The following is a 72,089-nucleotide window of genomic DNA, read 5'->3' as shown; positions in this document are numbered from 1 at the left end:
GTGACAGATGAAGTTGCAAAGATGCATATGAAAATACAATATTTTATACAAAATAAAAAGTTTAGGCGCCCAAGTGGCACAAAATAAAAAGTTCTCACTTTGCTTTAAAATTAAATAACATGAAATATATACTTTAGCACTCGTTTGTTCGCGCTGTATGTAATTTGCGTCTCAATAATTAGACAAAAGAATTTGTTTTGACTTGGGAGATGAAAAACAATAAATATATATATATATATATATATATACACCTATTTTATATCTTTTTAATTCAAAAAAAAAAAAAAAACTCTCGAGCACAATAGTGTACAAGTTCTATTTGATAATGTGACTCAATTATTTTCGTGAGGAGTTAGATCAACAAAATTAACCGTGACCACAAAAATTCAAAGTAGCCCACAGGGGCATAGGCGAGTTGGTAAGACTTGAGGTGACGTAGGAAGAAATTTTCCAGCGTTGCGGGTTCGATCTTCGTGTGGAGCATATTTCTCATTGAAATATTTGGGGGTATGCTCTGGGGGTTGGACCATGTTGTTCCCTCCCTCAGGTTCCCGCCTACTCGTGCACATCCCTCGATTTAACCCCGCATGAGCCAATAAATTTCTGACTCATGTGGGATGGGGTTCAGCCTTTTTTTGTTTTTTTGATAAATAATTGGAGTAATCGGTACACCTGTCGTGCTGCCGTCTCTCTTTAACATATCTGACGCGCGCTTGAAATTTTAAAAATTAGATTTCTTTTTTAAAAAAAAAAACATTAATTGAAGTTCTAAAACTTTATTTATTTTCTAACATCAGTTTTTCTCATAAAATATATACCGCAGTATGGTTACTTGTACATGGAACTATATATAAGACTCAATCATATCGAAGACACATCATCAATCTACCGACAAAATCCTAAATTCGATTTAATTTTATAAATTCGAGATAACAAAATTCAAAGGAGAAATATATTTTGGGTCTTGTATTTGCATTTTTTATTTTTCGTCTTATTAATAGTGAATTCGTATTTTGAGTGTTGTTTTTTCATTTTTGGCTTTATTATGACTTATGATAAATTTTCAATCTTATTTCTGTAATTTTTTACATTGTTTTTATTTTTGATAATTTAACTTATATTTTCTTTTACTTTCGGTCTTTTATTATAGAAAAATGATAGACTTCAATAGAAAAAGATCAAAAATGAAAGAACTAAAATGAAAACAATATAAGTTTCAGAACTACAAACTAAAATTCATTGTAACAGGATTAAAAATATCCAAAAAAAAATAACATACAAGTTATATAATCGAAAATACAAATTAACATTTAACAAAAATACGAGTAAGAAAATTAAAAATGAAAAGACAAAAAATGTAAATTCTGTTTGAAATTAAATAAAACTAATCGCTCGACTAAACATATGAAAAAAAAGAAAGAAAGAAAAGCAAGATGACGAGTAGATATATATATTGACACTGAAGCCATGACCAAACCAGAACTTTAGCAGCTTTAAAATAAAAAAATAAAAAAAAAAAAAGAAAAGAAAAGAACTTCAGCATTCCAAAATCCGACACGTGTCTCGACCGATCCCACCTGTTTTTCTTCAGAACTAAGATTACACGCTGACGTAAGCACCATTAAAGGGAGTATTCTATACCCACCACCATTAGTGCTTCATGACTCAAAAAGCAAAAAATGTTGAATGACAAAACTATCCCTGGACGAGCCCATAAATAGCGGCTCCCTGCGCTTACATTCTTCCCTTTTCCCCAATTCTCTTCTCGCCCATGCTATCTACAGCACCCCCCATGCAGTTTCCATTCCTCGAAAACCTCTTCTCGGTTTTCGAACCCGGTTGGGTTCAAGAACCGCCCTTTTTCTTTCACGACCCGGTCGTGGTCCTCACACCACCTCCACCACCATCTTCCCAAGAACCGGCCACTTCCAACTCCGGTTCGTTCAAACACAGCGAACCGAATCTAAACACTAGCAAAAACTCGAGCTCTTGCTCGGTCATAGATGAACGAAAGCATAAACGCATGATATCGAACCGAGAATCAGCCCGGAGGTCCCGTATGCGAAAACAAAAACACCTGGAAAACCTCAGGAGCCAAGTGAACCGGCTTAAGGTATCGAACCGGCAAACCATGAACCGGCTGAGTTTAGCGGTGCAACAGAACCAATTGGTCCGCCGGGAGAACGAGTACCTCCGGTCGGAATCGGCGATGCTCCGGCAAAGACTGTGGGACATACGGCAAGTACTGGTCGTCCGTCAGCTTCAGCAGAATCTGAATCCCTCTGCAATATGGCCATGCAATAACTTCACGTCCATTAATGGAGGACAATTACAGCACCACTCTTTGATTACATGACTTAATTAATTCATAATCCACTAAAATTTGCTCCATAATTATCATTTGTCGCCATTAAACAAGCAGGAAGATCCAGTACTAGATCTCTCTCTATAGATCGAGTTTAATATAGTTAGTTCTATATATAATTAGGGATTGATGAATTTTGGGACTGGTTTGGGAAAAATGGTTCGTTTTTGGCTAAACCATACTCAATTATTTGTAATTAAAGAGTCTTTTTCAAAGTTTGGGTTTACTTAATTTTTTATAAGTCTTGATTAGTTTTAACCGCCCTATGTATCTACTTAATTATAGTTTATTAATTTCACATATTGTCATGATTATATTAGTACTATTGTCGTTTTCTGTCTAATTTTTCTTTTCCCATGAGTGTTATTTTTGGCTAGATATTTTTCTTGGCATTACTCAATGATTCCACTCGACGTCCATGTCGCGTATAAAACAAAATCTAATTATCAATGGCTGATTAAAGCAAGTGAATCGAAAATGAAATGAAATTCAACTTTAAATCAACGATCACTCTCTGTTTATTCACACACGAATATAAATTAATATATAATTTCAAACTATAATTGATACACCTAAGAAAAAGTAAAGGATTTGTGTTATATCTACTTTTTACGGCTTATATTGTTGTTGTTATTATTATTTTAATATAAAGGCAATTAGCTAGTGGAGTGAGTTAGAGGTCATTAACAAGTTCAGGTCAACACTACAAAATTTTCTTGGTTATTACCAATCTCATAAATAGATTGTATATAAATACTTTGATAATTAGAAATCATTAATAATTTGATTCTAGCTACATTGGTAACTAGAATCCATATGCAATTTAACAATTTTTATATGCCAAAGCTTATACTTCAACCAGAAATTCAATTCATATTTAAAATTAAATTAATTATTTGTTAATGAGCAGATAATTAATCCATCCGCACTATGTGCATGTATATATATATATTATATACATACACATTTGTTCCATAATAAAAACTAGCGGATGGACACACATATTATATGTGTAATATAATACATGAATATGTATTGAATGTATTTAATTTGTGTTTCAAGTCTTGATTCAGTCATGATATTTAAAAACTTAAATATGACATACAATTTAGTGAGATGATTTTAACATATGACTATGAGATGCGACAATTAATTTCCACATAATTATGTTAAATAAAAATATAAACAAATAATCATCTGACAAATAAAACACTATTATTTTATTTTTGGAAAATTGAAAGATGCATTAATTCATGAAAAAAATTATATATATTAGAGTTAAATGTGTGAGGATAATTTTGGAATAAAAAAATGTCACCAAAATTTAGTTAAATATTGGAGAAAAAATATAAAAATAATATAATATATAATATTTATATGATATGTAACACGAAATGTGTGCCCAGCCACTAGTGGTATATGATTGATATGATATGCACCGAAGAGAGAGATCTTGGATGTCACCGAAGAGAGAGATCTTGGCTGACATAATTATTCTAAATATATTATATCGAAGACAAATTAGAAGAACAAAGAAATGAAATAAGATAAAATAGAAACGAAAAATCATGCTTCAATATTATTTGGGTATAATAATTGTCTCTGATAATTAAGCATATCAATTTTTGATAAAGCGACAGTGTTCGGTCCTATAATTGTTATCAGAGTCAATGTGATGGGTTCGATTCTCATTGATTGCAAAGAGACCAATTATTGGACGATTCTCATTGATTGCAACTTGCAAGGAGTCCAATTATTAGAAGAGAATTTTTTTGATATAATAATTGTCCCTGCAAGAGTAGATAACTCAAATCATGACGCTTGGACTGCTATGCAATTTAAAAAATTTGAGTTGTATCATTACCAAAAACTATAATTTTTGGTAAAACGATCCTACCAAAATTGTTTTCATGGAAAAGATTATAAACTGCTCAAGTGCTTGCATTCGCTTCCAATTGAACCAAATAAATTTGAATCAAATTAAGCAACAGATCATCTAATTTCCATCTCACTCATAAAAATATAATACACCAAAATAATTGAACAAAAATAAAAAAAAAAAAATATCAAAGTGAACGAACTAACAGAAAGAAAAAAAAAATCAAATCACGCATAAAATTATTTTTTCTAGGATATTCAGTTTGTTCTGTTTTGGAAAAGAAAAACCTAGCAAACTGGCAAATATTTTAATACTAGGGGTGTTCAAACTTCGGAAAAAATCGAAAATCCAAGTCGAAAAAACCAAACAACGAACCGAACCGAAAACCGAAATTTGAAATTCGGATATAAATGTTAAAACCGAAATTTATTTGGTTCGGTTTCGGATTATATATCTCAAAACCGAACCGACCGAAAAAACCGAAATTTTATTAAATTAATAATTTTATTTATATAATTTTTTTATATTATATATTTTTTGAGATGATACCTAGTGAATAAAGAATCATTTTTAATAATTTTTAGTTGATTGTTGTTTATTTAAGTCATTTAAACTTTGAATTTAAATATTTTACAAAAAAATCATTTAAAAGATAACATATTATATTTTAAAATATATTTATAATATTAATTAAAATAATTATATCAAAACCGAAATAACCGACCGAAATAACCGAACCGATTTAGTAAAAAACCGAACCGAACCGAAGAAAAACGGTTCGCATATCGGATTATATATTTCTAAAATCGAAAAACGGAAAAACCAAAATAAAAATCCGAAAACCGAACCGAACCGACCGATAAACACGCCTAAGTGATACCGTTAACTTGAGTCTTGAAATTACCCGATCGTATTTTCTAAACTAATTCGACTTGATAGATTAGTATATATGCTTGAACCAACATTTTGCACCCTCGGCGGGTATATGGCTATATATCTATTGTTAAAATTTAGTGCTCAAATTACAATAAATCGTGTGTTCTTTTTCAGCGAAAAATAAGGCACACAGTTGTTGGATCTCTGACTCGATCTACAAGCAAGTTCCACGGTCGTCAAGATATTACTAGAATATTTCAATCACGTGCATACTTTAAACCCTCGGAGATTCTGACGATGCTTAGCTCCAATAATTACGTACCAGAGATTTTGGCGATGCTCCAAGAATTACCAGAAAGAATATTTAGATGTGTACTATATTGTGTTGTGAATTTGTTCGATATTTGTGTCTCTACCAACTGAAGGCTACCTATATTTATAGGGTTCTCAGTCTGGCCTAATTAGAATTTTAGTCCACTTCAAACAGTGAATGCACTTTGATATATTAAATATTTTATATCAAATAATATATTATGAGATAATATTATTTATATATCTAATCTTTCGAATATGGTATATCTAAAATATCAAATACCTTATTTGGTACAAGTACAAGTAATACTTGTATAACTTTTCATATCTAATCCTTCGTTCTTCTCATCATACTATATTTTATTCATCTATTAATTATTTATTTTACATCAATCAAATCATTAATCATTTATCTTATGTCAATCACATTATTGAATTTAAATTACTATATTACCTTTATAAATAATATTATTCATATTTATTTATTTTTAAAAAGGACAAAATGGTAATTTATCATTTTTAAATAAAATTCAATCAATCAAATCACATAAACTATAATCTATCAATCAAATCAAATAATATATTAACTTTCATTTATTATTTATTTTATATTACATTATATTACTTATCCAAGTACTATTTATCCTATCCTCGAACCAAACGGTACCATAAGATCACAATAATATCCAATAACTCTCACTCATACGCATTTTGAGTAAGTGAAGATCACTCGCTTCAATACATACTCTCGTATTAAGACACATTCTTTCATACAAGGATTAAAGCATGCGACCGAAAGAGAACAAATTAAACATTGAGGAGAGTTATATTAAGTCATCACCAAACTAACATAACTCATCAAACTCCAAATCTTGGTTCATATATCCCAAACCATGTGGTCGCATCAGACCAAGCATCTTTGACACCTCACAATATAGAGCATGCTTAACTCTTGATGGTCAAAATTATTCAATGTGGCATAGAAATATTAAGTTTTTACTTCACAAAGAAAAGTTACATGATCATCTCACCACTATTATGGCTAAACCTACTGAGACAAAAGATGGATCGACTCCTGAATATGTTCGTGATTTGGACGCGTACAATAAGTGGGTGGATCAAGAATAAAGTGTGCGCGCTTTACTATGCTAATCTGCATGCACGATAATCTGATCAAAGAGTTTGAGAAACATTTTACGACTAAAGAGTTATGGGAATTTTTGAAATTCAAGTATTATAGCACTTCGGCTACTAGATTGAGGGCTCTTACCCACAAGTTTAATAATTACGTACTTGACCAAGCCACTCGATGATCCAACATATAGATGTGGTGAAGGATATGATTCGAGAGCTTAAAAATGTTGGATGTGAGATTACTGATGAACAACAAGTATACGTACTTGACCAAGCCACTCGATGATCCAACATATAGATGTGGTGAAGGATATGATTCGAGAGCTTAAAAATGTTGGATGTGAGATTACTGATGAACAACAAGTATAGGCAGTGTAGTGACCTGTATCCAGAATTAATGACTAAGTGGTAATTAATTAAGTGATCATGTTTAGATTAAATAAAACATAATAAAATATTTCCAAAAGGATCTTATGATTTCAAAAATAGATCCAGAACACTTGAAAATGGCAGGAAAGGTTCTGAGGGTTCGGAGGGATCGGATGATCCAAACCAGGTTCGGAAGGTCCGAACCTAGAACGGAGCCAATGCCTAAAGAGCTGACACTCTGATGAGTTCGGAGGCTCCAAACTTATATCGAAGGTTCCGATCTTGCATAGCCAACTGTCCGAAATTAATTCGTCATTGATGACATCATTGAGGGGACTTCGGACGCTCCGAACTAGTGTCGGTAGGCGTCCTCTGGAAGCTAGATAGGTGGTTGGTTGAGGGAGTTTGACGGAGGGTTCGGAAGCTCCGATCAGGATCGGAGGCTCCGAACGTGTGATCGGACGGTCCGATCGCTGCCTATTTAAGGGGCAGCCGAGATCATTTCTCAGTGCACCATTTTCTCTTCTCTTCTTCTTCTTCTTCTTGTAGTCTTCTAGTTTTTTAGGGACTTTTTAGTTGTCCTATTGGCGAGCCGGAAGTGGCTAGGCGTTACGGGGCTAATAGCGAAGCTGTGCCTAAGTTTTGGGACTATCGCCATCAACAGACTGACGACGGACGAATGTATAGATTTTGCTTTCTAAAAATATTTAAGAGTATGCAATAGATTAGTTAAGGCTTTTAGAGCTTAAATATTGATGCATGGGTATTTGCATTGTAGAGCTAATATTAGGCTTGGAACCTAGAGTGAGACTTCTAGGACTGCCTTTAGTAAGGTACGTAAGTACTGACTGAGATTACCAGCATGATATATGATAGATGTGTTGCATGAGTATGCGCTATGTGTTTCCCATGTTTTACTTCTTTAGCACATGCATGTTTTTATACATACTGGATTGCATCCTGTGAGATGTGAATCATGACAGTTTCCATCGGTGATGAGTTACTCCTTATGGATTCGTGTCTGAGGAGGCTCAGCCTCTGGTTTTTCTATCACTAGGAGCGACCACGGCGGTGGAGTAGACGCTATAGTTGATAAGGGAATATACGAGCGACCCCACAGACTAGCTATCCAGTGACCGCTCCGCTAGTTCTATCCAATCTAAGTCCTGCCCCGTGGAATGGAGTGTTCCATAATTAAAAACCAAGTATGTGAGAGATAAAAACATCATGCAAAAAATATGAGTATACAAACCTATATTTTCATGCATATGATGTGTCTGGGTCATTTGGTCAACAAGGAATAATATGCTCAGTGTAGGTGCCACAAGTGACCAGTACCACACAGATGCCCCCTGGCCCCTAGGTATCTAATACACTCAAATCCGGACGTAGATCCAAAATGTTGCAAAACACCAAAGCCCTCTCGACCCGTTGACCACTGTGTACTTTTGGAGTTTTGGTGAACTTCCATCCAAAATAGGGTTGAGCAACCCCACTAGTAATGGCTATTTAGAAGGAGATACGATTCAATGTGATATATGTACATGCAACATATGAACAAGAATAATATATGCATATCATGAAAAAAAATGTAACACATAGAATTCTTACTCAACAAAGAATATCTCGAATAGTACTTTCGTACCTCTATTTTAAAACCCTAGGAGCATAGGCTCTAGGTCCAAGCCTATAAACCAAGTGAACATAATATACACCCAATGCAGTGACTCAAATATCAATTTATGAAATTTAAATGTTAAACATGATTAAGGGGAGTATTACTTAACAAATCAAGTAATTAAACAATTCAGAACCAAAGGATTTGAGTTTGGACCCTCTGAAGAGTTCAGATCCACCGATGGTGAGTTCAAAAGTGAAGTAACTCTGCCAGGATCACATACTAGCTTAATACTTAGACATGAAATTAACTTAAACAAATAAATTAACTTGCGAAAACTAAAACCAAGTAAATCGTAACTCAAGCAGCTCCGACAGAATACATCCAAAAACATAAATGAAACATGCTTAAACTTATACAACAATATTGAATCGATTGTATCTGAACCCAAAACAAATACAACAGTACCAAACATGGAAAAACCTCCAAACCGGAGAGGTTAGGCAGTGGTTGGCTAGCTGGAGCTTCGCCTAGGTTTTTATTCTGTTGTTTTGGGTTGATACATCGTTTGATTTGGTGGTATAACTATTTGGGTATTTGCAGATTCCTTTACTTGGGATTGTTTAATGTTTATCGTTTCCGCAGTTTATTCTGGTTTATTGTTTGATTAAGTTAATTGCATGCCTAAGTTATGTTTGGTAGGTGATCTCGGTAAAGGTCACTACATTTATGGTATCAGAGTATACAAAGTATTCTTGGGATTTAGATTCTGCATGAGATAACCGTGAGGTAATTTTTGTAGATGGCGAACTATGATGACCAGAGTAGCCACGGGAGTGGAGGTGGTCGTTGGGGCGATGCTGACCGAGAGCGTCGTCGGGAACGCCATCATCATCGTCATGATGATCAGCGTTTTAGTTTGCGCCGATTCTTACAGATGGGTCCTAAGTCCTTGGTTGGAGGAGAGACTCCGGAGGATGCGGAGAACTGGCTGGATCGCATGGAGACGACCTTTAAGACGTTCCACTGTACTGAGGAGCAGAAGATGGAGAAACTTGGTTATCTTCTTGATGGGCGAGCCCGTAAGTGGTGGAGGTTTACTTCTGCACCATTAGTTACGGCGAGAGGAGTAGGCACCTGAGCCGAGTTCCGCACAGCTTTTCAGAAGTTGTATTTTTCTCCTGCACTCCGTCAGGCGAAGGCGGGTGAGTTACTGAGTTTGCGTCAGAGAGCTATGTCCATTGACGAGTATCAGCAGAAGTTCTTTGATCTTTTGTCCTATTGCCCTGAGATTGCTGACAACTCAGAGATGAAGTACAATATGTTCCTCCAGGGTCTTAACCCTGAGATTCATGACCGTGTGGCAGTCATTGATGACATGACCTACGAGGGTTTGGTGATCTGTTGTCACAAGGCGGAGGATATCATTCGGCGTAACAGGTCTTTTTCTCAGTCTAGGCCTGCGAGTTCTTTGGGTCCCCGTGCCCAGTCTTTCAAGAAGTCCGGATCTTCTTCTTCCTTTGGTTCTGGTGGTGTTGTTCGTTTTGGGAAGAAGGAGAAGTGCGACCATTGTGAGAAGAACCATCCGTCAGACAAGTGTCGTAGAGCTTCTGGGGCATGTTTTCGTTGTGGAGAGGTTAGTCATCTCCGAAGGGATTGTCCATTATCTGGGGGATGTGGTTCTGGTTCTGGTTCAGGATCGGGTTCTCAGGCTACTGTTTAGCAGAGGTCGCAGGGACAGTCTGCTGGTAGTTCTCACATGAAGCCGCGGGCTTCTGGCCAGGTGTTTGCCTTGAGACACGATCAGGCAGTTGAGGAGAATGAGAAAGTCATCGCAGGTACATTTCTATTATATGGTATACCTGCTCTTGTACTTATTGACACTGGTGCATCTCATTCCTTCATTTCTGCACTAGACGTAGTAGCATATGTTTCTACTCCGACGGGCTAATATGCTTTGGCTAAGAGTCTAGTAATGGGTTTTCCTTTAGAGTTCGAAGGGAACATTCTGATATCGAATCTCATGGTTCTTGCGATGGACGATTTCGATTGTATTCTGGGGATAGACATGTTGACTACCTATCGAGCTTCAGTGGACTGCTATCAGAGATTATTACGCTTTCATCCGGATGGGAGTGATAGCTGGTTTTTCTATGGTGAGGGAGCGCGACCCCCGATGCCATTGGTATCAGCTTTGAGAGCTTTTCGAGCTCTAGAGTCTGGCGGGGAAGTTTACCTCATCTATGCAGTTGATTTGTCCGCCGAGAGCGTTGGGATAGAGAGTATTCCGGTTGTGGATGAATTTCCAGATGTATTTCCTGATAAGATTCCGGGTTTTCCTCCTGCTAGGGAAGTCGAGTTTGGCATAGAGTTGATGCCGGGTACTTCGCCTATTTCTCGAGCACTGTATCGTCTGGCTCCGTCAGAGATGCGAGAGTTGAAGAATCAGTTACATGATCTTTTGGACAATGGGTACATTCATCCTAGTGTATCTCCTTGGGGAGCTCATGTTCTCTTTGTGAAAAAAAAGGATGGGTCTATGCGGCTATGCATTGACTATTGGCAGCTGAATCGAGTTACTGTGAAGAACAAGTATCCTTTGCCTCGTATTGATGACTTGTTCAATCAGCTGCAGGGTACTTAGATTTACTTCAAGATTGACTTGAGATCTGGGTATCATCAGATGAGAGTCCGATATCAAGACGTAGCCAAGACTGCATTCCGTACTCGCTATGGGCATTACGAGTTTCTAGTGATGCCATTTGGATTGAAAAATGCATCGGCTATATTCATGAATCTGATGAACCATGTATTCAGGGAGTATTTGGACAAGTTTATCGTGGTTTTCATTGACGACATTCTGGTGTATTTGCGTAATGCAGACGAGCATGTTTCTCACTTGCGGTTGGTACTGCAGACTCTTCGGGATGAGCAGTTGTATGCCAAACTGAGTAAGTGTGAGTTCTGAATGGATCGAGTGGTCTTTCTTGGCCATATTATATCCAGGGATGGAATTTCTGTTGATCCGAGCAAGATTGAGGTTGTGCTTAATTGGTCACGTCCGACGACGATTGCTGAGATCCGTAGTTTTCTGGGTCTAGCGGGATATTATCGTCGTTTTATTTGGAACTTCTCGCAGCTAGCCCGACCATTGACGCAGCTTACCCGCAAGGGTTTTGATTTCGAGTGGTCCTTCGAGTGTGAGGAGAATTTCTGTGAGTTTCGACGATGGTTGACTTCTGCACCGGTGTTGGCATTGCCGTCAGGATCTGGAGGGTATGTGGTGCACACATATGCTTCTCTTCAGGGGTTAGGTTGTGTCCTGACTCATAATGGGCATATGATTGCATACGCTTCTAGACAGTTGAAGTTGCACAAAGACAATTATCCAGTCCATGATTTGGAGTTGGCAGCCATTGTGTTCGCTTTGAAGATCTGGCGTCATTATCTGTATGGCGAGAAATTTGAGATCTTCACCGACCATAAGAGTCTCAAGTATTTGTTCACTCAGGCTGAGTTGAAAATGAGGCAGAGAAGTTTGATGGACTTGTTTAAGGACTATTATTGCGAGATTAAGTACCATTCGGGTGCTGCTAATCTCACTGCTGATGCCTTGAGTCGCAAGGTGCGGATATCCGCACTTCAGACTTGTTCGATGTCTAGTACGATCGGAGATTGTTGTTCTTCAAGGTATACCTTCAAGCACAAGAAAGGTATGCAGAGTATCCAGATGTTTGCGATACAATCTGAGCCAACTTTGTATTCGCGGATTCGAGATTCTCAGATGTCTGATCCGAATACCCAGCGTTTAGCTCGTCTAGCTAACGAGGGTAGCACGTCTGGATTTCACTATCAGTCAGATGACTTTCTGTGTTTGTCTGGTAGGCTTGTGATTCCGGAGGATGAAGATTTGCGAGAGGAGATTTTGTCTCAGGCACATCGCACTAAGTTGAGTATTCATCCGGGAAGTAACAAAATGTATAAGGATCTACGTACTCGGTTTTGGTGGAAGGGAATGAAGCGCAGTGTGTATCAATATGTTTCGAGATGTTTGGTGTGCCAGCAGGTCAAGGCAGAACACCGACGACCTTGAGGTTTGCTTCACAGTCTACCTATTCCTGAGTGGAAATGGGAGTTTATCACGATGAATTTTGTGACCCATTTGCCGGTATCCTCGAGGAGATTTTTGCTATCTGGGTTGTGGTGGACCGACTCACCAAGTCAGCTCATTTCATTTCCTATAGCCGAGAGTACAATGTGGATCGTATGGCTCGGTTGTACATTCAGGAGATTTTTCGACATCATGGAGTGCCTGTGAGCATTGTCAGCGATCGAAACCCCAGGTTTACTTCTAGGTTCTGGGGGAGTGTTCAGCGTGCGATGGGCACTACTCTCAGTTTGAGTACTGCCTATCATCCGGAGATAGATGGTCAGTCAGAGCGCACTATCCGTACTTTGGAGGATATGCTTCGAGCGTGCGTTATGGATTTGGTTCAGCCTGGTAGGATCATTTACCATTGATTGAGTTCGCGTACAACAATAGCTACCATCGTAGCATTGGGATGACACCGTTTGAGGCGTTGTACGGACGACGTTGTCGTACTCCACTCTTTTGGGAAGAAGTGCGGGAGAGACAGGCTGAAGGACCGGAGTTGATCCAGCAGACATCAAATGTTGTTGATCAGATCAAGAAACGGATTAAGACTGCACAGGATCGTCAGGCCAGCTATGCTAACACTAAGCGTAGGCCTTTGCAGTTCGATGTAGTAGCCCGTAACCAAATAAAGAGATTAAGGATCTAATCGCAATTCCTCAACTTGAGTTCGGACGTTCCGAAGAGGAGATCGTAGGCTCCGAACGTGATCGGACGATCCGAAGCCAGGATCGGAGGCTTTGAACATCTTCGGACGCTCCGTCGGTAGGTTCGGACGGCCCGATCGGGATCAATATTACGTCATTACTTACGTCAGCAAAGTGACATCATGGCTGTCGCATTGATGGGACTTTGGACGACCCGAAGTCGAGTTCGGATGGCCCAAACGTGTTCGGAGGGCCCGAAGGCAGTTCGGACGGCCCGAACTTTGTCTATAAATAGAAGGGCCGAGATTCATTTTCAGATGCACCAATCACCTCTTCTCTCTCAATTCCTTGGTCTTTCAGCTTAGATCTAGGGCATTCTAGGCGTCCCATTGGGAATCCGGAAGTGGCGTAGTGATCCAGGCGTCGTAGCGGAGCTGTGGCCTAGTTTTGAGGCAATCAACAGCAAAGGACTAACGACGAACGAAGGTATAGCTTTTGCTTCCTAAAAATATTTAGGAGTATGCAATAGCTTAGTTAAGGCTTTTAGAGCACTTTAATGATATTATTATCATTTGGAAGTGTAGTGTGGACTATAGGCGTGGTCTTATTGCTGGTAGAGATTGCCTAGTATTTGAGGTACGAAAGTACTTTTCGAGATATCCTGACTGAGTATGAATGTATTATGTGACTGCATGATTTATATGTCATGATTTTATGCTGCATTCATTTGAATCTTGAGCTATCTCTTTTGAGATGTCTGTTAGTAGGGTTTTACCCTATCCTGTTAGTGGATGGACTTCCATCGATTTGGGTCCGGAGTATCCTCTGGTTTTTGGTATGGGAGCCACTTTCTGAAGTGACGGCACAACGTGCTATATACTAGGGCCCGGTCTGTCTTTGTATCTGATTCTTGACCTCTAGTCAGTAGGCGGTTCACTTGCATTCCTGTATAATCATACTCTCGTGCTGAGCGTTTTATGCTCACGTCTCGTACTCTGTGTTTCTGGACACCCTATTCCATGGGGCAGGTTTGCGTTTGGATGAGGCGGGTAGATCTAGGAGAGGTTAGGCAGTGGTTGGCCAACAGGAGCTTCGCCTAGGTTTTTATTCTGTTGTTTTGGGTTGATACAGCGTTCGATTTGGTGGTATAACTATTTGGGTATTTGCAGATTCCTTTACTTGGGATTGTTTAATGTTTATCGTTTCCGCAGTTTATTCTGGTTTACTGTTTGATTAAGTTAATTGCATGTCTAAGTTCTGTTTATTAGGTGATCTCGGTAAGGATCACTACAGCAAAACATAAATTTTTTTTTTAAAAAGGGGCTGCGCTCGATCGCATGTACTCGTGCGATCGAGCGCACCATCCATGCCTCAAGTACTGCCGGGGAAAACTCAAGTGTTGCGCTCGATACTACGAACTCGTGGGATCGAGCGCACCATTTTATGCAGTCCCACTGCCTCAACAAAATGATGGGCCGCGCTCGATCCTACGAACTCGTGCGATCGAGCGCGCCCTCTGCCAAGAAAATATCAAAAACAGGGCAGGATTTCTACAATTCAAACCACCATGCAAATCTTCAATCTAAAACATGCATCAACACATCCAACAAGCATATTACATTACAAGGTAGTTCTAGAGTTATACAAGATCAAACTATTAGAACATGCTTCAGTCTAGCTTATTTAATGAAATACAATACAAAACAAGTTCAAATATAATCTACGATTGATTACAAATCGACTTCTAAAACACCAAAGCCTCACGTCTATCATCTCAACCACCTAACCATGCTGCCTCTGACTCGGTCCTGCCCCACATGTTGCCAAGTACACATACAAACAAAGACAACAACCGGATAATCCGGTGAGAATAACATTCCCAGTAAAAGAGACAAACATGTTATATCAACAAGCATCTCAGAATAAAATACATCAACATCCAAATATTCAAATATCAACTATGCAATTCCAAGAGAAATCAAAATGAAATGCATGTCTTTAAAATCCGGGATTATCAAGTATGGATAATCAGAAAGTACTCCGGTTATTCTCTTCCTCTATTGGGATCCCGAGGATGAAATATCACACAAATCACACCGACTCTCCCCTCGAGGTGGATAGTGTATATTTCAATCCTCTAGACTCTGAAGCAACTATATAGAGTTAAGTCGGTCATTGCAGTAAATCGCTTGCCAATGCCCCCTACTATAGTTCTCAGAACATCTAACTCAAAATGAAATAAAATCCATTGGCTCAATATGAATGCAATGCAATTCATAACTCATTCAATAAATTCAAGTAAATCAATTAACATGCAAGTATGTGATTTTTCCGGAACACTCGATCAAGTCAGATTCGAGTCACTCGTTCCATTCCAGTCTAAGTCGTCTTATACCTCTTTCAATCGTCGATGCTCCAACCTGGAAACAACAACAATAAACTCATTCAAATACTCCCTCGATTCTACTTCATACGGTAAGAATTCGATACTATACCGGCTCAAATCTTCAGAACGATCTAACTTCTGCACCCTCGCAACTCAACGGCCTTCAAACAATCTGTAAAAAAAGTAATAAAGGCTGGAGATTACATACAACTCAATCGAAGACTTGGTTCAAACAATTCAAACCGATTGACAATCCAAAACTCAAATCGGCGGCATAACGGCTGTATTCTGATCAAATCGGAAACCTAGACAACATAATATCAATCCAATAAACTCAAATCAACCAACATTCAACAATAACAATCTGATTTCAACAATTCACAAAACTCAAACTTTCGAATAATCTTCCAAAAATCATAACAAATCCGAACGACGCTCTATTTCGAAACCGACAGAGAATAAACGATCAGAACTCTGTCAAGAACAATATAACTGGAACTCAATCGATACTAACGACATCCAAAAATAAAAGTCTATCTGATCGACGAAAAACTTACGATAGAACGAATCTCTCGCAGCCGTGATCGCTAATCTGCCTTCAGAATAAAATTCCAACGGACGGATCGAGCTCGGGAGGAAATATGGAAAGCTTGGAAGCTCACGTTGGTTCTTCAATGGAGGGAGAGACGATGGAGGAGGAGGATGGGGTGAAGGAATGGGTCAAAGATTGCTTAAATATCTAACAATCTCCAATTTTGCATTTTAGTCCCTGAAATTTCCGAAATTTGAAAAATAGACCCTGATCAAAATCAAGTCGGCTCTTGAACACTGTAATCTCCGATTATCTCAAATAAAGTCAATTAAGATAAAATCGGGGCGTTACACATATCTTTTAGTTCAACGTTCGAAATGGCGCAAGTGTTTCAGATAGTATGATTGGAACTTTGTTGAAACTGGTAAATTTCATTCTTAATATGGGTGCATAAAATTTATGTATTAGAGCTTTATATTGATTTATATTGCAATGCTCTGGTATGTCAGCTCTTATATTTTAATTTTAACGAGATTATGGCCTTCTTACAACTTCGTTGAATCATCGCATTGCTGTGTTGAAGGACTTGATAATCACCTCATGGCTATAAAAAGAGATTACAAACAACTAGAAGAAAGAAGAATAAGAGACGTTGCAGCCAGTGAAGAGGCAAAAGAAAAGAAAATGCTCTAATGGAAGAAAAGTTGCGTCAAGAAAGGATTGAAGTTGAAAAGAGGTTCTTTCCATTTTTGTATCATTTAAATATTTTTTTTGTAAGCCTGATGCATGCTTAAACTCAATTATTTCTTTCTTTGTTTTGACAACTACTCAGTTATATCTCAAATTTAGGCAATTCTTCAAAAAATAATTCGATTGTATTGATAAATTGAAGTGGATGTCACAGTCATTCATACATGTATTGTTTTTTTTCCACTGCTATCGTATCACTTAGTTCTTGTTTATATACCGTAAAATGAGAACAAAATTTTAATACATTATATTTATTTAGATATCATAACTTGGTATTGTCTCCCATATCTTATCATCATGTTATGTATGCATATACTCCAATAGTTTCCAACCATTGGAAAATTGCTCGGGAAAAAAAATTGTTGCTCAATCGTACGTACACAAACTTATGAAATTTGATGCCTTAGATTTAGCCAAAAAATTTGGTTGTAGCAAGGGTTATGTGCACATGTATCCATATATTCCATATCCACCATTTGTGTTGTGTCTTAAATAGCTGCTTTTTCTGGTATTTTTGAATCAATGCAGGCCAATCGTCAAGCCAAGAGAACTAAAATAGCTAAAGCTCTCGGAGAAGCTGAGAAACGAGCTGTAGAAAAGAATAAACAAAATGAGAAGCAAGCTGCCGAAACAGCTACTACCAAACATGTTGAAATATTAAGAGATGGTATTCACAATGTAGTAGATTCGAAGAAAACTTTTGTGTATTTAGTTATCTTAATTAATTAATTAATTAATTAATAGGATTATAGAATTATATGTCTATGAGCATAATCTTAATGGTTTGGCCATTTTATAAACCCAAATTATCTAGGATAACCGAAGAAATGGACATATCTAGCATCGAGGTCACTTGTGCATGCTTGCAAATTGTAGTTTGAACGTTTTCCTTCTTGAAGTTTATTAGTATTCATCTGCTGCTTACTCTTAAGTTTTGTGTAAGTTGGTGAAGTTTTTACCGCTATATATATTCAGTGTCGAATTCTCATGTGTAACTTGTAATTTTAGTTTCTAATTTTGTAAAAATTTAAAGATATTCTATTTGAGAAGTTACATAAAGAATAAGTTCGAAGGCATGAACATCACATGTCGAGAAATATGGTGGTAAAACCTCACCAACAATCATCATAAGAAAATAAAGTATTACATTTTTTGTCAAAAGTATTAGTTTTTATGTGAAAAATACTAGTTATAACGTATGTTAATTTGACATTGAAAGTATTACTTGCTTTGCGAAAGGTAATATTTTTTATAATAAAAATATTAGTTTCTATGTAACATTTATTATTTCTAACATATGCAAGTTTGACATGATATTAAATTTTCTGTTAAAAGTATTATTATTTTTTTTATCAAAAGTATTAGTTTTTATGTTAAAAGTATTATAACATTTGTGATTTAAAATAAAAAAATATTAATTTTTTAGTAAAAAATCTTGTTTTTTATATTAAAAATATTAGTTTTTATGATAAAAATATTATTTTTTATGTGAAAAATATTATCTAATTTATGCAAGTTTGACATAAAAAGTATTACTTTTTCTGTAAAAATATTAATATTTTGACCAAAAGTATTAGTTTTTACATTAAAAACATTACTTATAACATATGTTAATTTGACATTGAAAGTGTTACTTGTTCTGTGAAATGTATTATTTTTTATGATAAACATATTAATTTCTATGTGACAAGTATTACTTCTAACGTATGCAAGTTTAACATAAAAAATATTAAATTTTTTGTTAAAAGTATTATTATTTTTAATCAAAATTATTATTTTTTATGTTAAAAATATTATAATATTTGTAATTTTAAATAAAAAGTATTAATTTTTTAGTGAGAGGTATTATTTTTTATATTAAAAGTATTAGTTTTTATGATAAAAATATTACTTTTTTATGTGAAATATTATCTAATTTATGCAAGTTTGACATAAAAAATATTATTTTTTTTTTGTAAAAAGTATTAATATTTTGGTCAAAAGTATTAGTTTTTACATTAAAACATTACTTATAAATTATGCTAATTTGACATAAAAAAATATTAATTTTATGTGAAAAATATTATTTTTTATGTTAAGAGTATTATTTTTTATGTGAAATTTTTTTAACGGACGCAAGTTTGACATAAAAAGTATTACTTTTTATGAAAAATATTATTTTTTTAGTCAAAAGTATTATTTTTTTATGATAAAAGTGTTACTTCTTACATATGTCAATTTGAAATAATTTAAAAAAAAATTTGTGAAAATTTTATTTTTATGTTAAAAATTATTAGTTTTTATGATATACGTATCAATTTTTTTGTGAAAAGTATTGATTTTTATTTTAAAAACTTTGGTCAAGTTTACCTATGTCGTAAGATATATACAACATAAATAATGGGATGAACACATCAAATTTACGAGAATCGAATTATATAATGATAAATTAGTTAATTTATTTATGCTACATGAGATACAATCTCAACATATGTATCATAATCTTAACCACTCTTATATTGCGTGAACCACATGAAAGTTTATTTTGAAAGACAAAGGTACATGCAATATCCTTGCTGAAAGAGAGATCTAAAAGCTTTCACCAGCCATTATCTTTACCATTGTATCTCATAAACAGGCACCAAGAGCTGCAAGGATCATACCAGTAAGAGGGTCATCCAAGGGTATCCACTCACAAATCATAACAAAACAAAAAGGGTAAAGCATACATTGACAAAACATTGTCCATTTCTTGGATCAAACAAATGGAGTGTTGTCGGAGAAGTACGTGAGTATTATGATAGATTTCGTATTCTTTCCTTTATAATTAGTGGCTGAGACGTTATTAATTCAATTTCTATAATTTTCTATATCGTCACCTTATCATAGAAATGATTTCTACTCTATATAAAACTTGAGACACTTGCACTAACTGATTTGGTTGGTCAATGTGACATCAGCACCTAGAGATTATTGTTTGATAGAATTCATTATCATAGAAATGATTTCTACTCTATACAATATCTTTATTGTTTGATAGAATTCATTATCATATTTAATTTAAAATTTGAAAGAACCTCTTATCAACTTGTTTTAATCAATATATTTATTTATTCTTTATCTTCCTAATTTTTTTATTTATATAGAATTTATTTATTATTTTACACATACATCGTGTGTGTCACGATCGCTAATAATAATAAAGTAATTAATAATGTAGCTTTGGTTCAATTTTAAAAGGTATAATAGTAATAGTAATAGTAATAGTAACGCAGTGTTTGGTACATAGGATTAGGTAGGTTTGTGTGTGATTTTTTATTTAATCCATTGTTTGGTAGGATTTTTATTAAAACAATCTAATCTAACCTAGAAAGGATAAAGTTGGTTTATGGTAGGTTAATTAAACCCTCCACTCACCCTAGTATTATTTATCCTTGTTTTTATCTTACACATAAATTTTATAATTACCCTTTCCCTCTAACCTAAAAATCATCCATCCAATAAAATATAAATGGTATTTTTGGCAAAAATTTTTAAACCATTAGTTAATCTTATTCCTAAAAATCAAACCAAACACAATATTATTTTCAACACAAATTACCAATCCTTATTTATCATGTTTTTATCATTTTTTAATAATCATTCAATAATCATAACAATTGAACCAAACATTGCGTAATAGTAATAGTGTAGCTTATCGTTAGTTGGAAATGTGAAAGCGATCTCACTAGAAAAGTGGGATGAGTTCCCTGTTACATGTACAGGATGGAAATTTTTTTTTTTTTTTTTTTTTTTTACTGAAACAGGATGGAAAATTCAAACTTGTACCAAACAAGTGATATTTGTTGATGATCAATTATCAATTAACGATGTATATAAAACATTTTTAGCGATAAATAATTTTGTAATAATTAGTTTTTTTACTAGAGTTTTGGATACAATCTAACGGATCTATATTTGTGAGATGAATTAATCAAATCTATATTTAAAGTAAAAAATAATACTTTAATACAAAAGTAATATTTTTTTAATGTATGGATGTGATAAGAGATACATCACACAAAATTGATTAAAGAGAAGACGATATTATAGTAATTTTTGTGAATTTTTATTTATTTATTTTTTTGGTAGGATCAATAAGATCATGTTAGAATTCAAATATATTGATAACACGGAAGGAAATATTTTAATAGTTTAAATTTTCTTTTTTTGTCGATAACATATAGCAATAATATCGCAGGTATAGAACGAAATCTCGAGTTCGATATCAATCGTGACAACCTTTCCCCTTACTCAAATATTATATACGTAAAACTCGTTTTCCTATTTCCCTAAAACTCTAGAAATTAATCTTTAACTCTTGATCAATCTTAATTCTCAGTTTCCTAAAACACTAGTGATCCTCACGCATTGCAGCGGATAACTATGTCCGGGAAAAGTCAAGCTCCGGCGGCGGTGGGAATCGATTTGGGCACCACTTATTCATGCGTAGCCGTGTGGCAACAGAATCGTGTTGAGATCATACCAAACGATCAGGGCAACCGCATCACGCCTTCTTGCGTAGCTTTCAACGAAACCGAACGTCTCATCGGCGATGCAGCCAAGAATCTAGCGGCCGTCAACCCGACCAACACTGTTTTTGGTGAGATATTAATTAACATTCCCACTTCTTCAACAATTTAAGTGTTAGTCTTACAATCTCAAAGTATAAATTATATTTTTGCAGATGCAAAGAGATTGATTGGTAGGACATTCAACGATCCTTTGGTACAGAAAGATTTGAGGCTTTGGCCCTTCAAGGTTGTTTCTCATGACAACAAGCCAATGATTGTGGTCACCTACAAAGGCGAAGAAAGACAATTCGCTGCGGAACAGATTTCTTCAATGGTCCTCTGCAAGATGAAGGAGATTGCAGAAGCTTTTCTGGGATCTAAAGTTATGAAAGCTGTTATTACCGTACCTGCCTACTTCAATGACTCCCAGAGGCGGGCAACCAGGGATGCCGGACTCCTTGCTGGGCTCGATGTCTTGCGTATCATTGTTGAACCAACTGCAGCGGCCGTTGCCTATGGTCTCGACAAAATGTCACGTAAATCTTCTAAAAAGAATGTACTTGTTTTCGACCTTGGCGGTGGCACTTTCGATGTCTCACTTCTCACTATGGCGAAGCGTGTCTTTAAGGTTAAGTCGACCGCGGGCAACACACACCTCGGAGGAGAGGATTTTGACAACAGATTGGTCGACCATTTCGTCGAAGAACTCAAGAGGAAGCACAAAAGGGACATAAGCGACAACCCGCGATCATTGAGAAGGTTGAGGACAGCTTGTGAGAGGGCAAAGAGGAATTTGTCTTTTACGGCACACACAACTATTGGAATTGATTGTTTGTGTGATGGATTTGATTTTCACTCTACAATAACACGTGCCAAATTTGACGATCTCAACGTAGACTTGTTCGAGGAATGCATTGTCATGTGGAGAAGTGTTTGAAGGATGCCGGGATGGACAAGAAAAGGATACACGAAGTGGTTCTTGTTGGTGGATCTACTAGAATTCCAAAGGTGCAGCAATTGCTTGAGGATTTCTTCGATGGTAAGGAGCTCTGCTTTTGACAGGACAAGGTAATAATGAAATCCAAGACCTCATATTATCGGATGTCACACCTCTATCTCTTGGTGTGTATGTGAAGGACGATATAATGTCTGTAATAGTCCCCAGGAATACCACTATTCCGACTAAGAAGGAAAAGGTGTTTTCCACTATGTGCGACGACCAAACTAATCTATGGATTAAAGTGTATGAAGGTGAAAGGGCCAGAGCGAGCGACAACATTCTGTTAGGTACATTTAGTTTATATGGCATTCCTCCTGCTCTCAGAGGCGTTGCTAAAGTTACCGAGTGCTTTGAGATCGATGCTGATGGTATTTTGAACATAACTGCTGAAGACAGAGCAACTGGCAATAAGAAGAGTTTTACAATCAACCATATCAACAGCTTGTTGTCCAAGAACGAGATTGAAAGAAAGTTGAATGAAGTAGAAAGATTTAGGATAGAAGATGAAGAGATTAGAAAGAAGTTCGCGGCGAAAAATTCTCTGGAGCATTATGTGTATAGCACCAGGGCTGCTTTTATGACCACGAAACTTGGTCTCAAACTACCAGCTGCCGATGCCGAAAAAATCCAAGACGGGATAAAATCTGCGATGGAGTGGTTGGATGAACACCAAGCTGCAGAAGCACATGTGTTTGAGAAGAAAACAAAGGAATTGAAGAATATTTGGGATCCTATTATGGGGAAGAGTAGTCGGGTAATTAGGAGGAAGAAGTGGTGGTCAATCTTCTAGCTTAATACGTCATTGTTTTGATTTCCTTTCTTATTTAAACCAAAAGCTTTCATTTTTTTTTAAGCAGACATTTTTTTGGTGTAGATTAAGATTTGATTGATCAATCATTCGCTGCTTTGTCCAATCATCTCATCCACTACCAAGCAGTGCCTAAAAATAATGATTTTTACATTTTATTTCATTAGCTAGAGCAGGAAACATTATACCATATTTTTAATGGTTTGTACTTAATTTTATCCGAAAAAAATAATGTGGGTCCAGGGAGTGCAAACAAATTTTTTCTGACAAGGGACTGATTCTTAATTTGCTTTTGGATTTAGAGACTGAACACCAATTCACCCTTATATTATTTCCAATCAAATCAATGAAAATTTTGCCAATGGACAATGCTATATGTACATAGACTCTTACATAGAGGTGTACACACCCTATTAAATTAGGAAATAATTTCAAATTCTTTTAAAATTTCTTTTTTTTTTCAACCTACAATTTTTTGTCTTGCTCAAAAAAATCTATCAAATTCTTTTAAAATATTTTTATTTTTAACCTACAATTGTTTATCTTTTTTAAAAAAAAACTCTTAACTAAAATATTATTAATTTAATTATTTATTGTGAAATTTTAGGGGTGTCAAAATTGAACCCGACCCAAGTTGATCAGTTACTATCGGATTAAGGTTGATTTTTGGGGTTCAGGTTAGACCAAAAAATATTTGATTTTTTTAAATTTTTTTAAAAAATAATTAAATACACATAATAATAATTAATATATTTTGATTTAAATACATAATAACAAAATTTCACGTATATAGTTCTATATAACTTAAATTTGAAAGTCCAAGTATACAAAATTTAAAATAAACTTACTACACATAATAAAAATTATTTTTAAAAATCAATGTTTTACAAAATAATTTTTACATGTTTAAAATCTATGATACAATATACAATATTTTTTTTCAAACATACAATATATAAAAATATAGTAATTATTTCTTAATTCTTGAAATAATTACAAAAACTTTACGAATTTCTCAAACCAAATCTGAATAATCAATAGAAATCGACTCGAACTCGACTAACACGATCAACATAAACCTAAAAAAATTTGAAATTCTTTCCTAATTTAATAGAACGTGTACACCTCTATATAAGGGTCTATGTATATATAGCATTACCCTTTGCCAATTAGTGTGAGTTTCTTAGTTTAGTACTTTTAATTTATAATACTAACGGTATATGTACACTCGATGCATGTGATAAAAAAGTATATTATGTAATAAGGTTTAACAGGTATATGTTAATGCATTATGCTCTGTGCTCGTTTTTATATTGATATGTGACATTTTTTTTTTCATTAATTGCATAAATGTAGTATTTTCAATTGTACTTCTCAAGTTCATAAACACTAAAAAAATCCGTTGTTGCCTGTTGTTTTTAAATTTTAAATTGGTTTAGATAGATTTAAAAAAGTAATAAAAATTTTAAAAAGACAGCAGCAGGCAGCTACCTGCATCTATCAAATGTTTTTATTTTTTCTTCCCTGCAGTAATATATTACTCAATTAAGCTTTTTAGTAAATAAATGACATTCGAGGGTTGAATTTAAATTCAAGCTATAGTTTTATAAAAAAAAACTCACACAGTCACACATTACGGTAAACTACATACAAATACTATTTATCATTCAATATAAATATATTTAGATCCGAAGAGGAGGTGGATCCAAAGCTTGGTGGCTGGTGGGCTTGACAGTGGATTTGCTTGATGCAATTCATACGGTAGTTTTTCTTCTGACATGCATTGCTTTCGTGGAAGCCAACATCTTAAAATTTTAATACGTGCAAAAATAATTTAATCAACAACCAACCTATCATAAACAATATGGTTCGTGGATGTAAATGGAAAAGACTTGATTTGTGTGCAGGTGTTACGAGCGCAATATTGGTGCGTCGAATGTCGGACCGATCAAGGTAAAAATCGCATATCCAATATTGGCCACCTTTTGCTATTTTATTTTATTAATTTTTGGCCTTTCTGATGGACCCCCGTGCCTATAAATAGAGGCAACCTCCGGTCCTTCAATACACACAACAAAATTCGAGCTCCTCTTTTCTTTGCACTCTGTTCTTCTTGCTCATGTCCAGTTCATGGAAGTGATATTGTTCAAGTACAATCTTTTTTCGTCGGTGTAGTGCCTTCGTGCTAGGCTATTGGGTGCGTCGAATGTCGGACCGATCAAGACAAAAATCGCATACCCAGTGTTGGCCACCTTTTGCTATTTTATTTTATTAATTTTTGGCCTTTCAGATGGACCTGTGTGCCTATAATAGAGGCAACCTCCACTCCTTCAATACACACAACAAAATTCGAGCTCATTTTTGTTTGAACTCTGTTCTTCTTGCTCCTGTCCAGTTCGTGGATGTGATATTGTTCAGGTACAATCTTTGTTTGTTGGTGTAGTGCCTTCGTGATAGGCTATTACAAGGTTTCTCCATTGTATCCTGGAAAAAAGACGTCCGTGTAATCCTCGCAGCACACTCCAAGGAGGGGTGGGGGAATTTGTTTTAAGGAAACTATATTAGTTATAGGCCTTGGTTTGATTTACTGTTTCCTTACTGCTTAATCATTTGTTTATTACTATTCAGTATTTACGCACTTGTTATACTGTTGTATTGTACTACGATCATTACTTGTTTTTAGTATATTGTTTCTGTTCAATTTGAGTTTAGCATTTTGGCTAACAAACTTAAAACATATCTTGTGCTCATTACGTGAATTGTTTCAGAAATGGCTTCTGCTTCAAGTGAGACTACTCCTGTTGTTCCTCTTGTCATGGTTCCAACTCGTGTTGCTTCTCCTGTTGCCCCACGTGGTGTTGTTGTTCCTATTACAAACAGTCACGGAGAAAATCTAGGGAAGTTTATTGGTGTGGACTTCAAGAGGTGGAAGGAGAAAATACTCTTTTACTTGACGATGCTGAACCTGGACAGATTCCTCTCGGAGGATGCTCCTAAACTCAAGGATGGTGAGGGAGATGTGGAATCCGTCAGTGCTTTGGAGGCATGGAATCATTCTGATTTCCTTTGCCTAAATTACGTACTGAATGGATTGGCCGACTGGCTCTACAATATGTACTGCGAAAAGAAATCGGCCAAGGAGCTTTTGGAATCCCTTGAAAGAAAATACAAAACCGAGTATAAGTTTCTCGTAGACCACTTTTTGCATTTTAATATGGTGGAATCCAAGCCGGTTGGGGATGACATTGAGTGAATCCTTCCAAGTGACTGCCATTGTTGAAAAGCTACCACCAGCATGGAAGAACTACTTGAAACACAAGCGCAAGGAGATGAATATTGAAGAACTCATTGTTCGACTTCGTATCGAGGAAGACAACAAGAGCTCTTAAAGACAATTGTTTTCTCCAGTTTTTGCTAAAGCAAATGTTGTCGAGCATGGCCAAAGATCGAAAAGGAGAAAATTTACACCTTCCAACAAAAGGATGAAAATGAGACAAAAAGGAGGTATTTCGAAGAAAAATTTATTTGGGAAATGCTACAACTATTATGTTAAATGGTCACAAGGTCTCTGAGTGCAAAAACTCGAAGAAAAACTGAGAGGTTAATATGGTAGAGAACATATCTCAAGAGGTTTCGAACATGAATCTATGTGGTGTAATCTCTGAAGTTAATCTAGTGGGTTCAAACCCAAGGGAGTGGTAGATCGACACTGGTGCTACTCGCCATGTTTGCTGTGACAAAGAGATGTTTGCAAATCTTGAGGAATCTGACAATGAGGAAAGGAATGGCACCTTCCTACCAACACTTACGAGTGTGGGGTTGTCTTGCCAAGTCATACGTACTCCAAAAAAGGTGAGTTTGGACCAAAAATCATTGATTGCATTTTCATTGGATATAGACACAACAACAGCACTTATCGATTCCTTGTATATCAATCTCAAATTCCTGACATTCATAAGAATACGATAATGGAATCAAGAAATTCCTCGTTCTTTGAACATGTGTTTTCTTGCAAATATAAGGAAGAACCTAGTTCATCCAAAAGATTACATGAGACAATGGAAAAAGAACAAGAGGTTAAGTACGAGGTTGAACCTAGACGTAGCAAGAGAGCTAGGACTGAGAAATCCTTAGGTCCGAATTTCATCACTTTCATGATGGAAAGTGAACCTCAAAGCTTAAAAAAAGCTGTGAATTCATCTGAAGGACCTCAATGGAAAGAAGCTATAAACTCAGAAATGGAATCCATTTTGCAAACCATACATGGAAACTAGTGGAACTTCCTCTGGGAAGCAAACCACTAGGTTATAAATTGATTTTTAAACAAAAAATGAAATAAGATGGAACAATAGATAAGTATAAATCCATATTGGTAATAAAAGGTTACCTTCAATGTGGAGGGTTTGATTACTTTGATACTTATTCTCCAGTAACGAGAATAACTTCAATCAGGGTGATACTTGCAATTGCCGCATTGCAAAATCTTGAAGTACACCAAATTGTTGTAAAGCCTGCCACCTCTTCGCACAGGTTGATTCTCATTCAAGTAAGCAGTCATTTCTTTTTTTCCTTCATTGATGTCTTCCTCATGGAAATGAGATGCAAGTGCGGCTTCTAAAGGTTCTTGTAGTGTATCTTGCACAAAATTATAAACAAGTGAGTCAACAACATCAATCTGAAACATTCCTCATAAAGATGTGAACATTTGAGCGCATTAAAAACATCAAAGGCAATTTTATCATCTCCCACTCTCAGAAGTAATTCTCCCTTTTGGACATCTATGAGTGCTTTTTCTGTCGCCAGGAAAAGTCTTCCCAAAATAAGCGGCATATCCAAATCTTCCTCCATGTCCAGTACTACAAAATCCATCGAAAAGATGAATTTGTCTAATTTCACCAGTACATCCTTTATTATCCCTCTTGGATGTTTTATAGACCTGTCAGCCAACTGTAATGACATCCTTGTGGATTTTGGTTCCCCCAAACCCAGTTTCCTAAAAACAGAGTATGACATCAGATTTATGCTAGCACCTAAGTCACATAATGTTTTTTGAAAATGAATATCACTAATCATTCAAGGAATAGAAAAACTCCGTGTATATTTTTGCTTTGGAGGGATATTGTTCTGAACCAGTGTTGAGCAACTTTCTGTTAAAATGACCAATGCATGCTCTTCTAATTTTCTCTTGTTGGAAAGAATCTCCTTCAAGAACTTGGAATAGCTGGGCATTTGCATCAATGCGTCGACAAATGGAATGATGATATTCAATTTCTTGAATATTTTTAGGAATTTCGCAAACTGAGCATCTAGCTTGGCCTTCTTGAGAGCTGTAGGAAAAGGTGGTGGAATAACAAAGTTTGATTGTGATGTGGGTGGTGGTGTAGAATTAGAGGACTAACCTGATGTTTTCTCAGGTACATCAATGACTTATGTCGCTTTCGTTTATTGTCTCTCAGTTTCAACTTTATTTCCACTTCTTAATTCTATGGCCTTCACCTGCTCTTTGGGGTTATTTTCGGTGTCACTTGGTAAGGTACCAAGATCTCTACTGGACATTGCTTTAGCTAACAGCCCTATCTGATTCTCCAAATTCTTTATCGAAGCATCCTGATTCTGCATTCTGGTCTCAGAGGATGATATAAACTTTTGCATCATCTTCTCCAAGCTTGATTTCTCTTCTTGATGTTGTTTTCTGTAATTTTGGTTCCCATACTTCCTGTTGTTATGTCCTCCCCATGAGAAATTCAGATGTTGTTTCCCCCCTGGATTATATGTGTTCGAGAAAGGATCATACCTAGGGTGGATTTGATTTCCTACATGATTTACTATAACTCCCTCCGGTTGATAGAATGGATTTCCAATCTAACAGTCTTTAATGAAATGTTCAACACCACACTTTTCACACCACACTTCTTGAATGCGCATTGAAAAACTTCCCATAATTAGCTCATAAATATTTTTATTCATGACTTCAAGATGAGTCTCCACTGAAGTAAACACATCTACTTGATGAATTACTGTGGATTTTTGCATTGCATTTCTCTCATGTTGATGCTGATAATTGCTTGATGCCATATCCTCAATCAACTCGTAGCCTTCCTTTGGTGATTTTTATTAACAGGTTTCCCCCTGCAGCTACATCTATCATATTACGGTTAGTAGACAATAAACCATAATTAAAATTTGTACCACATGCTAGTCCGACAATTAATGATGTAGGCATCTCCTTAATAAATCCTTATAGCGCTCCCATGCTTCATACAGTGTCTCCTGCTCCGATTGCGAAAAAGTTTTAATGTCTGTACGCAATTTCATGGACTTGGAGGGAGGAAAGTATTTTGTGAGAAATGCTTTGGCCATATCCTCCCATGTCGTGATGGAACCTGCAGATAAACTGTTTAGCCAAGCCTTAGCTTTATCTCTCAAGGAAAACGGAAATAAACGTAAACGAATGGCATCGTCAGAAACTCCACGATGTTTGAATGTATCACAAATTTTTAAGAAATTTGCAATATGGGCATTAGGATCATGAATTGAAGTTCCTCCAAATTGGACGGAGTTCTGAATCATTTGGATGATAGCTGGCTTGATCTCAAATTGATTTGCTCGAAATGCAGGTCGAATGATGCTAGGACTAGCTCCATTTATGGATGGTTGAGAACACTCCAACATTGATCTATTCACATTCTGTCTGGGTTGCTCTTCTTCTGCCATCGCAATCCTTTGTTGCCTCCTTCTCCTATGAAAAGTTCTTTCGATTTCAGGATCAAGAGGTAGGAGTTCCGAATTAAATGAATGTTTCATGCACTGCAAGAGTATCCTGCAATTCACAGATGAAACCAATGATTAAAATTTTTACACAGAAAATTAAATAAAACAAATTAAAGTAATTAATAGTCCCTGACAACGACGCCAAAAATTTGATCGAGTAAATACTAACAACTAAAATAAATATAAATTTTCCTCAATTCCGCTCGTAATTATCGCAAGTGCATGAATCAAGTTATAGTAAAAGGTACTGTGTACGAGTATCGTCCTCATGGACTATTTTAACAAAAATTTGTTTATCTAATTTCTCTAACAAAAGTAACGAAACTCTTTAGAATAATTAATGACTAAAATTATCAACTAACGAAATAAATTTAAATCACTTAAATAAAAGGAATGAAAATGTTTCCTAAGAAGATAATATAATATGAGAATATTTGTTGGAATCTTGGTTCACATTTCCTCTAATTGAACTGGACGAATGAAATTCAACTTTCTACGCATATTTTTGACAGGATTTCCTGATCTATCGACACTCCCTCTCGATTTATGCCAACCTAATTCAATTTAATGTATATAATCAAATATCTCCTATTATTTATAATTACCGATTGCTTTGCGCTCTTTGAAATCCCATAACTTTCAACCTGGTGACCTACGGTTATCAACATGTACTAAATATCATATCTCCTATTTTAAGTCTACTGATCAAGCCACTTGTCCTAATTATGAATCTCTATCTCTCGATATAATTCAAAGCATACGAAACTTTGTTAAAGTTAGCTACTCTTCAACATAGAACAATAAAACAATGACAAAATCAAATACTAGTAGAATATAAAATCAATTCGTCCAAAATATTCAATCACACAAAAGTGTTACGGGGGTAGGATCCCCTAAATTCTAACAAAATAAAGTTTAGCTACTAAAATTCATAATAAAAATTAATCTAACAAAGTTTTTCAACATAAAATTCAAAGTTGGAAAGAAGGAAAACTCAAAACGAGGCTAAGAAATCTTCAGCAGCCGCCTTCTCATCCTTCTTCAATGTCGAACCCTCAAAAACATCAAATTTTGTTATATATATTGCCCAAAAGTCCTTTCCATGTAAAATACCCGAAAAATTAAAATTTCCAAATCGTGAGAGCGCCCGGGCGGTAAGAAGTGACAGCCCGAGCGCGAGGGTACACTGCCTCTGCTTCTCTTTTTTTCTCGAGGATGCGCGAGGGCGGTAATATTTGACCGCCCGGGCGCATCACCCTTCTGTTTTTTTTCTCTTGGTTTCTTCAATTATGCGCTCGAGCGGTAGAAAGTGATGGCCCGAGCGCACTCCTTTGCTGCCAAACTCTTTGTTTTACTTTTTTTCCTGACAAATCAATCACAAATCTAGAGGAGTGAACAAAATGCATGAGAAAGCCCTAAATGAAAATAAAATAATTTAACACAAACAAAATGATGGGAAACAAATGCAAAACACACAACCACCATGTAATAAAAACACTTAAAAATAACTCATGTCAGTAGAGATTTAATGATCAGTTGGATTGCCTAATCACGGGAGGAATCGACTGCATGGATGGCTTGAAGTGCATATGTAACGCCCCGATTTTATCTTAATTGACTTTATTTGAGATAATTGGACATTATAGAGTTCAAGAGCCGACTTGATTTTGATCAGGGTCCTTTTTGCAAATTTCGGATTTTTCAGGGACTAAAACGCAATTTTGGATTTTTTTAGATATTTAAGCATGGATTTGACTCTTCAACCTCATTCTCTTCTTCCCCTACACGCCTTATCTCCATTTAAGAACTCAAACGTGAGTTTCAAGATTTTAGATTTCACCCCGAGCTCAATCCGTCTGTTGGAAATTATTTCTGAAGGCAGATTAGCGATCATGGCTGCGAGAGCTTCGTTCTATCGTAAGTTTTTCTCCGATCAGATACATTATATTTTTCGAATGTCGTTAGAATCGATTGAGTTGCTAGTATGTTGTTCTTGGCAGAGTTCTGATCGTTTATTCTCTGTCGATTTCGAAATAGAGCGTCGTTCGGATTTGTTATGATTTTTGGAAGATTATTCGAAAGTTGAGTTTTTATGATTTGTTGGAATTGGATTGATATGGTTGAAGGTTGGTTGTTTTGAGTTTATTGGATTGATATTATGCTGTCTGCATTTTCGGTTTGATTAGAATATAGCCGTTATGCCGTCGGTTTGTAATTGGGATTTTGAACCGTTTTGAGTTGATGATATTTGGCTATTGAGTTTGATCGTCATTATTGATCTTCTCTTACCTCCGTACAGATTCGTTTGAAGGCCGTTGAGTTGTGAGATTTCAGGAGTTGAATCACTCCGAAGATTGTAACCGGTTGGAGCATCGACGTTTGAAAGAGGTATAAGATGACTTAGACTGGAATGGAACGATTAACTCGAATCCGACTTGATTCGAGTGTTCCGGAAAAATCACATACTTGCATGTTATTTGATTTACTTGAATGAGTTATGATTTGCATTGCATTCATATTGAGCCAATGAATTTATTTCATTTTGAGTTAGACGTTCTGAGAACTATAGTAGGGGGCATTGACAGGTGATTTATTGCAATGACCGACATAACTCAATATAGTTTCTTTAGAGTCTAGAGGATTGAATTATACACTATCCACCCTGAGTGGAGGGTCGGTGCTATTTTGTGTGATAGTTCATCCTCGGGATCCCAATAGAGGAAGAGAAGAGCTGATTACCTTGATTATCCGGACTTGATAATCCCAGAGTTTTAAAGACATGCATTTCATTTTTAATTGTCTTGGAATTGCATGATTGATATTTGAATATCTGGAAGTTGATGTATTTTTTTTTGAGATGCTTATTCGATATTGCATGTTTTTCTCTTTTACTGGGAATATTATTCTCACCGAATTATCCGAATGTTGTCTTGTCTTTGTATGTGTGCTTGGCAACAGGTGGGGCAGGACCGAGTCAGAGATCGCATGGTAGGTGGTCGAGTTAATAGAGTGAGGTCTTGTTGTTTTAGAAGTTGAATATGTAATCGAACTTAGATTATATTCGAATTCGTTATGTTTGGGATTGTAAACTTAGATTGAAGGCATGTTCTATTAGTTTGGATTGGATGTATAACTTTAGAACTATCTTTTAATGTATTATGCATGTTGGATATGTTGATTCATGTTTTAGATGGAAGAATTGATTGTTGGCTTTTGGAGTTGGTTAGCCTGCCCTGTTTTCTGTTGTTTTTCTGGGCAAAGGGCGCTCTTGATCGCACGAGTTCGTCGGATCGAGCGCGGCCCTTAAATTGTTGAGGCAGCAACTTCGCATAAATTGGTGCGCTCGATCCCACGAGTTCGTGCGATCGAGCGCGGCACTATTCATCCGGAAAAAAAAATTCCTTTGCTTTTAATCTTGGTTCTTGCATGCTTAATTATTGTTTATCCCAAGATTAGAAGATTAGAACCGAGGTCTCACAGCATAGGATGATCAAGGGTGCATCCGTAGAGGATTGAAGCTCTAATAACTAACCTAACCCGACTTTGGAAGCATCGCTATTATTATGCATATAAAAAGAATAGAAGAGGCTTGTAGATGGATCCCAGCACATATGCGATCATTCTCTCCTACTCTTGAGTTGCAAAAGATTAGATTAGTTGAATGCTTGTATCTCTCATTGATTCTTTATATGTGCATTGTATTGTGAAGATATTTCATAGAGATTGATTGTGTAAACAACTCTGATTTCGATATCTTGAAGAAAGCATTTGAGCCATGGGAAAAAGTGGATACAGGATCATTTATCCGAACCACTATATATCATTTTATGGTCCTTTTTTCATTCATTGTTCTGTGTTTCCTTGCATGTTCTGCCATTCTTGATGAGATTACATCGGCGTCTACATCTAACACTTATATTGTTGTAACCAACATCTTAGACTCGTGTTCTCGCAGACGGCGCCGTTGATGCAATTAAAAAAATCAATCGTACCCAATAAATACCTCGTACCGATAACTGAGGAACCAATTTTCTTCAATGAATCGAACGGAATTGTCCCTAAATATTACTGCGTATATAAGAGAACTATTTTTCTCTCTCTTGGAGTTAGTGACATAGTGGAAAATTAATTGGAGAGTAAAATGGAAAATAAAGTTGGTGTCCTTACATCAAATCAAATAAGGTAGATTTTATAAGAGTCTCAACTATTATAAAATAGTAGAGTTATATATATTCCCAGTGCATATTGAATTCTATCATATAAGGCAACTGGATTCACGTGTATAGCGTGATATTACGAAATATCTCGAAAATATAATTAAAAAATATGATAGGATTTTTACCTATCATCAAAGACATTTTATTGATATGAGATAAGATTAAGGTAATTAATTATATATAATTGTTCATAGAAGATTTGTACAAAGTAATGATAAATATAAATAGAAATATAATTTATTTCTTACATTCTAATTATATTAAGATTCAGATGTTATTATATACGAAGAACACGTTTGTCCATAAACAAAATGAATTATTAATAAAATAAAATAAAATAAAATAAAAAACATTATGTGAGACATCTCATAGAGAAATTTGGTGAGACAATATTTCGACCTAACTCAACTCATGAAAATTATATTTTTTATACTAAAAGAATTATTTTTTATTGTATGTATGGACTGAAATGACCCGTTTCATGAATATAGATTTATGAGAGCATACGTATGACAAGATACCTACTCAAAATACGATTATATTGTGCAGTTGGAGACATACATTATTAATAATAGACAAGTGTTTTATTCCAACATCGCATACTAAAAGAATTATTTTTTATTGTATGTATGGACTGAAATGACCCGTTTCATGAATATAGATTTATGAGAGCGTACGTATGACAAGATACCTACTCAAAATACGATTATATTGTGCAGTTGGAGACATACATTATTAATAATAGACAAGTGTTTTATTCCAACATCGCATATAAATGAATTTTCGCTATAAAGTAGAAAACTAACGCTCATGTCCATGCATAACATGTTCATACTGTTAAAGTTTTGTTTTTAATATTTAGTTTCAGGGATTTTGTAATGAGTTTGTATAAAAAATTATTATAATTTTGATGAAATATGAACAATATTATCATTATTAAAATTAATTTGGGTAATGTTCACAATTGATCTCACCACCAGAGCTGTTAAAATGATTTGGGTTTGTTGGATCCACCCATCTCATCAAATGGTGAGTTTTGGTGGGATGCTGACGAACCCATCTCAACCCGCCTAATATAATTAAAAAATAGTTAGATTTTTCGAGTTGACCCGCCTAATCTCACCAAATAGTAGGTTTTGGTGGGTTGTGACTCTTGAGTCTCCCCCATCCCACCAACCCATTATGAGCGTTTTACTCACCGAGGATCCATATTGTCTATATCATGACAATATATAGTAATAGAAAGATCATAGTTGGCTACAATTTTCCGGAATTTTGAAGAAGAAATAAACTATTTTTAGAAGGGAAACTTTTGGAAAAATAGAAAAACAATATAATACATAGTTTATTTTAGAAAGTTTAAAATATATTCTAAGTAACATAAAACCTCTTATGTGAGATCAGCTAATTGGGTCACGGATTATATTGTCGTACACATATGGAGTCTATACTCTATTGTATTAGTGTCCAAGTTGGTGGAGTATGTGAACTCTTGGCCATTGGTCAAGAGTTCGATTCCTCCTGCCAACACCTTCTTGGACTAGCCTGTCACACAGGGCTTGCCTAATATGGTTTACCTGACTGAGGCTATTGCGTTAGTCCGGAGTGGGGTTTACTCAGAGCAGCAAAAAAAAAAAAGGATAAGCTATTGCGTTAGTCCAGGGTGGGGTTTACCCAGAGCAGCAAAAAAAAAAAGGATAAAAAAAAATTACAAAAGTTCCCTCAAGCTTTAAATTCAAGCTTACAGTCTTTCAGCTTTACTCTTTCACACTAGTGTAGTATATTGTGGAATACCATGTCCGGAGAAAGCCAATGCTCGGCGGTGGGAATCGGTTTGGGCACCACTTATTCATGTGTGGTCGTGTGGCGGCACGATCGCGTGGAGGTCATACCCAACGATCAGGGCAATCGCATTACTCCTTCTTACAACTTTCAACAAAACCGAACGTCATATCGGCAATGCTGCCAAGAATCTTGCAGCCATCAACCCCATCAACACTTTTTTTGGTAAGAAGTTGTTGTTTCCAGTTTTGTCATTACCCGTGTACAATGCTCTTGGGCTTCGTTTTTCATTCATTGTGTGCAATTATTTGGAGTCTTTTGACCTTGTACCGATCTTGGCATCATTTTGTTTATAAAGTTACCATCTTTTTTGAGAGATGTTTGGATAATGAATGCTCTGTTCATATTTATTCGTATCCTGCTGATATTGTACAATTTGAAAACTCTAGGATTTCTTATATATTGAACAAAAATTTTCTGCATATGATGTATTTGGATGAGTCTTATTCAGGGAAATTTAGGTAAAAAGGAGTCCATTGTGTCGTATTTGAAAAAAAAGATTTATTACTTAAATTACCAATATGTCCTTGTATTTAACTTATCTGAAATGTTTATTAAAACCTAAATCTATTCCCTTCTCACAAATCTTTAATTCTCAAAGCACCACCCGTCTCCCTTCTCGTAGATCACCCTTTTATCTCTCAAAATTTCTCCACAAATCTCCATTCTCATCCCACACGTACCTTCCAATTCAAGCACAAAATTCATCAATCAAATGGCTAACAATGATCTGGTAATATTCAAAATTTTTGTTAGCTTGGGTCTTGGCTGGCTTGGGTACCCGGGGTCAACCCAAAGGCTTGGGTGCCCAGGGTCACCCTGGGTCTACCCAAGCTACCCAAGCCTTGGGTAGCTTGGGTTGACCCAAGCCTTGGGTAGGCTAAGCTTGGGTCGACCCAACGCTTGGGTGCCTAAGAAAACTAATTATGATTCAATGGTTGTTTTTTTAATTGTCCTACCGTATTTGTTTTATTTTTATTTTTAATAGGTATATTTTCCAACAAAACTAGGAAGAAATGAAATTTTTCATGTCAAATTGACAATTGAGTCGAGATATAAAGAGACTTCCCAGAAGATTTATCATTATCTGAACAATGAGGAGAGAACAACGTTTTTTGAGCAGTCTTCATTTGATAATCTCGTTAGGTATCACCGAGATTTTAATGTTTCCAGTCAAATTATTTGGTATCTAATAATTAGTCAGATAGTTGATAATGGTAGTGATGATTTTTGGATGGTCGTGTGCAGGGGCGGATGTATTATATGGGCAAAACAGGGCAATTGCCCGGAAGATTTTTCCCAAAATTTCTAATACCCACTAGCCATTAGTTTAGGCACCTTCTGTCTTTGAATTTGTTCTAATTTTTTGTATTAGTTGAGTTGACCGTGCAATTAGTTACAAGAAAATTTTTCATTTTTTATTAACTTTAATAACACAAAAATAAATGCAAATACAAATTAGAATTAAGTCGCAGCATTCATGACATTTGAATTCAGTTGGGAAATAAATCGAGACAAAAGTTAAAAATTAATAATATATTGATAATATATACCATATTAATTACCAATTACAACATATATTTTTTATGGATTAAAAAAAACATACATTTTTTTATTTATTGCTAAACATAAAGATAAACGAGTTTCAATAAATAATCAGTTTAAAATGAAATTATAATTTCCTTCGTCCACTGTTTGTGTATTGGTATGAATAATTTTATTTATGATAATATAAAGTTCACTTGTGATAAGATAGTTGTTTTTGGGTTTTTGTCAAACAATTTCTTTTCGGAGTATTTAATATGAAAATTTTTTAAGTGTATGACATGTTGCTTTATATTTTTATCAAAATCTCAATCTAATAATTTTTCATCAACATCCTTGATAATTAATATTTATTTTTATATATATATATATATATATATATATATATTATATATATATATATATATATATATATATATATATATATATTTCGAAACAATTTTTTTGCCCACCAACTTAAACATTTTTGGCTCTGCCCCTGGTCGTGCGTAAAAGGCCCGTTAGATTTTCTATGTTAGAGTATTGTTTAATAACAAGTCTCGACTGCAGTATAGAGACGACAGATCTACCAGATGGAGGAGGTATCTTTGTCTCGAGACACTTTGTTGGTAAGTCTCAAATTTTTTTTAGTGATTTGGAGGCAAAGATTACTGCCTTAGGACAAAATGAAATTGAGGGGATGGATGTGGAGAAGTTAAAGATGGCTAGTCTGGGGTAGAATAGCCTATCATGATGCCGTCAGATCTTTGATAAAGGAACTTTTAAGGAAATATACTTCCCAGGGACGGGGTTGTAAAGAAGTTCATGGAAATTTTTTTATCACTGGTTTTGTGCTGCATCTACAGGTATATAATTTTTTGAAGTTAAATTGACTTTGTTATCTTTATTTATAATAATAACATTGTTTGAAATTTTTTTTTACAGATCTTGGCTTATGAATATTATTCTAGCGTGGCACAAAAGTTTTTCATGAGAAGAGATGTGGTAGACGGTTTGATTTTGCCCAGGATGTTTAAGTGGGTGGCTAGCACGTGGCCCTCAAATTGTGCCCCGTCTAATGTTGATGTTAGTGCAGCCTTTGGTGCCTATGATATAAATGTAAGTATTATGAATTAATTTGATATAGTAACTGTGGACATAAATTTTTAATTTATCTGATACGATATTGAATTAATATAGGATTGTGTTGGATGTTTGACTCCTACTTCTGAGGATCTCGTGTCATCGTATTATACCACCGGTGTTTTTGTTGATTCTGCACCAGATGTCGTCACCACTCGGGTACTAGAGCTGTGGAGTCAGGGTAAGACTGTTATATGTAGCCAGCGCCCTCTCGAGAATGATGTGGAGTCTCCCATAGTCCAGCACACACCTTCTTATCATGATGGTTCCAGCACCCCTTCTAGTGAAGCCACTAGATCCAGCTCTAGCACCCATTCTGTTGATGCCATTAGATCCAACTCTAGCACTCGTCCTCCCATTCCTATGGGTCCTAGAATCCACTTTGGACTCAATCCTACCCGCCGCACATCACCCTTGGAGCATCATTTTAGGCGGCGTTTGAGTGCATTGGATGATACCGTTAACTCATTGCGTCTTGAGATGAGAGAACAATTTATCAAGACCAGGGCGTGTATAAGGGAAATGAAAGCTGGTTTTGATGAGTTGAGATCGTGTTTGAGTGAACAGATTAGAGCAAGTTTGGCTGAGATCAGGTCTCAGACAGCAGTGCATATTCAGGGAGATTATAACATGGTCTATAATAGAAGGCAGAAGAGGAAATCATATGTACTTGAGGCAGATGTTAGTGAGTAATTTCTAATTAAGTTCATATAATATTAAGTATTAGAATTGTCATTTTAATTTTAATTTGTTTGATGTATGCTGTTAGGTGTGGATCAAAATATGGTCAGGAAATTGTTTCCCAATAGTAGCCGAGTTGCGCTGCCCTCTATAACAGAGGAATCCTCCGAAGGTGAGTTAATGCATTTTTTGACGTATATATTTATGTATAGTATAATATAATAAACGATAAACTTGATGTTTCTAGATATTCAGGTGACTCCTGATGCGGTTATGTCAGGTGCCGAGGCGTCCACGTCGATAGGTTGTGACAGTGTGAGGCCATTTGTGGAGTGCGTGACTTTCTAGGTAAAAAAATCGTTGGCTCGAGTTAGGGCACCAATGCTCACGAGTTCGCCAAGCAGGATTAAAGGGTTTTAAAACAATTACGACAAGTCGTTCTACAGGCCCATGGAGATCATGAATTCGCCCGTCACGATTTGTGTAAGCATTTATGATTCGTGAATATTTGTAGAGAACTATTTTTTTTTAACTTTGAAAACATATTCTTCTGTTGAATTCAGCACATGGGTGAATCTCTTCGTGGATTACTCGAGATTTAGCTGCGACATCCTGAAGTGATGTCACCAATCGTGCCGCTGATGGATAGGCATTTCTATCTGTCGATGTCAGTACTGGCTGAAGATGAAAACCGAGTTCTCAACCCAAATCTGGTGGGGGTGGTGAAAGGGATTGATCCAGAATGGCCCTGCGCCTCCTGGGGAAAGGCGCGAATAATTCTCACCCCAGTACACAGAGATGGGCGCTGGTTTTTACTAAAACTCGTGGCAGGGGTCAATAAGTGCACTATATTTGACTTGCAGCGAAAGAACGACCCTAACTGCAAAGATATGGATAAGGAAATAGGGCCTATAATTATCAACTTTGCTCGTCTGCTATCCTTTGTTGGGAACAATCCACAACCTGAGAGGTCATGGTCTATAAAGATGTATGATGAATTCAGAGCCTGGATTAAACAATACATTATCATATCTCTAATGTGTAATATGTTTACCATTGACAGATGACTAATAATTTTATAACTTTTTTTTAATTGTACAGTGAGGATTCAGGAGCATTTTTCCTCGCCGCTGCTGGATATGCTTTATCCAAGCAAAGTGATCACCTAGTATTATAGTTAGATGACAGACTTGTAATTGAGTTTAGATTTTTTATATTATGTAATATGTTTGATAATCAATGGACTGTGTATTGATCTTTAATTTCTTTCGAATTGATGAATTTAAGGTTTTATGGACGACTGTTTGATATATAATCGTGCAAGTTATAACATATGTATCTACTATTTTCACGAGTATGTTATATAATGATAAATATTTTAACCATTGAATCCACTAGTTTAACAATTTTGATATATAATCGTGCAAGTTATAACATATGTATCCGTTATTTTCATGAGTATGTGATAGTTGTGTTTGTGTTTCATATTTTAATGTCATTTTGTTGTTGTTTTACATTCGTTTATGTGTTTTAATTATGTATTGTGTTCGTATTTCATATTCTGTGTCTAAATGATTTGTTTCCCGGTTTGTTGTGTAGGTTGTGCGTTTTGGAGGACATATGGACGGAACCATGGATCAAGGGAAATGCTGAAAAGATGTTGAAGAAAAGTGGACCGCTCGATTTGCAATATTCTACCAATCGAGCGGCCGTCTGAAGTATGAAGGCAGTAGGAAGTGAAATTTTGGACCGCTCGATCTGCAGCATCTTACCGATCGAGCGTCGCTGTTTGGGATAGAATCATTAATTTTGAAAACTCTTTTATTTTGGACTATAGATTTTATTAGGTCTATTTTTCCATTTTTTCTGAGGAAAATTATCAGACTTTGAAGGTTTCTTTGGAGGCTAGGTTTTGTGTTCTATCTTTTTCTTACAATTTCTTCTTTTCTTTTGATTTTTCTTTGGTTTTTCATGAATCAATGTAGCTAAACCTTAGAACTTGGTTGAGGAAGACAAGCCCTTGATTTAGTTTATTCATGAGATTCGAATTTTTCAGTGTTTAATCCTTATTGAGTATCAAATGTTGTTCTGATTTATTCCATGCTTGTATGTGAGATTTTTGGATTGGCCATATTAGGATTTCATTATAAAATCTACTGCTAAATTAGAATTCAAATCCGTAATTGTTTGAACCATCTAATTTGTGAAGCAACTGCGTTTAATATTTTCTGCTGGTGAATTTGTTAAATCGTATGAACAACAATTGACTAGGATAAATACAATCGCTGGTATTTGTGTTGTCTAGATTCATCAGTTTCACTCAATTGAATGATACCTTAAATTTAAATCTAGATTGCTGGTATTCGGGTTGATTTATTGGTTAGAGTTAATTTAGAACGTTGGTGTCTAATTAACTAGGATTAAGTGAAACATGAATTAAATTTTCAATGATGAATATTTGATAAGATTAATTATTTTTAGGTAATCGATGATTGAATGAATGATATCAAGGGTGTAGTCGACCGATACCAAGACTTGTTTCTCATTGCTTTCGTCGTTATAATTTAATCTTGCATGATAGTTGTTAGAATTTCATTAAATATTTTTTTTAAATTTTAGTAGCTAATCTCAAATTCAAAACCCCTCATTTATTTTAATGAAGAACACATTAGATTTCACTTTCCTCGTGGAAACGATCTCTACTCACACTACTGCATATTTGTTTATCTGATTGAGTTGGGTAATTTGGGTAAGACACGACTTAGCGCTATCAAATTTTGGCGCCGTTGCCGGGGACGGTGTTTAATTTATTGTGTTATTTTTCTTTTTTATTTTGTTTAATCTCACTCTCTTCTCTTTTCTTTGTTTCTAGTTGTTTTCTCTCGTTCATGTTTTCAAGTGATTTTTCTGAAGAAGACTTTTCCTACGACCCGGAGATCGAAAGAACTTTACACAGGCGAAGAAGAGAAGCTCGTAGAAGACAGGAAGAGGAAGAGATTCATACTGAAATTCCTGAGCACGAAATGGCTGAAAACGCTAATCTTATCCTTAGAAAATTGGGCACTCCTGATCCAAACCAACATCCCTTATGCATTACTTTTCCTACTCTAGAAAATAATGCTACTTTTGAGCTTAAATCTGGATTGATTCACTTATTGCCTTTTTTTCATGGTCTTGCAGGTGAGGACCCTAACAAGCACTTGATAGAATTCCATGTGGTTTGCACAAGTATGAAACCCCATGAAGTGATAGAGGAGCAGATCCAACCGAGGGCCTTTCCTTTCTCTTTGAAGAGTGCTGCTAAGGATTGGATGTATTATTTACCATCTGGATCCATCACGACTTGGACTGAAATGAAAAGAATTTTTCTGGAGAAGTACTTCCCATCTTCTAGAGCCGCAAATATCGGAAAAGAAATCTGTAACGCCCCAAAATTATCTTAATGGACCTTATTTGAGATAATCAGAGATTTTAGAGGTCGAGGGCCGATTCGATTTTGATCAGGGACTAGAATTCAATTTTTGGAATTTCAGGGACTAAAATGCAAAAATAGGATTTGTTATATTGATTGGTCTTGGAATTTGTTTGACTTAGTCTCATTTTTTCCCTCTTCATCCCCTTCATCGGTTCCTCTCCATTGAAGGCGAGAGAAAATCTTCCAAGCTTTTGTGATTTCCATTTTAGCTCGATCCGTCCGTTGGAATTTGATCTGAAGTTGATATCTACGATCGCAACGACGAGTGCTCCGTTTGGAAGTAAGTTTCTCTTATTTTTGAGAGGTTTGAATTTTTGGATGTCTTTAGAATTGATATATATTCGGAGAGGATGATTTTTAGATAGCTGTGATAGTATATCTAAGACGGTTCGAAGATCTAACGACGATCGGAATTGTTATGATTTTCTTAGTGATTTTGAAAATCTTTGAATTTGAGATGTGTTGGGATTGGATTGGAAATGATATGTATTGATTGAAATGAGTTTATTGGATTGTTGAATTGCTGTCTGCGTTTCCGGTTTGATCAGTTTATAGCCGTTATGCCGTCAGTTTGAGTTTTGGATATCGTTTTTATGTTTTGATCGTACCGAGTTTGAGTGAGCTTTTGATGTCGATATTGATCCTTATGACTCCTTCTGATAGATTAAATTGAAGTCAGCAGAGTTGCGAGATAGCAGCTTTGGTCAGTTTGGAAGATTGAAGTCGGTACAATATCGATTTTTTTTTTTATCGATTGAAGAAGTTGATTGAGTTTTGAATGAGTTTGATTGGATATTGACTATTATCCTTGCTTTTTGATTTCAGATTGAAGTACCTTCGAAGCGAATAAGGTAAAAGACGATTTAGACTTGAATGAAACAATTAACTCGAATTAGACTGGATTCGAGTGTTCCAAATAAATCACATACTTGCATGATTGAATGCTTATTTGAAATCATGATTGAATGCTTATTTGAATTGGTTATTGAATTTATGATTGAATGCATGAGATGACATATGCATTCATATTGAGCCGAATGATTATTCGTTTTGAATTAGACTATCTGGTGATTATAGCTGAGTGGCCTTGTAGGCGAATTACTACATGTGCGGAAATAACTCTCTATAATGCTCCGGAGTCTAGAGGATTAAAATATACCTCGTCCACCTCGAGAGGGTAGTCGGTGTGATTGTTGGATATTTTAACATCGGGATCCCAAACCGAAGAATGAAAGAAATAAGAATTCCATTTGATTATCTGAGTCTGATAATCCAGAAGTTTTACAGACATGCATATCATTTTAATTCAGTACTTGAATGAATTACTTGAATTATATCTGAAGTTGATATACGAGGTGAATTGATGCATATCATGTTTGATATGTTTATTTGATATAACATGTTATCTCTTTTACTGGGAATATTTTTCTCACCGGATTATCCAGCTGTTGTTTTTGTTTGTATGTGTACTTGGCAACAGGTGGGCAGGATCGAGTCAGAGACTACAGGGATAGAACGAGAATGAAGAATAGAAGTGGGACTTCGAGTTAGAATTGGAAATGCATGCCAATCTAGTTTATGTTTTGAAAGCATGTTTAGAACTCGAGCGTTGTTGAATATTAGAATTGATTATGAATGATGAATATTGAAGTTTTTATGTTGATTACATGTTGTTGGATTCGAAATTGAGCATGTTAGATTGATATTAGATTGTGTTGAATTGTTGATTTTGAATTGGAAGCATGTTCAGTTTTCTGGAAAAATTTTGATCCTAGGGTGCGCTCGATCCCATGATTTTCTGAGATCGAGCGCAGCCCCTGAAAATATTGAGGCAGAGACTTGCACAAAATGGTGCGCTCGATCCTGGCTTTTTGCTGGATCGAGCGCGGCTCATATTATTTTCTCGGCAGAGAGTTTCAAAATATGGTGCGCTCGATCCTGGACTTTTATAGGATCGAGCGCAGCACTGTTGCTACAACTTAAATTGTAATTCACCCAAGTGTAGGTTGTCTGCAAGTAATATACTCGTGAGTACGAGATCGATCCACGGAGAGGATGTTGTAAGTTTAATTTTAGCAATAATATATTATAGATAAAAATATTATTATAAAACTTCAAATACACAAATTATAAAATTGTCAAGGTTTCAAAGGTTCATTGTTGGTTTATTTAAGATTGTTTAATAAAAATAAATAAAAGAAACTAAAATAAGAATAAACATAAAAGAACAATGAAATATTTAAACAAGTATATCATATAATATAGTTTCCACTATATTAATATCAGTCGATATTTAATACATGGTACCCATAATATATATATAAATGCATAAATATAAATTGACATAAAAGTAAATGTTAGATCAAATCACAATATTTCATTTAGAACAACCGGCAGAGCCACGCTATCGTCAAAATAAAATATATGATTTTATGTTAGATGCGATAAAGTAAATGTTAGTTGCGGAAAAGTAAATGTTATATGCGAGAAAGTAAATGTTAGTTGCGGAAAAGTAAATGTTAGTTGCGATAAAGTAAAAGTTAGATGCGAGAAAGTAAATGTTAGTTCAAATCACAATATATTATTTAGAACAACCGACAGTGTCACGCTATCGTCTAAATAATATATATGACTTTATTATAAATAGATACATATATTTATAGTATATAATTATTGTAGTATTTATTGTATCATATTTGACAACAAATCAAGGTAACCACATTCAAGGTACCAAACATTTGATGTAAATAGATAACAACAAATCATCCAAAATTATACCTACAAATAAAGATCAATTAGTAAAAATAAAAATAGAAAAGAAAAGAATATACAAAATATAAACAATCTTACTTGACCAACAATGAAACCTTTTCATCTTGACATAAATAGATTTAGCTTTCCATTAACATGAAACTCAAGAATAAAGATAAAAGAAATTTCATACTTGAACTTGAGAAACTTGCACACTCAAACTTTTATTCTCACACACACAATATTTATTTTACAAATGAAGAATTCTCTACACTCTTGCATACTACAAAGCTTATACAACACATCTATTTATAGGCCAAATGAGAGCAAGAGTCCAAGGCTCATTAAATGTGAAATAGTAAAGTTGGTGGGTGCTTGTCTCCTTGAATGTTAATACCATGACCCAACTTTAATTGGCATGTTTGATGCCTTAGACCACCGATTCAGCCTTTCTTTTCAACATAGAACACGTAGGATATTTTGTGTAGATGTGTTTGGACAACTCATTCACCCCTTTTGGATAAAATATGAAATACTTATGATATTTTTACTCCAAGCTGGTCATAGTAAAAGTAAATCTATCTCCATTTTGATGTTTGATTATTTTGATCATTTTAATGAAGTTTTTGGAATTTCTTGTCTTCTACAAAGTTGAAGATGCCTCTTTTGTGATTCTACAGGTTTTGAGGTTACTCCATTATGACCTCTGTAGCTTGAGTAATTTTATTTTTACCAAACCTGCGCAAACCGTAAAATACAACATTTTAGTAAAACATTTAAATATAAACACATAACACTAAAATAATACAACTTCATAATTTTAATTAAACTTAAAATTTAAAACACACTTTTTAACATATAAATAATTACAAATTTTAAGTTTCATCACACCCCCAAACCGGCTAATTACTAGTCCCTTAGTAATAAAATATCATAAAATATCATAAAATCACAAGTTAGATTTTTATTCCTTAATATATATATTCAAATTTGCAAACTTTGAAATTTTAAAAACACACTTGTGAGGAGATCATATGTTTATTTATAAATCTCATTATCAACCAATACATCAATATGTAATTGGATGGGCTATACATATATATTTCACACAATATCAAAATATTAAATATATATAATTTTTTTTTTTTTTTTACATAAATATTTTCTAAAAACTTTGAGAATAATATAATTAAAAGGATAATAGAAATCATTTTCATAACATGTATATCATCAAGAATATTAATGTAAAAGTCTCAACTCCATATTCTCTCGGGTTAAAGTATTTCATATATAGTTGTTTTTCACTCATGGAGTTGGAAGAAATTATACACTCTTTGAAAATGGCTAGTAAAGCAGACAATCAAATAACCTAATATTGAAAATAAGATAGGATGATTTACAAAGAATAAACCCATTTTTTTTTTTGTTTTTTTTTTGTTTTTTTGTTTTTTTGTTTTTTTGTTTTTTTTTTGTTTTTTTTGTTTTTTTGCTTGGCTGCAAAATTGTTTTTACATAATCAAATACCTCCAATAAACTTTGAAAATGTAACATTTTTTTTTCAAATTTTATTTATTTTTTTTTATTTTTTATGAGGTAAATCTATTACATTAATAATTATAGTAGAGATATTAATACTCTACATCTTTACAATCAAACTTCAAACAACTTTGCAGCCAATTTTCATTTTTCTTTTTTTTTCTTTTTTTTTTCAAAATGGGTTTAATCTAGTAATCAACCATTTCTTAATAATCAATAAAAGCTTATAAGTTGTTTTCTCAATTCTTACCCCTCACTCACAAAATTTATGTGAGTAACTATTGAACTTTTACAAATTAATTCCCTCAATTATACATGTTATTATTTATTCAATCAATATCACTTTAATTATATACTCATAAAAGTTTTAGAAAATATGTATTTGAAAACACACAATTATATATTATTTATAACTTATATCCCATCAATTATATATTTTCTATTAAATTGATAAAAAGAAGAATAAATAAACATCTATACAAAAAGACTTCATTTTCTTAGTAGTTTGCAATTTAAATATATACGGAATATTAAAATCTAATCTATTGTGATAAGATGATAAATAAAAACTAATGCGTGTCAGGAGTTTTTGACTCCTTACTCTGCCATTGAAAAAAAAAAATAAATATTATTATAGAAATATATTTTTTTAAAAATTTTAAATTTTTTTTTTTTTTAAGAAAAATAAAGAGTACATGATGAAAGAGATATCACCTGAAATTATTGAAGATGAGGAACAAACACAAACCATTTCATGACATGTTGAATCAATGATATAGTTTTCTTTTCTTACTGGTTGGTTGAGACCAATTGATCTTTGTTATAGCTGAATCAGGTTGATGAACAAAAGCTTGGAGATCATCAATTAATTGGTCTTCATTCGAAGCAGAGATGAGCATCCTTCGTGAATTTTCTGTAATAAAATTTTGTTCCACGGCTACATCGAGAAAAGTCAACAAACCATCATAATATTTATTGATATTCAACAAGCCAACAGGTTTATTATGGATATTAAGTTGTGCCCAAGAAACAACATGAAAAATTTCTTCTAAAGTACCAAAACCACCAGGCAAGGCAATAAAAGCATCAGAATTTTCTATCATTTTAGTTATTCTCTCGTACATTGATGAAACTTTCAACTCTTCCCCAACCGTAACACCTGTAATATTTCCTTCAGCTAAAGCTGTAGGAATAATACCCAAAACCTGACTACCTCCAAGATGAGCTGCTGTTGAAATAGATCCCATTAACCCAATATTGCCTCCTCCGTAAACCAAGTGAATTTTTCTCTCTGCTAAATTTTTTCCAAGATTAATTGCTGCATCAACAAATATTTCATTCTTTCCAGTATTAGAACCACAAAAGACACAAATATTTTTCAATTTTTGTGAAGAAGATCCTGTCATGTTTTTTTCTTTTCTTTTAAAAAATATAGAGAGAGTTGAGTGATTTTATAAGGAAAACAAGGAATAAGACAGAAATAGGAATACAGATGTGAACAAAATGATGAAAATAGTAAAAAAAAATAATATATAATAATAACATGCATGCGTATAAACAGTGATGTGATTGTGGCTCACAGTGTTCCTTCAATATTTATGAGTCGAGGGTTGGCTTACCATTCAATTTTCTTATAAATTGGCAAATAGGGTCTTTTTTAGTCAGATTCCCAAGACCATCACCATGACGCTGCGCTTGGAATAGTTTCCATAAACGGAGAAGTTGACCTTGTACATCTCCACTAGAATGCGTCTCAAGAGTCAATGAGATATCATCCAATGACTCTTTACTCAGCCCATTCTTAATGAAATCAATTTTATCTTCTCTATTTGTGGAAACATATCCCAAAGATCTGCATTGTCTATTACAAGTCCATCTGGCACAATTATGACAAACATCTAACCTTTTAGCCCTTCTTTTCTTCGCATAGGTACTTTTTCCTAGTCCAGACATATTTCGAACAAGTAAGAATTTTGGAACTTCACCACCTAATCGAACCTTGGCTTCAATTATAAGACGAATATCCTCCGGGATTCCTTTTTGCATAAGCATTCTCAATCTTTCACATCTGCCTTCATAAATCATTCTCAGAACTTTTTTAGAAACAGATGGAAAATATTTACCAAGTTTTTTGATAGCTTCATCCATAATATATATTTATATATATATATATTCAATTATTTTGGGAAATTGAAATAAAACCGACTAAAAGTAGTCACGGAGTACCGTTATCCGCCACTTAACCGGGAAGTGAACTCAATTCTGCAAAAATAAAATAAAAATATAAGTAACAATTAAGTTGGATCATATAAAGGAATAAACTCTTCATTAAGAACTTCATTTTCTATAAACGGTTTAAGTCTTTGCCCATTAACTTTAAATACATTATTATTTTTAGGATTTTCAACATCAACAGCACCATGAGGATAGACAAATTTAACAATAAATGGTCCAGACCATCGCGATCTAAGTTTTCCTGGAAACAAATGCAAGCGAGAATTATAAAGTAAAACTTTTTGTCCGATTTCAAAAGATTTTCTCATAATATTTTTATCATGAAATGCTTTTGTTTTATCTTTATAAATCTTTGCATTTTCATATGCATCATTTCTTAATTCTTCTAGTTCATTTAATTGCAATTTTCTTGATTTAGATGCATCATCTAAATTAGTATTAAACGCTTTAATTGCCCAATAAGCTTTATGTTCAATTTCAACAGGTAAATGACAATGCTTTCCAAAAACTAATCTATATGGTGACATCCCCAATGATGTTTTAAATGCAGTTCTATATGCCCATAATGCATCACTTAATCTTAAAGACCAATCTTTTCGATTTGGATTGACTGTTTTTTCCAAAATTTGTTTTATTTCTTTATTTGCAAGTTCAACCTGACCATTCGTTTGAGGGTGATATGGAGTAGAAACTTTATGTGTAATACCATATTTTCTTAACAACGAAGAAAATGATTTATTTATAAAATGACTTCCCCCATCACTTATTATAGCTCTAGGTATTCCAAATCGACTAAAAATATTTTCTTTCAAAACTTTTATCACAACTTTATGATCATTAGTTCTACATGCAATTGCTTCAATCCATTTTGAAACATAATCGACAGCTACTAAAATATAAGTGAATCCAAAAGATAATGGAAATGGACCCATAAAATCTATTCCCTAACTGTCAAATATTTCAATAATCATGATTGGATTTAAAGGCATCATGTTTCGTTTTGAAATTGAACCCATTTTCTGACAATTTTCACAAGATTTGCAAAATGAATGTGTATCTTTGAATAAAGAAGGCCAATAAAATCCACATTGAAAGATTTTTGCAGCTGTTTTCTTTGACGAAAAATGACCTCCACATGCCTCAGAATGACAAAATTTAATGACACTACTTACCTCATTGTCGGGTATGCATCGTCGAAAAATTTGATCAGGACAATACTTAAACAAATAAGGATCATCCCAATAAAATTTTTTGACCTCTTTCAAAAATTTATTTTTATCTTGTGAACTCCAATGAGAAGGCATTTTATTTGTCACAAGAAAATTTACAATATTAGCAAACCAAGGCATAGTAGTAGCATAAAATAGTTGATCATCCGGAAAATTTTCATTTATTGGTATTTCATTTTGAGATGATTCAGAAATTATTCTTGATAAATGATCGGCTACTACATTTTCTTTTCCTTTTTTATCTTTTATTACAAGATCAAATTCTTGTAACAACAAAATCCATCTTATTAATCTCGGCTTAGCATCTTGTTTATTTGATAAATATTTTATGGCAGAATGATCAGTGTAAAAAATAGTAGTAGAACCAATTAAATAGGATCGAAATTTATCTAATGCAAACACTACTGAAAGTAATTCTTTTTCAGTTGTTGAATAATTGATTTGAGCACTATTTAAGGTTCTACTTGCATAATAGATCACATAAGGTTTACCTTCTTTTCTTTGTCCTAACACGGCTCCTACAGCATAATCACTTGCATCACACATTAATTCAAATGGTAAAGACCAATCAGGAGGTTGTAAAATAGGTGATGTAGTTAAAAGATTAATTATTTTTTTAAAAGCAGTTTCACATTCTTGAGTCCATTCAAATTGTGCATCTTTTGTTAAAAGATTTGAAATTGGTTTCGATATTATGCTAAAATTTTTTATAAATCTTCTATAAAATCCCGCATGACCCAAAAATGATCGAATTTCTTTGATCGTGTTTGGTGATGGTAGATTAGCAATAACATCAACCTTAGCTTTATCAACTTCAATTCCTTTTTCAGATATGACATGCCCTAACACAATTCCGGATTTAACCATGTAGTGACATTTTTCCCAATTTAAAACAAGATTTTTTTCTTCACATCTTTTTAAAACTTCTTCCAAATTTTTAAGACAGTTTTCAAATGAGTTTCCAAAAACAGTTATATCATCCATAAAAACTTCCACAAATTCTTCAATCATGTCACTAAAAATACTTAGCATGCATCTTTGAAAAGTAGCCGGGGCATTACATAAACCAAATGGCATTCTTTTAAAAGCAAAAGTTCCGAACGGACAAGTGAAAGTAGTTTTTTCTTGATCTTCTAATGATATTGGTATTTGATAATACCCCGAATACCCATCAAGAAAACAATAATAAGGATTACCTGCCACTTTCTCTAAAATTTGATCTAAAAATGGTAACGGAAAGTGATCTTTTCTAGTTGCATCATTTAATTTTCTATAATCAATGCACATACGCCAACTAGATGGAATCCTAGCTTGTAATAATTCTCCCTTTTCATTTTTTATAACAGTGATGCCTGATTTTTTTGGTACTACTTGTGTTGGACTTACCCATTTACTATCCGAGATTGGATAAATAATTCCGGCATCTAATAGTTTTAAAACTTCATTTTTAACAACTTCTTTCATGTGTGGATTTAATCTTCTTTGTGGTTGTTGATATGTTTTAGCATTTTCTTCCAAATGAATTCTATGTGTGCAGATTAAAGGATTTATACCTTTTATATCTTGCAAAGTCCATCCAATTGCATTTTTGTGTTTTTTAAGTAGTGTTATTAAATCTTCTTCTTGTTTTGGTAAGAGGGTAGAAGATATTACAATAGGATATGTTTGATTTTCACCAAGAAAAGCGTATTTTAGTTCTATTGGCAAGGGTTTTAATTCAAGTTTTGGATGATCATTTTCTTTTACTTCTTCAAGTTTATTAATTTCTTCAAATAACTTTGATTTAAAAACATTTTTTGAATCAAAACTTTCCACTAAACAAACTTCAGATTGTTGATTTAAGTTTTTTTGGTGTATATTTTCTTCCACAATTGTTTCTATTGCATTATCATCTTCATCTTCATTAATACTTGGTTGTTTACATAAATTGAACACATTAAGTTCTAAAGTCATATTTCCAAAAGACAATTTCATTATTCCATTTCGACAATTAATTAAAGCATTTGAAGTTGCTAGAAATGGACGTCCCAATATTACTGGAATTTCGTTATGTACTTCTATTGGTTGTGTATCCAAGACAATAAAATCCACAGGATATATGAATTTATCGACTTGAACTAACACATCTTCTACGATACCTCTAGGTATTTTGATTGACCTATCGGCTAGTAAAAGAGTAACAGATGTAGGTTTTAAATCTCCCAACTTAAGCTTTTCATAAACTGAATAAGGAATTAAATTCACACTTGCTCCCAAATCTAACAAAGCTTTTTTAATTTTATTTTTTCCAATAATACATGAAATTGTTGGACAACCGGGATCTTTATATTTCAAGGTAGAATTATTTTGAATAATAGAACTTACTTGCTCCGTTAAGAATGCTTTCTTCTTTACATGCAATTGTCTTTTTACAGTACATAAATCTTTTAAAAACTTTGCATAAGAAGGCACTTGTTTAATAGCATCTAATAATGGAATATTTATTTTTACTTGTTTAAAAACTTCATAAATATCAGAATCATTTTTTTGTTTTTTATTATTAACTAATGCATGAGGGAAAGGAACATGTTTATTTGACTCACATATTATTTCAGATAATTTATCATCAACTTTCTTAATCTTAGGACTCAAAGTATCATCTTTCTCGAAAGTATCAAGATTTTCATCCTTACTCTTTGAGTTTGACTGATCTTTGTTTTCATCACTATATGGATCATTAACTATTTTACCACTTCTAAGAGTAATAACAGATTTTACTTGATCAAATTTTTTGATTTTGATTTTTAGGATTAGGTTGTGGTTGAGATGGAAATTTTCCTTTTTCATGAATATTAAGTGCAGATGCAAATTTTGCAAGAGTTTCTTTCAAATCATTCATAGATTGAATGTTTTGAATATTGATAGACTCTTGCTTTTGAATGTATGCATGAATTTCATCTTCAAAATTTTTTCTTGGAGGTGGGATATAAGGAGCATAACCTTGATGATTTTGGTTATTTTGAAAAGGTTGTTGTGAAGGTTGTGCATTATTATCGTTCCTCCAACTAAAATTGGGATGATTTCTCCAACCAGGATTGTATGTTTGTGAAAAAGGATCTAATGTTGGTTTTTTAAAATTGTTAACATAATTGGCTTGTTCATGGAGACATTCTTTAAATGAAGGCAAAGTAGGACAATTTTTTGTAAGATGATCATGTGTGTCACATATATGACAAACAATTTCTTGAACACTTTTTAATTGATCACTCTTTTTCATTTCTAATTTTCTTGCTAAAGATGCAAGTTTAGCTTGAACATCTACATCATCTTTAAGATGATAAATACCACCCCCATTTGTTGAATTATTGGTTTTACTTGGTGGTTCAATTGAGCCTATATTATCCCAATTTTGAGCATTTTCTGCTAATGACTCCAAATATTCCATAGCTTCATTTGGGTTTTTATCTTCAAAAGTTCCATTACACATGAATTCTATCATTTGCCTATCTTTAGGTATTAAACCTTCATAAAAGTGAGAAACTATTCTCCATATTTCAAAACCATGATGTGGGCATGTATTAAGTAACTCTTTATATCTATCCCAACATTGATAAAATGTTTCCCCTTGTTTTTGAGAAAAAGTTGTAATTTGTCTTTTAAAAGAGTTTGTTCTATGGGAAGGAAAAAAACTTTTTTAGAAATTGTTGTTGCATTTCTTCCCATGATCTTATTGAACTTGATCTCAAATTTTGCAACCATGTTTTAGCTTTATCTTTTAAGGAAAAAGGGAAAATCTTTAATCGAACAGTATCCATGCTACAATTTTGATCATTATAAGTGTTGCAAACCTCCTCAAATTCTCTTAAATGCAAATATGGATTTTCAGAATCTAAGCCATGAAAATTTGGTAAAAGTTGAATGACTTGTGGCTTAAAATTGAAATTAGATGCATCAGGAGGAAAAACTAAACAAGATGGTGTACTAGTTCTTATTGGATTCATATGGTGCCTAAGTGTTCTTGATTGTTCATGTTCTTGATGATTATTATTATTATTATCATCTTGATTATTAGAATTATCGTCCATGTTTAAAATATTTTCAGTTACTCGAACAAGTCTACCACTTTGTTTACGACTCCAAACAATCATACAATAAAAAACAACATACTATTTACATAATAACAAAATTAAACTTAATTTATACCTCCCCGGCAACGGCGCCAAAAACTTGCTACAACTTAAATTGTAATTCACCCAAGTGTAGGTTGTCTGCAAGTAATATACTCGTGAGTACGAGATCGATCCACGGAGAGGATGTTGTAAGTTTAATTTTAGCAATAATATATTATAGATAAAAATATTATTATAAAACTTCAAATACACAAATTATAAAATTGTCAAGGTTTCAAAGGTTCATTGTTGGTTTATTTAAGATTGTTTAATAAAAATAAATAAAAGAAACTAAAATAAGAATAAACATAAAAGAACAATGAAATATTTAAACAAGTATATCATATAATATAGTTTCCACTATATTAATATCAGTCGATATTTAATACATGGTACCCATAATATATATATAAATGCATAAATATAAATTGACATAAAAGTAAATGTTAGATCAAATCACAATATTTCATTTAGAACAACCGGCAGAGCCACGCTATCGTCAAAATAAAATATATGATTTTATGTTAGATGCGATAAAGTAAATGTTAGTTGCGGAAAAGTAAATGTTATATGCGAGAAAGTAAATGTTAGTTGCGGAAAAGTAAATGTTAGTTGCGATAAAGTAAAAGTTAGATGCGAGAAAGTAAATGTTAGTTCAAATCACAATATTATTTAGAACAACCGACAGTGTCACGCTATCGTCTAAATAATATATATGACTTTATTATAAATAGATACATATATTTATAGTATATAATTATTGTAGTATTTATTGTATCATATTTGACAACAAATCAAGGTAACCACATTCAAGGTACCAAGCATTTGATGTAAATAGATAACAACAAATCATCCAAAATTATACCTACAAATAAAGATCAATTAGTAAAAATAAAAATAGAAAAGAAAAGAATATACAAAATATAAACAATCTTACTTGACCAACAATGAAACCTTTTCACCTTGACATAAATAGATTTAGCTTTCCATTAACATGAAACTCAAGAATAAAGATAAAAGAAATTTCATACTTGAACTTGAGAAACTTGCACACTCAAACTTTTATTCTCACACACACAATATTTATTTTACAAATAAAGAATTCTCTACACTCTTGCATACTACAAAGCTTATACAACACATCTATTTATAGGCCAAATGAGAGCAAGAGTCCAAGGCTCATTAAATGTGAAATAGTAAAGTTGGTGGGTGCTTGTCTCCTTGAATGTTAATACCATGACCCAACTTTAATTGGCATGTTTGATGCCTTAGACCACCGATTCAGCCTTTCTTTTCAACATAGAACACGTTGGATATTTTGTGTAGATGTGTTTGGACAACTCATTCACCCCTTTTGGATAAAATATGAAATACTTATGATATTTTTACTCCAAGCTGGTCATAGTAAAAGTAAATCTATCTCCATTTTGATGTTTGATTATTTTGATCATTTTAATGAAGTTTTTGGAATTTCTTGTCTTCTACAAAGTTGAAGATGCCTCTTTTGTGATTCTACAGGTTTTGAGGTTACTCCATTATGACCTCTGTAGCTTGAGTAATTTTATTTTTACCAAACCTGCGCAAACCGTAAAATACAACATTTTAGTAAAACATTTAAATATAAACACATAACACTAAAATAATACAACTTCATAATTTTAATTAAACTTAAAATTTAAAACACACTTTTTAACATATAAATAATTACAAATTTTAAGTTTCATCAACTGTTCATCAGAATTTTTTTTTTTTGTTATTTATTTAATGTCTTATCTTTTGGCCTTTGATTGATTATCGATAGGACTAATTCTTGATTAGATTATTAGAATCGGGGTCTCACATTAAGTAGAGAGATAAGATTCTTGGACTGAATTTAGAAGTGAGTGGGGTAGATCGAGTTCGCATGAATTGAACTCTCGCATGTGATTGAGTTATTTAAATTGATTTATTTAAATACCATGCGAGCATGCTTTATTTTTGAGAATTATTTGAATTACATGATTATGTGATTTAAATTTTTAAAAGCATGAATTACTTGAGATATCAATTACTTGAATTCCTGGATCGAATTCGAATTTTCTCGAGATGGTTGAATTATTCGAGAAAGAGGTTTTGGACACCGAATGTTGGAAGATCGAGGTAGTTGTGTCCTAACTCGTTTGAGTATGAGATATATGTTCTTGATGTATATTGAAGAAGAATCGAACTGCATAGAATTCGGACAGGATAGAGTGATACTGCGACTGATCAGATGGTTAGCTATTCGGCACTGATTGAAGAATTTCCGATGAGTTTCAGTCGTTTTAACCGTTGACTCTGAATAATTCTGGGAATGCCATTCTTGTGTGAAAGATGGTTAGAGGAATTTGATCAATTGTTTGATTCGCGAGACTACATCGATGAACGACGGATTCAGTTAGTTGCTTATCAACTGCAAGGTATTGCAAAAAGTTGGTGGATATCGAAGAAGAAAGCCTTAGAGAAACAAGGTTTGGTCGTTTCGTATAGTTGGTTAAATCCGAGTTTCTGCGTCATGCTTTAGTACTTGTTCTTAGCGAGGATTCACAGACTCTAACTGCTTCTGTCGATGGGGAAGCAGGTAACTGGTTGATTTTAGTCTTTCGACTCTTTTGTTGTTAGATATTGATGCAAATTTTCTTCTTGTGGAGAAGTTAGATTGATGCTTCCTCTACTTTTGTCTATCTGAATTATTTGCGGTGAAATTAATTCGAAATTTTGAATTTTGTTTCCATGGGAGTTGATTGTACTGAACAGTACTATATTTTCGGTAATCAGTTTTTGATTATATTATCGATGTAGTATATTAACCGAGTACAGGGCAACCGAGGTTGATTTCAGATTGTTGCCGGATTCGGATCAGAGATGATAGACGAGTGGATTTTTCCTTCGGTAAGAATTCCTGAGTTAAGAATTCCTTTCTTATTAATTGTCGATTACCATTTGTTACAGAATGGTGCGGAGGAATGTTTGAGGTATGCAGATGATGTCTTCAATCAGCCGTGTTGGTTGATTTAACAGAGTTATTGAGTTTGCTGATGTTGTTCTAGTTGAGATTCCAGATTTTCCTCCGAGTCGAGAGGATGAGTTCAGCATTAATTTTAGATCAGACATCATCGACTGATAATCTGAAGGGAAGAGGTTTCAGAAATCGAATTCGGAATGAGGTTCGACCGATTTGAATTTTTCTGTTGTACAGATTGAATTGGAATTTCATCTGCATTTTTTATGAGTCCTTTGAACCGAATCTTTCAGAGATTTGTAGATGAGCTCTTGAGTTTTTTTATCGATGAATCTCTTATCATTCGAAGAGCCGTATTGATCTTTCAAATTCTTTAAGAATTGTTCGCAGATTTTCATGTCGATCAATTATGCTATTCTTTTGACGTCTGAATCTTGTGAGACCGAGTTTTATTTTCCTCGATCTTTTATCTAGGAAGATGGAATTTTATTGTATACCTCAAGACTAGAGCTGTTATGAATTGATCTGGATCGACGTCCTTATCTGAATTTGAAGATTTTTGGATTTAGCGAATTCTATCGCGAATCCTTTGAAGAATTCTTATTGTTGAGAAGACGATTACTCAGTAGATTATGTTCTTCTGTTTAGTTTGTATCTTGAGACCAGATCTTATTGAATTGAAGGAGAGATTGATCAGCACCTCAGTATTATTGACTTCTTCGGTATTGATGACCTTTCGGTGCTTTGCACTCCTTCTTATTGAGAGTTGAGACTTATTCTTGTTCAGAAGAACTCCTTGTTATCTTGAGCATCGAAGAAGTTGAAGACGCTCGAGATGCGATGTTAGTTTCTGATTTAAGTCTCACAGAGATCTTCTTGCTTGGAAGATTTAGCATCATTTTATTTGCTTGGAAGATTTCAGTAATTTGTTCTGATCTTGGAAGATAGAAGTTTTGATTTTCGCAGTTCGAACTGATTTTGATTTGGGAAAGAGAGTTATAGAGGACGATTAATCTGAATGCGAATTTTGTTGTTATTCGGAGAATTGATTGTAACAGCTAAGATTTTAAGCTGAATGATCTGATCTTATTTTATCTACTTCAGTTGTTATCTTTGACAAATGATTGTTGCACTTCTGATAGAGTCTGGAACAGATGGAATGTTTATCTTGCTCCTTCATTAGACTTCGAACCAGAGTTGATTGAGAATATTGAGAATGCTTTGGAATCTGATTCGACCTTTCAGAATCCGGTAAAGATAGATCAGATATGGGTATAATCTGAGTTTCAGGTTTATATTTATTCCTTATTAGCGAATAACTTTTGTTGTGCCAGATGTTTTGGTTTGAGACAGAGTATCAGGAGATTGGCACTTTGAAGTTTATTCAGTGTTCTTCCAGATGATCGGAAGATATTTGATGAATTGAGGAATCAGATCGAATAAAGGACGAGGAAGCATGAGGTTTGAAGTATGGCTTCTGATGTTTTGAACTGTTAGCAGTCAGAGAGAGAACAATTCGATTTTCTGTTGTACAATCTATTCTGATTCAGAGTGGAATTGGGATCTCAATTCGATGATTTTCGTAGCAAGGCTACTTTGTTGAGTTTGAGATGAGATGTCATCTGAGTATCGTTGATCGAGTGATGGAATCTTCCGTTAAGAATTCTCGATTCTAAGAATTCTTGATTTATTCTGTTGAATGACTGTTGTTACATAATAGTATGAACGAACTCTCAAAGCTTTACAGTTGATGTATTGGATTGTAACCTGAACTGGTTGATGTGCCAATGGTTATTGAACGACTGAAGTTGTTCGGAATGAATTCCTAGATTTAACTCGATTGTCAGAACGAGTTCGACACTGAATGGGGATCCGAATTTTATCTTCAGGAAGTTCGTGAAGAGAACTTTCTCAGAATCATTTCTGAATTGAGGTATGGCCGTTTTGAACTTTTGACAGGCCGTTTGATTTGACAAATACTCCTGTATTGTTGCATAATTTTATGTTGACCGAATCTCTCAGAAGTATTAGTTGAAATTAGGAATTCTTATTGATGAATTTCTTGTTTTCTGGTTATGAGAATTGTACTGATCGTACAGAGCTTTCGACAATCTTTTCAGAATTGTACGCCGATCAGTTGTAGACTAATCTTGATGTTTGAAATTCTGATTGGACCGAATGAATTTCTTCGATCTTATTATTTGATGATGGAATTTCTGATTTGAATCTTTTTAACTGAAGGAGTGAATGCAGCAACTGATGTTTCGAACCGAAGAATTTATCCTTATTTTATCTACTGTCTGTTTTGATTGGTAGATTGAGGGAATCCGTTACAGTTTTCTGTTCAGAATGATTTGATGAAGAATAGAGGATTGATATCTTGTCAGAGGTTGTCAGATGTCATTAATTGCCGAAGTCTGTCAGTCTAGTCAGAGATCCTTGATGTAATTATTTTTTGGCATAGACTTAGAAGAGACTTTTTATTGTTGATTCAACTTGTTTAGATTCGATACCCTCAGAACGACGTACAACTAGATTAGATGAATCAAACATTAGAGGAATTGCCATGAGTTGTAGTGCTCGACTTAGCACTAGTTGGCAGAATTCTTGATTCTTGTGGGGACTTCGTACAACGACAGCGATCAGATGATTTATTGAAAGCACCTCTCTAAAAGTTGTACGAGGAAAGATGAAGATCTCTTTTATTTTCGAGATGAACTTTCTGTGTCATGAGTTAGAACGGTAGATGATTCGAAATGTGACTGAAATTAGATGGATTTTCTAACGAGGATGAGATGACTTTTGATAGATGGACGAAGTGTTGATGAAGTAATCGACTAGAGTTTCTGACTTTCTCTATTTTTTTTGAGATACCGAATTGATTGAGATGAACGATTCAGAGTTAGATTGGAAGCAGATTCTGGACTTAGTTCCGAGATGTAAATTCTTATTGCAGTCCTTGATTCAAGCCTCGACCTTGTGATAGAATCATGTTTGATTTCGAGGACGAAATCGATTCTTAGAGGGGGAGAATTGTAACGCCCCAAAATTATATTAATGGACCTTAATTGAGATAATCAAAGATTTTAGAAGTCGAGGGCCGATTCGATTTTGATCAGGGACTAGAATGCAATTTTCGGAATTTTCAAGGACTAAAACGCAAAAATGGGATTTGTTATATTGATTGGTCTTGGAATTTGTTTGACTTAGTCTCATTTGTTCCCTCTTCATCCCCTTCATCGGTTCCTCTCCATTGAAGGCGAGAAAAAAGCTTCCAAGCTTTTGTGATTTCCATTTTAGCTCGATCCGTCCGTTGGAATTTGATCTGAAGTTGATATCTGCGATCGCAGCGATGAGTGCTCCGTTTGGAAGTAAGTTTATCTTATTTATGAGAGGTTTGAATTTTTGGATGTCTTTAGAATTGATTTATATTCGAAGAGGATGATTTTGAGATAGCTGTGAGAGTATATCTAAGATGGTATGAAGATCAAACAACGATCGGAATTGTTATGATTTTCTTAGTGATTTTCAAAATCTTTGAATTTGAGATGTGTTGGGATTGGATTGGAAATGATATGTATTGATTGAAATGAGTTTATTGGATTGTTGAATTGCAGTCTGCGTTTTTGATTTGATCAGTTTATAGCCGTTATGCCGACAGTTTGAGTTTTGAATATCGTTTTTATGTTTTGATCGTATCGAGTTTGAGTGAGTTTTTGATGTCGATATTGATCCTTATGACTCCTTCTGATAGATTGAATTGAAGTCAGCAGAGTTGCGAGATAGCAGCTTTGTTCAGTTTGGAAGATTGAAGTCGGTACAGTATCGATTTTCTTTTTATCGATTGAAGAAGTTGATTGAGTTTTGAATGAGTTTGATTGGATATTGACTATTATCCTTGCTTTTTGATTTCAGATTGAAGTACCTTCGAAGCGAATAAGGTAAAATACGACTTAGACTTGAATGGAACGATTAACTCGAATTAGACTGGATTCGAGTGTTCCAAAGAATGCTAATTTGAAATCATGATTGAATGCTTAGTTGAAATCATGATTGAATGCTTATTTGAATTGGTTATTAAATTTATGATTGAATGCATGAGATGACATATGCATTCATATTGAGCCGAATGATTATTCGTTTTGAATTAGACGATCTGGTGATTATAGTTGAGTGGCTTTGTAGGCGAATTACTACATGTGCGGAAATAACTCTCTATAATGCTCCAGAGTCTAGAGGATTAAAATATTCCTCGTCCACCTCGAGAGGATAGTCGGTGTGATTGTTGGATATTTTAACCTCGGAATCCCAAACCGAAGAAAGAAAGAAAGAAGAATTTCATTTGATTATCTGAGTCTGATAATCCAAAAGTTTTTTACAGACATGCATATCATTTTAATTCAGCACTTGAATGAATTACTTGAATTATATCTGATGTTGATATACGAGGTGAATTGATGCATATCATGTTTGATATGTTTATTTGATATAGCATGTTGTCTCTTTTACTGGGAATATTATTCTCATCGGATTATCCGGCTGTTGTCTTTGTTTGTATGTGTACTTGGCAACAGGTGGGCAGGATCGAGTCAGAAACTACAGGGATAGAACGAGAATGAAGAATAGAAGTGGGACTTCGAGTTAGAATTGGAAATGCATGCCAATCTAGTTTATGTTTTGAAACCATGTTTAGAACTCGAGCATTGTTGAATATTAGATTTGATTATGAATGATGAATATTGAAGTTTTTATGTTGATTACATGTTGTTGGATTCGGAATTGAGCATGTTAGATTGATATTAGGTTGTGTTGAATTGTTGATTTTGAATTGGAAGCATGTTCAGTTTTCTGGAAAAATTTTGATCCCAGGGTGCGCTCGATCCCATGATTTTCTGAGATCGAGTGCAGCCCCTGAAAATATTGAGGCAGAGACTTGCACAAAATGGTGCGCTCGATCCTGGATTTTTGCTGGATCGAGCGCGGCTCATATTATTTTCTCGGCAGAGAGTTTCAAAATATGGTGCGATCGATCCTGGACTTTTATAGGATCGAGCGCAGCACTGTTCATCATAAAAATAATTTTTTTGTTATTTATTTAATGTCTTATCTTTTGGCCTTTGATTGATTATCGATAGGACTAACTCTTGATTAGATGATTAGAATCGGGGTCTCACAAAATCTATCGGATAAAGAAGTACACAGGGGAATCATTTCATGAATACTGGAAGCGGTTCAAAAAGCTTTGTGCTAGCTATCCGCGACATCAGATAAGTGAAAACCAATTAATTCAATTTTGCTATGAAGTTTTGTTGCCTCATGACAGGACTATGCTAGATGTGGCCAGTGGAGGAGTTTTTGTGGATAAAACTCCAGTACAATCAAGGAATTTAATTGAGAACATGGCTGCTAATTCTCAACAATTTGGCACCAACAGGAATGATCATGCTCCAAGGAAAAACAATGAGGTAAATGTCTCTTCCCTTGAGCAACAATTGATTGAATTGACGTCTCTTGTGCGTCAAATGGCTGTAGGGAATGTACAAACTTCAAAGGCATGTGGAATCTGCTCTGCAATGGGACACACCAGTGATATGTGTCCTACTCTTCAAGAGGAATCGGTCGAACATGTTAATGCTACTGGCGGATTTCCTGGACCACCACAGCGGAAGTACGATCCATATTCCAACACATACAATCCTGGTTGGAAAGATCACCCAAATCTGATATACGGAAACCCTCAGGCAAATCAACATGGACCTCAAGCACCACCGCACAATCAAGTTTATAGGCCACCGTATCCTCAAAGGCAGCAGCGTCCTCAGACTCCAGCTCCAGGTGAGTTTCTCGAAAATATTTTTAAGGATCTTGCTACTAATACTGTAACTTTTCAACAAGAAACAAGAGCAAGCATCCAAAACTTGAATACCCAGAAGGGATAGCTCGCCGCCATAATCAATAAGTTGGAAGCATAGCATTCCAACGCTTTGCCATCCAAAACAATTCCGAACCCAAGAGAGAACGCAAGTGCCATTACTCTAAGGAATGAGAAGGAGTTGAAGATCAAGGAGAAAGAAGTTGATGCTTTGCCCAAGGAGAAGCTACAAGAAGGACTGAAGGCGAATGATGGAGAAAAATCCAAGGAAGAAGCGCCAAAAGGTAAGTTTCCTCTCCTATCTGATTACAAGCCTGTTGCCCCTTTTCCATTAGAATTTAAGGAGTCTAGAAAAGATGACCATGTTAGATCTAGGAGCATCAATCAATGTTATGCCATACTCTATTTATGCATCCTTGAAACTTGGTCCGTGGAATAAAACTGGAATTGTCATATAGTTAGCTGATAGGTCTAATGCTTACCCTAGGGGAATAGTAGAAGATGTGTTAGTGCAAGTGAATAACTTAGTATTTTCGGCGGATTTTTATGTGTTCGACATGGAAAACGGTGATCACAATAGTCCTATTCTGTTAGGCATGCCATTCTTGAAAACATCGATGACTAAAATTGATGTTCACAGGGGCACACTCACTATGGAATTCGATGGAGAAATTATGAAATTTAATATTTATGATGCAATGAGATTTCCTAACAGTGATGATTGTGTTCATTCTGTCAATATTTTGGATTACTTGGCACAAGAATATTGTGAGCATGCAAGAAAAAATGAGCTATAGGTGGCTATTATTGCACCCATTCATCAGGATGAGGATGGAATTGGACGAAATGAAGAAGCACAAGAAATTGAGAACATTCTGAACAGTGCTCCTGAGCTACCTCAGTCGGGTAATGTTTCTTATTTATCATTACCAATTTCTAATACTCGGAGTCTTCCATCCGTTTTGCAGGCACCAATGGTTGAACTGAAGACGCTTCCCAAACATCTTAAGTATGTTTTCCTTGAAGAAGGAGAAACATTACCAGTTATCATCTCTAACAGTTTGGAAGCCGAACAAGAGAAGCAATTGGTCAAAGTTCTAAAGGAGCACAAGACTACTATCGGGTGGACCATAGCAGATATCAAGTAAATCATCCCTTCTACATGCATGCATAAGATTTTAATGGAGGAAGGAGCAAACCCCTCGAGTCAGCCACATAAAAAGTTGAACCCACCTTTGATGGAGGTGGTGAAGGCTGAAATTCTGAAACTCCTTGAAGTTGGAGTCATCTACCCAATTTGTGACAGTCAGTGGGTCAGTCAAGTCCAATTGGTACCCAAGAAAACCAGGATTACTGTGGTGAAGAACAAGGATGATGAATTGGTTCCCAACCGCATTCAAAATGGGTGGAGGGTTTGTATAGATTACAGGAAGTTGAATGCTGGAACCTCAAAGGACCATTTTCCTTTACCCTTTATTGATCAAATGATTGAAAGGTTAGCATTTAATTCTTACTATTGTTTTCTTGTTGGATATTCTGGTTATTTTCAGATTTCAATTGCGCCAAAAGACCAGGAGAAGGCGACATTCACTTGTCCGTTCGGAACCTTTGCATATCGACGGATGCCCTTTGGACTCTATAATGCACCAACCACATTCCAACGGTGTATGGTTAGCATTTTGTCTGACTATATTGAGCATATCTTGGAGGTTTTAATGGATGATTTTACTGTCTATGGTGATTCATTCGAAAAATGCTTGTCTCACCTTGCTTTAGTCCTAAAGCGGTGTGTCGAAACCAACCTAATTCAAAATTCTGAAAAATGTCATTTTATGGTTGGGCAAGGTATTGTTTTGGGTCATGTCTTCTCATCTAAGAGAATAGAGGTAGATAAAGCTAAAATCGATATTATTCAGTCTCTACCTTACCCCGCAAGTGTGAGGGAAGTGCGATCTTTTCTTGGCCATGAAGATTTTTACAGGAGATACATTCAGTACTTTGCCAGGATCGCAGCTCCTATGTGCAAGCTATTGCAAAATATGTCCCGTTTGAGTTTGATGAACCATGCAAAAAGTCTTTTGACAAACATAAGGACTCATTGAAATCTGCACCAATCATCCAGCCACCGGACTGGAGCAAACCTTTTGAAATCATATGTGATGCCATCGACTATGCTTTAGGAGCGGTTTTGGGCTAGAAAGTTGGAAAAGCATCGCATGCTATCTACTACGCTTCGCGTATTCTGAACGATTCCCAACGAAATTATTCTACCACTAAGAAAGAGCTCTTGGCTGTAGTTTTTGCTTTAAAAAAATTTCGTTCTTATTTACTTGGTGCTAAGGTCATTGTTTTTTCTGATCTGCAGCTCTTCATTTTCTGATGGCGAAGAAGGAGGCAAAACCAAGGCTAATAAGATGGATACTACTCTTGAGCGAATTCGATGTGGAAATCAAGGACAAAATAGGAATGGAGAATCGATTCGCTGACCACTTGAGCCGTCTAGTTCATATTTATGAGGAGCTGAGCTTGCGAGAAGAATTTCCTGATGAGCGACTGTTTTCAGCAAGCACAGAATTACCCTGGTATGCGAATATTGTGAATTATTTAGTTACTAATGGGTTTCCCTCTGAATTTTCTAAGGCACATAGAGATAAAGTTCGAAGCGATGCTAAGTATTTTGTGTGGGATGATCCATACTTGTGGAAACACTGCTCTGATCAAGTCATACGACGATGTGTACCGGCAAGAGAGGTAATTCCTATTCTCACATTTTGTCACTCATATGATTTTGTTGGTCACTTTGGAGCTAAAAGAACAGCGAGAAAGGTTTTGGACAACGGATTTTTTTGGCCATACATATTTCATGACTCTTACGTTTTCTGTAAGTCGTGCGCTCAATGCCAGAAGACAGGTAATATATCCCAGCGCAAGGAGATGCCTCAGCAACCTATTTTAGTTTGTGAAATATTTGATGTTTGAGACATCGACTTCATAGGACCTTTTTCTAGTTCGTATGAATTTACTTATATATTTCTTGCTGTGGACTATGTCTCGAAATGGGTAGAAGCAAAGGCCACCCGTACTGATGATTCTAAAGTGGTTGCAGAGTTTATCAAGCACAATATTTTATCTAGGTTTGGGATTCCATGAGTCATCATCAATGATAGAGGGACGCACTTCTGCAACCAAACTGTGGCCAGTTTGCTAAAAAAATACCATGTGACGCACAGGCTCTCCACTGCATACCATCCACAATCCAATGGTCAAGATGAGGTTTCAAACAGAGAGATTAAGTCTATCTTATAGAAAACAGTGAATCCAACAAGGAAGGACTGGAGCTTGCGATTGGATGACGCTTTGTGGGCTTACATAACCGCGTTCAAGACGCCAATTGGAATGTCCACATATCGACTGATATTTGGGAAACCATTCCATCTGCCCGTGGAATTGGAGCATAGAGCTTATGGAGCTATCAAGAACTTTATCATGCAGATGGATGAGAGTGGCGAGAATCGGAAGTTTCAGTTGCAAGAATTAGAAGAGATACACAATGATGCATATGCCAGCTCAAAAATCTATAAGGACAAAACAAAGGCCTTCCATGACAAGATGATTTCTAGACGGGAATTCGAAGTCGGTCAGAAAGTTTTTCTCTATCACTCACGACTTCGCTATTTCAAGGTAAGTTGTGTTCACGTTTGAATGGACCGTTTGTTATCACTAATGTTTTTTCCCATGGTGCAGTTGAAATTCAGAGTTTGGACACATCAAAAATATTCAAGGTGAATGACCACACACTAAAACACTACTATGAAGGAGTCCAAGCGAATGTAGGAGAGGACGAGCATGATCTCACACTAGATGCTCCGCCAAATGTCGAATGAATCGCAGCATGCAGTCGAGCTATAGACTGACTGTAAATTTAGCGCTGACTGGGAGGCAACCCAGTGTTTTTCGTTTCCTTTCCCTCGTTTTTATTTTTTCTAGTACTTGCTCTTTTCTTGTTTATAATTTCTTTTTCGGAAAATAGAAAATACAAAAAAATATTTTAATTTTTTTGGCTCGCTCGATCCGTAGACTTCTACCGATCGAGCGAGCACTATTTTGGTAAAACAATAGGTTCGTTAATTTTTGCTCGCTCTATCGGTTAATCTTTATCGATCGAGCGAGAGCACTGTTGTGGTAAGGCAGTAAGGTTTATAATTTTTGCTCGCTCGACCGATTAATCTTTACCGATCGAGCGGGCGGTTTTTTTAAGTAAGGCAGAAAGTTGGTAAGTTTTGTCTCGCTCGATCGGTTAAAGTCTACTGATCGAGCGAGACCCCTTTTAACGCAATTAATATCGTGATTCCCTTATCCCCTCTCTCATTCTCTCCTCTCTATTCTAGCTCAAATCCCTAACCCCCTAACCCTTTTTCTCAATCTCTCACCCGAATTTCATCTAATTCGCAGGGAATCCATAGGTGGCTACACCACTACGCTCCGGTCATCACTTTTGGGCGTCCTCTCCAGCCGCACAACACCGATTCCGCCACCTCTGGTTCCTCTCTGCCATCTGCCATGCTGCGGCCATCACCGCCATCACGCCCTATTTCGCCAGCCAAGTTCCTTGCTTCTCACTGCTGCCGCCCCGGTCATCATCTTCGTGCTTGGCAAAGCATTATGACTGGTTGGACTCCTCCAAAGATTCTAGATCCAGAAGGAGAATACATTATCAAGACAGAAGAAACTTGGACCTCCAAGGAAACACAAAGTTCAAGCTACAATGCTAAAGCACTCAATGAAATTTTTTCATCTGTGGATATGAGAATGTTTGGACTCATAGCTGACTGCAATATTGCTAAGGATGCATGGGAAGCTCTTCAAGAATACTGTGAAGGAACTGATAGTGTGAGAAGAACAAGACTGAGATTGCTAAACACAAAATTTGAGAATATCAGGATGAATGAGAATGAGACTATTGCTGATTATGATAAAATACTTAGGGAGATAGCTACAGAGGCGAATGCTCTTGGAGGACCTATTCCTAGTGAAAGTATGGTGAACAAGGTTCTTCTATCTTTGCCAAAGAGATTCAATGGTAAAATTTGGGCGCTTGAGGAAGTGAAAGACACCTCAAAGATGAAGATGACTGAACTAATAAGTATCCTTCAAGTTTTTGAGATGAACCTTACAGCACAAGAGAAGGATAAAGGGAAATAAATAGCCCTTCAAGCTTCAAAACCCTCATACAAGGAGTATGTTCAATTTCATCAAGAAGTTCATTAGTCTGATTTAGAGGATGATTCGATCTCTCTCATGAATAGGAAATTCAATGATTATCTGAAGAAGATGAAAGAGACAAGAAATACGGATAAAAAACTCAAGGCTCCAATGTTTCCTAGCAAGCCTTTGAGAATTACAGGACCAGAACAGTCACCAAGGAAACCTACTGATACTCCTAAGCCTCGACTAATGTTGGAAGGGAAGAAGAAATCAGTACCAAAGAATTTAGACACAGTAAATGTCATGCTTGTCAAGGGTTTGGACATTATCCAAATGAGTGTGCTAACACGCTTAGAAAAGGTATGAATACGTCTTTAAGTGATGAAGAGTCAGATGAAGAAGAACAAGAGGATGAAGAAAGCCACACTGCTCTATCTGCCCTACTGGAAAGCAAGAAGAAAATTCAAGTTAATCCTTTAGGTGTTGCCGCAGGTGTTGCCACACCTGGTCCTAACACCTTCCAAAGGTTAGTTTGTTTGAATTCCTCCATTACTGATAATGTGTGTGATATTGATTCAGGTGATGAGATTATATCCATGGAAGAAGCTCGGATGATGTTTGAAGAATTACATACTGATTGGATTGAAAGGAATAAGATGAATACCATTCTTTCAAAAGAAAATTCTATTTAAAGGCTGATGTGTCAAGACTTGAAGTTTTGTTGAGTAAGAAAGACATGGAATTAAGTCAAGTAAATGAAGAACTCGGAAAAGTTAAAGCTACATTGGCCAAGTTTAATTCAAGCACCTCCAAGCTTGATTCTCTACTCATGATGGGAAGAGATGGTACGACTGGTTTAGGTTTTGAAAACAGAAAATTTGAAGTTGGTGAAAGTTTGAAAGGCCCTATGTTTGTCAAGGAAAGTAGCAGTACTGAAAGCTCAAGCAAAAAGGTCTTACCAATTGATCCTTTAAAACCAAAGCCACAGCTTACTGCTCCTTCAATGTCTAGAAGGAAACGTAAGTATATTTGTCACTATTGTCATAGACCTGGTCACATCAAACCATACTGTTTTAAGCTGCAGGAAGACTACAGACAGAGATCTGCATCAAAGGTGTTGCCAACACCCTTCCACAACATCTACAGAAACAGATATTCTGTAAGAAAGGTTTGAGTACCAAAAGCTGATAATCACTGTCATATGATCTATACTGCTTTGAAAACTAATGTTTCAGGTACGTGGTACTTGGATAGTGGCAGATCACATCATATGACAGGTTCCAAGAAGTTTCTCACTGACTATGTTGAACAGAAAAGTGGAAAAGTAACCTATGGAGGAGGTTCAAAGGGAAACAATGTTGGAAAGGGAACTCTGAATGTTGCTGGTTTGCCTAAGCTTTGCAATGTGCTTCATGTTGAAGGACTAACTGCAAATCTACTAAGCATAAGCCAACTTTGTGATGATAATTTGCATGTGCAATTTGATAAAAAATTATGCAAAGTTTTTGATGATTCAAATCTCTGTGTCATGACAGGTACTAGGTCATCCGACAACTGCTATCAACTCAGAGAAGAGATGGCTTGTAGACACACAAAAGTGAATGAGTTTGATCTATGGCATCAAAAATTGGGTCATGAAAATTTCAAGACATTAAAGAACCTATGTAAGTTAGATGCTGTCAGAGGTATGCCTAACTTAAAATCTGGTATTTCATTCGTGTGTGAAGTGTGTGAGAAAGGGAAGCAGACTAGGGTGTCATACGAGGTGTTGCCAACATCTGTGACAACACACTGCCTTGAGCTTGTACATATGGACATGATGGGTCCAATGGATGTTGAAAGCTTTGGTGGTAAGAAATATTCTTTTTTTTGTGTGGATGATTTTTCACGATATACTTGGGTAAATTTATTGAGAGAAAAATAAAACACATTTGATGCCTTCAAGAAACTACTCACTAAGATTTCGAACCTACACAATCTGAAGGTAATCCGGATTCGTACTGATCATGGTAAGGAGTTCGAAAACTCTTCTTTTGCTAGTTTGTATTATAAGAAAGGTATTTCTCATGAATTTTCTGCTCCTAAAACTCCACAACAAAATGGAATTGCTAAAAGGAAAAATAGGACTTTGCAATAAATGGCAAGAGTGATGTTGAGTTCGAAAAATATTGCAAAACGTTTTTGGGCTGAAGCCTTGAATACTGCATGTCATATTTAAAATAGAGTGTATTTGAGAAATGGTACTACTATGACATCCTATGAAATTCTCATGGGAAATAGGCCAAACCTTAAATATTTTCATGTTTTTGGATGTGTATGTCATGTTTTGAATGATATGGATCATCTTGCTAAGTTTGATGCAAAAAGTGATAAGTGTATGTTCTAAGAATATTTATCAAATAGCCGAGCCTATAAGATGTATAACTTGAGAACAAGGACTATTTTTGAGTCTATTAATATTGTATTTGATAATTTTGCAGATCTAAAGAAGAAAAAAACTGAGGATGAAGTTGATGATCTTCTTGATAATTCTGGAAATTTAGATGTTGTCCAAGGTTTTACAACACCTCCTGCAGAAAATTCAAAAACAAAATTTGAGAAACCTACTAATGAGGATACTGATGAGAACAGTGAGGTAAACGAAGCTAGAAAGAATTTTCCAAGCAGAATTCAAAAGAATCACCCAACCTCACATGTAATTGGAGATGTGCATGGAGACTTGCAAACTAGAAGGAAAGAGAAGGTGGACTACATAAAGATGGCAGGCTTAATGTGCATGAGTTCTACATATTCTCAGGTAAGATTTTCTTGTTTTGTGTCAAAAATTGAACCCAAAAAGATTTAAGAAGCTTTAAAAGATGAATTTTGGGTCAATTCTATGCATGAAGAATTAGAACAATTTGTTAGGAATGATGTTTGGTACTTGGTACCGTGTCCCGCTCATGGAAATGTTATAGGAACTAAGTGGATTTTCAAAAATTAAACTTATGAGTCAGGAAACATCATTAGAAATAAATCTAGGTTGGTAGCTCAAGGGTATACACAGGTTGAAGGGGTGGATTTTGATGAAATCTTTGCTCCTGTAGCCCGCATTGAGTCAGTCCGACTTCTTCTTGCTA

The 72,089-nt window shown here is 34.9% G+C and overlaps 3 protein-coding genes, 1 long non-coding RNA gene, 2 other non-coding genes and 1 pseudogene across 12 annotated transcripts; 5 read left to right on the top strand and 2 right to left on the bottom strand.

Annotated features, from left to right (window-relative positions):
* The first annotated feature begins 21,425 nt into the window (after window positions 1-21,425).
* LOC140890172 (heat shock cognate 70 kDa protein-like) lies at window positions 21,426-23,439 on the top strand (annotated as a pseudogene).
* Window positions 23,440-27,805: 4,366 nt separating this feature from the next.
* LOC140890171 (uncharacterized) lies at window positions 27,806-30,075 on the bottom strand. Its single transcript, XM_073297930.1, has 5 exons — window positions 29,624-30,075; window positions 28,858-29,077; window positions 28,506-28,755; window positions 28,084-28,391; window positions 27,806-28,036 (listed from the first exon to the last, which is right to left on the bottom strand). Exons 1-5 carry the CDS (start codon window positions 30,073-30,075, stop codon window positions 27,806-27,808), a joined length of 1,461 nt encoding a protein of 486 aa, XP_073154031.1.
* On the top strand, window positions 29,567-29,673 carry LOC140893644 (small nucleolar RNA R71). The gene has a single exon (XR_012153238.1). It is a non-coding gene; the product is annotated as a small nucleolar RNA R71 (small nucleolar RNA).
* A 6,717-nt stretch (window positions 30,076-36,792) lies between the features above and the next one.
* On the top strand, window positions 36,793-38,055 carry LOC140893413 (uncharacterized). Its single transcript, XR_012153132.1, has 3 exons — window positions 36,793-36,924; window positions 37,180-37,337; window positions 37,440-38,055. It is a non-coding gene; the product is annotated as an uncharacterized lncRNA (long non-coding RNA).
* A 166-nt stretch (window positions 38,056-38,221) lies between these two features.
* On the top strand, window positions 38,222-40,782 carry LOC140892790 (uncharacterized). 7 transcript variants are annotated; one of them, XM_073301789.1, is made up of 7 exons: window positions 38,222-38,581; window positions 38,661-38,834; window positions 38,916-39,543; window positions 39,628-39,711; window positions 39,787-40,022; window positions 40,103-40,527; window positions 40,641-40,782. In XM_073301789.1, the coding sequence occupies exons 2-5, from the start codon at window positions 38,706-38,708 to the stop codon at window positions 39,885-39,887; spliced, it is 942 nt and encodes a 313-aa protein (XP_073157890.1). In that variant the 5' UTR covers window positions 38,222-38,581; window positions 38,661-38,705; the 3' UTR covers window positions 39,888-40,022; window positions 40,103-40,527; window positions 40,641-40,782. The 7 variants fall into 7 exon arrangements, with proteins under 7 accessions (XP_073157890.1, XP_073157889.1, XP_073157891.1 ...); XM_073301788.1 differs by having other exon boundaries at window positions 38,227-38,344; window positions 39,820-40,022; XM_073301790.1 differs by having other exon boundaries at window positions 38,227-38,344; window positions 39,795-40,022.
* A 5,123-nt stretch (window positions 40,783-45,905) lies between these two features.
* Window positions 45,906-57,125, bottom strand: LOC140890170 (uncharacterized). The gene is made up of 8 exons (XM_073297929.1): window positions 57,069-57,125; window positions 52,387-52,541; window positions 50,046-50,427; window positions 49,287-49,326; window positions 49,085-49,241; window positions 48,370-48,510; window positions 48,109-48,294; window positions 45,906-45,909 (listed from the first exon to the last, which is right to left on the bottom strand). Exons 1-8 carry the CDS (start codon window positions 57,123-57,125, stop codon window positions 45,906-45,908), a joined length of 1,122 nt encoding a protein of 373 aa, XP_073154030.1.
* LOC140894080 (small nucleolar RNA R71) lies at window positions 54,302-54,412 on the top strand. Its single transcript, XR_012153633.1, has one exon. It is a non-coding gene; the product is annotated as a small nucleolar RNA R71 (small nucleolar RNA).
* Window positions 57,126-72,089: the final 14,964 nt, after the last annotated feature.

The sequence above is a fragment of the Henckelia pumila genome, chromosome 3 (genome assembly GCF_033568475.1).
Source record: "Henckelia pumila isolate YLH828 chromosome 3, ASM3356847v2, whole genome shotgun sequence".
Lineage (NCBI taxonomy): Eukaryota > Viridiplantae > Streptophyta > Magnoliopsida > Lamiales > Gesneriaceae > Henckelia > Henckelia pumila.
The sequence above is the reverse complement of the archived record's forward strand: the minus strand, read 5'-3'. Positions and strand labels throughout refer to the sequence as shown.

Excerpts from the sequence above, each read along its gene's own strand:
- LOC140890170 (XM_073297929.1), bottom strand. The coding sequence starts at position 57,125 with ATGCAGTTCGATTCTTCTTCAATATACATCAAGAACATATATCTCATA. Across the intron at positions 50,428-52,386 it reads ACCCTCTTACCAAAACAAGA|AGTAGCTGTCGATTATGTTT; the intron begins AGAAGATTTAAT and ends CACTTATATTTT. Across the intron at positions 48,295-48,369 it reads GATGCTTTTATTGCCTTGCC|TGGCTTGTTGAATATCAATA; the intron begins TGGTGGTTTTGG and ends TAATAAACCTGT.
- LOC140892790 (XM_073301787.1), top strand. The coding sequence starts at position 38,309 with ATGGAGGAGGTATCTTTGTCTCGAGACACTTTGTTG. Across the intron at positions 38,345-38,660 it reads TGTCTCGAGACACTTTGTTG|ATCTTGGCTTATGAATATTA; the intron begins GTAAGTCTCAAA and ends TTTTTTTTACAG. Across the intron at positions 39,544-39,627 it reads TGTACTTGAGGCAGATGTTA|GTGTGGATCAAAATATGGTC; the intron begins GTGAGTAATTTC and ends GTATGCTGTTAG.
- LOC140890171 (XM_073297930.1), bottom strand. The coding sequence starts at position 30,075 with ATGGCAGAAGAAGAGCAACCCAGACAGAATGTGAATAGATCAATGTTG. Across the intron at positions 29,078-29,623 it reads CAATCGGAGCAGGAGACACT|GAAGTATGGGAACCAAAATT; the intron begins GTATGAAGCATG and ends ACATAACAACAG. Across the intron at positions 28,392-28,505 it reads ATTGGTCATTTTAACAGAAA|GTGCTAGCATAAATCTGATG; the intron begins GTTGCTCAACAC and ends TATGTGACTTAG.